This window comes from Lygodium microphyllum, chromosome 10, assembly GCF_053477565.2.
Source record: "Lygodium microphyllum isolate KBCC chromosome 10, Lygodium_microphyllum_v1.1.10, whole genome shotgun sequence".
NCBI lineage: Eukaryota > Viridiplantae > Streptophyta > Polypodiopsida > Schizaeales > Lygodiaceae > Lygodium > Lygodium microphyllum.
Window position 1 is genome coordinate 122,660,788 of NC_141144.1, and position 72,089 is coordinate 122,732,876.

The 72,089-nt window shown below is 42.4% G+C and overlaps 1 protein-coding gene across 3 annotated transcripts; it reads right to left on the reverse strand.

Annotated features, from left to right (window-relative positions):
- Positions 1-2,295: 2,295 nt before the first annotated feature.
- On the reverse strand, positions 2,296-50,977 carry LOC148030516 (pentatricopeptide repeat-containing protein At1g74850, chloroplastic-like). 3 transcript variants are annotated; one of them, XR_015692205.1, is made up of 6 exons: positions 48,812-50,977; positions 48,313-48,725; positions 3,944-4,261; positions 3,693-3,800; positions 3,043-3,591; positions 2,297-2,729 (listed from the first exon to the last, which is right to left on the reverse strand). XR_015692205.1 is itself a non-coding variant. In XM_087686853.1 (5 exons), exons 1-5 carry the CDS (start codon positions 50,480-50,482, stop codon positions 3,324-3,326), a joined length of 2,778 nt encoding a protein of 925 aa, XP_087542979.1. In that variant the 5' UTR covers positions 50,483-50,977; the 3' UTR covers positions 2,296-3,323. The 3 variants fall into 3 exon arrangements, 1 of the variants encoding a protein (XP_087542979.1); XR_015692204.1 differs by having other exon boundaries at positions 2,834-3,591; XM_087686853.1 differs by having other exon boundaries at positions 2,296-3,591.
- Between the last annotated feature and the right edge of the window lie 21,112 nt (positions 50,978-72,089).

The window sequence follows — 72,089 nt, forward strand, 5'->3', positions numbered from 1 at the left end:
GACATCACACTTCTTTCAGGCAAAGTTTCTTTATGGAAATGACACTTGTGCATCCCAAGGCTTCATCTTGCCCATTACTTGTGGCTATGGTTTGGTTACAAGTTTGCTAAGATTCAAGAAGAGTTCAAAAATGTGTATGCTCATCTTAACGGTGAGCAACATAGAGCATTCTTCCCTATGTAGACCAAAGTTATAGGGTATTCTAGATTATGAGTATCTTAGGAAAATTTGGGTTTACTTTCAAAAGAAAATTTCAAGGGCCTTTGATGACTTTGTTGAATAGCATTGCTATTGTTGGGATGAAGATAAGTTGGTGAGTTTTCATAACCCACATTAAGCATCACAAACCTCCTACCCTTGCTTCCCTACCTCTTACACTCCAAGAAATAAACTCTCAAAACATTTTGAGACCACTTTGACAACTCTCAAAATCATTGATTACCCTCCATCATTAGACAACCGTAAGGTTTAAATAAGTTGACTATCAAGCATCAAGTATCTTCCTATTGACACTTCATGATTTTTTGTATCGTTGCAAGACTATGACAATGACTATGCCTAGGTGGAGAAAAGCTATGAGTGGCCCTCCCATAGACAAGTAGGATCATCTTTAAGGGGAAATTATTAAGTGTTCTATGACACCAACAACTCCATGTATTTATAGTAAATCAAGAAGAGCTGGCATGCACACAAGGATCATCTTTAAGGGGAAATTATTAAGTGTTCTATGACACTAACAACTCCATGTATTTATATATAAAACAAACACCATACTTTACATCAAATATAAGAGTGCCATAAGATTAATGCAAAACCCAAGCTAAGCACATCCCTCCTACTTATATAAAATGATTCAACTGAATCTTCTACCACTCCAAGGAAGTTCTTGAAGTGTTTTACGACCACTTTGAGAGCTTCCAGCATTATTACACTCCATCCACCATCAAAGGGGCCCAACATTCATACCAAGGTTGCATTTTTACTAGTGACATCTTTATTGGCATTTCATGCTTCTACTACTTAAAAGTTCTTAATAACAGTAAGAAGTATTGTCTATATCCAATTGGAGCTATGGAAGGTTGCCTCCTTAACAAGTAAACAAACAAAGTATGAAGCCATCGATAATGTTACTTTGGAGACTTTCTATTTGTGATAGACATTCGATTATTTCAGTTAAGGGCGACAATTGTCTACCATTTATTCTTTATGTCTAACAATTAGAATGTTGCAAGATTAACAAGCAATCCAATGTTCCATTCAAGAAACAAGAACATAGAATTTTATCAAAGAATCCAATCTTACATTCAAGGACCAAGTACATAAGAGTTTATTTTCAGCACCAAACCAAGTGCATAAGAGTTGTTTACCAGAACAATTTGAGCAACAAACTATCTTCCTTCACATATGTTCCTACCTTGCGAATTGCATCCAATGTCTTCGTAAGACTTGGCAATCCATATTTATGATAGATGCTCCATGATTTATGTTGAGCAACAACTTACTACCTATTCTCTACATCTAACAATCAACATTCTATGGGATTACCACAAAGACCAGTCTTTCCTCCAAGGACTAAATACATAAAAGATTTGTTTTTAAGAGTAAATTGAGGAACATGTGATTTCTTTGGAGTACATCCCTAACCATGACAATTGTGACCAATGTCTTTTACTAAGGCTCTACTTTAAAAGAGCTTGGATCAACCATTTGAACAAGTTGCAATTGGAACCCCGTACTTCTACAATTTAAGAGGGGACGATTCTTATCTTGCCATTTTTTGTCTCTTCTCAACTTCATTTGGATGCTCGTTTCCATTTTGTTCCTTAAGTATCAATGAGATAGGGTATTGAGATATTGAATCCAACTACTCATCATCTTAGTTTTTGAGCTGCTCTACTCTCAACACATTGATGCATTTCAAGTAGCACCCTATGTTTGGCATAAGAACCTAATTGTACACTCGTCTTACTCCCAAAAAACTATGAATGATTTCTCCTTTGGTTGTGCATTAGGTTCACTGAGTGGTAGTGATGTTTTGTGTTGTCATTGGATATTACCTAGTAAAATATACCTTGCAATTCCTCAAATGAAGACCCAATCAGAGGCACGTTATAAAATGGTGTTGCCATTGAATATTGAGGAGATAAATTCAACTAGAACTTTCTCATATAAAGGCCCAAATGGAGGCGCGTTACAAGCAAAGCATCATAAGACAGCATTTTATGACCTTTAGGCATACCAAACTATTTAAAAATGATCTATATGCAGTTGATTGACAGTTCTCAGAAGAAACCATAGATGGATTCATTTCAATGCTTTCTTCAAATTAAGGTTTTTTCCATTCAGGTGCTTCCAAAAACGCCCATGGTTGCAAATTTGAAAATACATTTGCTTTACAATGGTTACTTCTTTTTTTGTTGTTGTAGAAGACCATGAGTTGTCTCTTGGAGACCTGAATATACTGGGGTTTGAGGCCTATGTGTGCTTGTTGCAAATTCAAGGAGCTACAGAGAGCACAGTATGAAATACAGTGTTTCCAAATTTTGACAGACTTCTGGAGATGGCTAGGGCATACCTTTAGGCTTTCCACGTTGCCATAACCTAGTTGTAGCTCATAACAGGTTTGCTGTGGGAAAATCGTTGGCCGAGTCAGGTTACTCTCCTCAATCTTGTCTGTGCAGATGTTCCATAGTAGCCCAGCATTGTGCCTTTGCTTTATCTCCTGGCACCTACAGCACCCACCTTCCCACCTCAGACTTAGAAGCATGCTTGATAGGCTAGGGTACAGGTTCAGGCTATGATAACACTCCTTGTACATAGAGTAACTGCTTACAGGTTTGAAAAGGTCCATGCCCCTCAAATCATTGATGCAGATGCCCAATGGTTCACAGTCTCGACATTAATAACACTCCTTGTGCACAGTAACTGCTTACAGGATTGAACGGATTCATGCCCCTCATCTCATTGATGCAAATGCCCTATGCTTCATGCTGCAAAGCAGTTATTGATCATCAACAGCAACTGGAAGATGATGCAATGTACCTGCTCATATCTCATTCACCCTTGAGGCCCACCTCGTACAGCAGCTGCCCATTTCTGCATTACATACATGTACTGCAGAGGGCTGGAGTTGCGCACACAGGTCAGTTCAGTCAAATTACTCCTTTGATGAGCAGCATTGCAGCAAGCATTAAACATTATTTACTATACCCTCATGGATGACCCCACTTTCCTGTCAGAATCAAAATTTCATTTCTGAGAAAAGACTGTACACTTCTGGCATTTACGCCTCATAAATCTGGCTACCCAACCTGCTATATAAACTAGACAACTGCCATGTTATTTTCAGAAGGAGAATGTGTAGTCGTATTAGTGGAAAAGACATTCGTCAATGGAAGGGGAGCATCTAGAAGGAACTCCTCTGGAATACAATTTTCGAGAAGCCAGGAACTTAAAAGGTTCTTGAAGCTGAGAATTCGACCCTCGTTCCAAGGAGCAAACTTAAAGGGTGCACCAATGCTCTCCAATAAGCTAAGCACAGCTCTCGATACTGGTGCCTCTGGTTCATCTACCTCAGAACTGTCAGTCCTCCTGCGAAAAACCTGAATTGGTAAGGAAAAAAGCACAAGACCACCTCCAAGGGCTTGTCTTAGAAAAATATTGCACTCGGTGATAAAGTTTAGCCTAATTACTTAGTAACTACGCTGAAAAACTCCGGCAGTTCTTCTGGTACTTTCATTCCCACTTGCATTTCCTCAAGCCATAGAATTACCGTTGTTGAAGCAGCCCCTATAGACATTCTGTAAATCACACAAAAATATCACCTAATACCATCTCAAAGGCAAGCTTCTTTAGTTGTTAACACAGCCTTCATAGCATGAGGGGATGAAGATGGCCATTGCAAGCTTCACCTCCTAAAAAGAAAAAACCACCACAAGCTTACCTGTGCACATCAATGGACCAGATTGTATTTGTCTTGGTAAAGGCTTCAGGAAAGACACCCCGTTTTCTTGCATCATTGAACACACGTGCTGCACGGGATTTTTGACCAGACCACCATAGAGAATCTAAGAGAGCATTATAAAACATCATATTACTGGCAATCCCATTGACCTTGATAGAATCAAATGCCGGCTCCACAATCTCATGCCAGTTACTACTCTCATCAAAGTTTCCTTGTATTAAACCAGCAACTATAACATGCAAGCTAGGCATGCCATCAGTTTGCATCTCTTCCAGTAGCTTGCGAGCATCATCCCACCTGCAAAGAAAAAGTAAATAAAGCTTCATTCCTTTCCTATCAATGCCACAATGAGGAGCTTTTGAATAAGGTTTGGACTGTCACACATGGTGCACAGAAAATTGTGTAGAAGCTTGTACTTCATGATCTACTTACTGATATTACAGCTTATAGGAGGAAAAGCACAACCAGTCATAGCACCCTAAGAAAAGGAATTGAAACAGAACCCAAGCTCCTTAGACAAATGAGAACAAGGGGCAAATGAGAGGAGGAATTTCAAATAATTCAGGAAAAAAAGAGAATCTTGAAACAAAATTCTAGTACTTTTGCACAAAATCTAACTTGTAGGTGAAAAAACATAGACACTTGAAAAGTTTCTAAAAAGCAGAAGCAAATCTTAGTTTACTTCTTAAGTCTAATTAGACTCCAGGGAAACTGGGAACAGGGGAAAAAAATTTGATGGATATTTGGCAATGGGAACACATTGAACAGTTAACCACTGGGGAGAAAGTGATTCACATAGACACTTGAAAAGTTTCTAAAAAGCAGAAGCAAATCTTAGTTTACTTCTTAAGTCTAATTAGACTCCAGGGAAACTGGGAACAGGGGGAAAAAAATGATGGATATTTCGCAATGGGAACACATTGAACAGTTAACCATTGGGGAGAAAGTGATTCCCTTGCTACCACGCATGATGCAATGAGAGCAACTGCCAGACAGACTACATTTTTCTTAGAGAACAAAAACCTGCCAGATTGTTATTGCCATGCCAAGCATGCATTCTATCCAGTTTAGGTCTAGGTTTGGTCAGTGTCCATAGTTGTGTGATTTACAGAATGTCTATAGGGGCTGCTTCAACAACGGTAATTCTATGGCTTCTGGGCCCTGGACACTTGACAGACTAGTCAAGGGTCAGTAAGTCCTGTCGTCCTTTCTAGGACTTGGGCAACTATCAATCAGTTCATTGTCTCCCAAACTTCCAGTCTTCTTCACACCATCACCCTCACTGCACCGCCCTCACTGCATCACCCTCACCAATGCACATGCAAGTGCTGTTTTGTATATCAGCCTTCTTCAATACTTTGCAGATTATTCATCACCTTCTTCAGCTCCTCAGCAATTCTATTCTTCCAATCTTTCCCAGCTTCTGCGTTTGTTCTGGCTGGGTATCATCACCCAAACTGCAGCCAAAATGCTTAAAACCTGTGTTCTCTGCAGCAAATTGCTGCATTTCAGCCTGCAAAGTTCAAATACCTCACCTGCCCACAGAATTTTTCTGCCCAACATTGCCGAACAGAGGTGAACTCATCTTATGCCAAAACTGCTGTGTTTTCAAAAGCAAGCAGCCCGTGACTGACAGCAACTTTTGCTACCATCTACTGAGCACAACCTCCCAAAGCTTTGACTCCATAGTTTGAGGCTTCCTATTGCTGTTTCAACCAGTTCCCTGCTGTCCAGCAGTCTGCACACCTCTCCCTTTTAAGTTTTCCATCCTGATCAAGCCATAGCAGTTGCATATCCCCCTTAGCTAAGAGACTTTTCTCTTCATCTCGCAGTGCAGATTTTCTGTGTCACCAGTCTTCAAGGACACAGCAACAGCTGCATTTTTGTGGGCAGGCACCTATAGCAGTCTGAAATTCCTACGTGTGCAGCAGCTAAGAGGCATTTGTGTTGTTGCAGCAATGGCACCAATATCAGATGGCATTCCGTGTACCTCTACTTCCCATCTATTACCAGTGGACACTGGGAATTGCAACAGCAGCACAGCATTTCCTGATTCCCTGTGACCTACCAACCTCCATCCTTAACAAATAAGACATGCTGGCATTCATCAATAAGCCTATTCAGTGCCCTATGCCATCACCTCATGATGGTGCTTTCTATGACATGGCTGCCCAAGCCAAGCTATTCTTCACTTTTAAGTTGTATTAGCATTGTTTTGGTTCACATAAAGCAGCTTTCTTTTCATCATCAAATATTGACCATATTTGCCAGTTTCATACTCTCTCCCATAAGATCACTTTGGAGATGTGATTGTGGCAAGACATCATTTTTCTGCTAAGCAATCCAAAATTATGTCCCATATGATTCTCTAATAATCATTTATTTCACTCTTGTACAGCCCCAAAAAGAGATTCAAATTAAAACCAAAAACCAAGAGTTCTCAGTAGGATACATCTCAAAACGTTCTAAATTTATGAGACCAAGGGACAAACCACTTTCATGCCAATTTTACCAAACTTTCATGGCAAATCCTCCTCCACATCGCCAGCCTTCAGCATATGTACACTCATCCTACTGATTCAGTAACCCACAGCCCTGAACCCCGAGTCAGGGGGATCTGCCTACCTCTGCTTTGAGCAAAGACTTCCACTCCAGCTACGTTGCAATCAGCACCTCCACTCCTTGAGCATAGATTCATTGTACCTCGCTAGCTCATAGACTTCATTATCATTTCATTTCATCTTCTGAGCATTAAGCGTATTGTTCATACATTTCATATGTTATACAAAGCTCCAGAAAAAGTGATAGAAGGCTTAAAGTGGCTGCTGTTGTGCAAAGAAATTAGCAAAATTTTCGATTTGCAAGACAAAAAGTGAGAGCTACCTCAGTTTGCCTCCCAACCATGCACAACTACTTCTCTTAGTAAGTTAACACATACCTACCTCATCACCAACTTACTTGGCATTAGCCCCTACTTACCAAGCTTAAATCCCATAAATGTTTAACATTGGCCTGTGTTGACATGTGTCTCACGGTAAAGGAGGAACCCATGCAAGAGATTCCAAATAGAACCGAAGATAAATTCAAATAAAGCACATGTTTTCACAGAAGTAATCTCAGTAATGAAAGAAAATGAAAGGATTGAGAGCAACAAAAAGGAGATTAGAATTGGAGGGCTCCCCCCAGGATGGGACAGGTAGAAAACAACATTGCACCAGAATCAGAGCGGGGTTTCATCCCTGAAACAAATCCATTGAAGGAACAATTGAGTAAAGCAATCCCCTTAGTGGACTTGGGGAAGCCCATTGGTATAATACCCAAAGACACACATGCAAGAGTAATCTATATGGACATGATAGAGAAATAGCAGTTATGAAGTAAAAGTCTTTCCAACATGGGAAACAAGCTGACTCCACTCCAACTAAAGAATCGACCAGTAGAATTGGGAAAAGTCAGACAGGCAAGGAAGAATGGCAAGTGGGCAGTGTAGAGAGAAGAAAAACAATCAATAGAGACTTCTGTACCCCACCTCCCAAGAAACGAATCTATGAAAGATTACAGCAATCATAAGAGTACAGTACTACTGTTTTATCTCATTTTTTGTTTTCCTTTTGCCTATGTTGAGATGCCCAAAGTGGATTGTAACAGTGGATGTATCTCATTAGTCCCATAGGGCTCCCAAGGATGTTAATATGATCTCTCTCTCTCTCTCTCTCTCTCTCTCTCTCGTAACAAGTAATTGTATAAATTACAGAAAAAAACCAAGTACAAGATTGCAAGATTACAAGATGCAAGATGGCTCTAGTCCATCGTGCATAAAAGATACAAAGTCATGGCAAAGGAACAGAGGAGATTGCCATATGCCAAGGGACTAAATCATCTCTAACCAATATATCAACATGTTGTAGAAGGTTAAGCTGCCACTCTAGAAGTCCCTTAAGCTTCGCAACATGACACTAAATGCCCAAGGCGGCATCAAAAATGAATGCATTGTGAGTAAGCCAAATATGCGAGCAACTTGAAATCTGAGAAAAGTGAAACAGAATCTTCATGCAAGGCTGAGACAAACCATTGTATTTAGATTTTCCAAAAACCCAGTCAAGTGGAGGCATCCTTGTGCCCACCACCAAAAGCCAAATGTATAGGAGAAGGGGCCGAATCTTTTGCTGAATCTGTGAGGTGTCCGCCAATCTCAATCCACGGCACACCTTTTAGTAGTCCATCAGTAGGTTTTCCAAAAAATGATGCCACCCGGCGCTCCCTTGAAACATCACGGGGTTTTTCACTTAGGCCCTGCTGAGTCTACTTCACAACGGGAGAGTTCCAACCGAACCCACTGAGATCAACCTGAATTTTCAAGTTCCTAAAATCAAACGGGTCTCCTAACAGCCAACTAGCGTCAATAATTTCGAGTTCCCACTTCTACAGGATTACTCAATCTGAAGTGAACTTGCCATTGCACTTGGTTCAAAGAGAATGGGAGATAGAGGGGGGTAAAATCCCATTCCGGCCCCCTAAAACAATGCAAGTCAATTCTACCTAACGACTAGTTGATCAATTTATCGTCTTCCTATTTCTATTGCTGATTTAGAAAAGCTCCCATCTAACCAGGACCACCCTACCGTTGGATGGACCAGTCAGGGGTTACACCCACCCACTTTCCTCTGATTAGAGAATCATCTTTAGTTTTCTAATTACCTACAGCACATTTATTGAAACATATACAATCAGCTTCCTTAATTAATCCGTTAAATCACAAGTTCCTTCACATAATTTATTTCACAGACATGTATACAATTCAAACAATCCTTGAATAAAACAAACTTCTTTATTATATTGAAAGCCTATTACAATTTCTATCCAACCCTGCGGAAAATACACAAAATTCCACAAAGGTATTCTACCCACCAAGCTTCCACCCTCGTAACTAGTATTTAAGGTTCCAGGATCCCATCCTAGGTCACGAAGCGGCTCGTCAGATTCTAGGAACAATGCAAGATTTACAGCCAGAGCCCCCCTAGCACCCATATTTCCTACTGCCCGAGACTATCCCTACGGACAAACCTTTCGCTACAGAGCCAATCTAAGCCTCTCGAAGCGATAACCATGACCCCCTTGGAGTAGGGTCTCGCAACTAGCTTGGGGGTAGCCTAGCACGATCCTTCCTTTTATTCTATTTGTCAATATTTTCAATCAAAGATCTAGATTCTAGCAAACACAAACAATCTTTTCAAAAGTATATCAAATGATACAATGGCAATCACACCATCGTATAGCTCACAGCTTCCATAGCCAAGGTAAACCTTATCCTAAGGTAACCTTACATTCTAATGAGGATTCTTCTCCCCATAAAGAAATGTTGAGTACATCTCTTACAACATGTTAAGCAAGGCATGAATTTTCCATTTGGGCTATCTTACCCAACATAAGAAAAATGTCTTAAAGAAATATATTATGCCAATAACTTAATGAGATGACTTACAGATCCTTTAAATAGAGTTTCACTTTTCATAGCAAGCGTTAGTCAACACTTAACCTTGTTGCATTTGACCATAACTATATCAAATGCGCATAAAGACATATGTGCAATAACCTCGGCAATTATTTCAAACATGATTCTACGATTTGAAATCTCAACTAATCTAGCTATAATTCATAGTGATTAATCGTTTATGCTTGTTCTAGTATGCTTGTTAGATGAAGCTGTTAATTCGTGTAAGTATAGAATATAATATTTTATGTAATTATTCTATGTGGCGAAATAATAATCTAGTAATGAATAACCTAGTTTGGCACGACGACATCGGGAATTTCGTTTTTGCCCGCACTCGTGTTCGCCACACCCGATGTTCCATTGGTAGTGGCAACTCCGGCAACCTCGCGCACTCCCGTATCTCTGGCAATACCCGCCGCTCCTTGACCGGTTACGGTGGTTCAAATGATGCAATGACAATCACACCATCATACAGCTCACAGCTTCCATAGCCAAGGTAGACCTTATCCTAAGGTAACCTTACATTCTAATGAGGATTCTCCTCTCCATAAAGAAGTGTTGAGTACATCTCTTACAACATGTTAAGCAAGGCATGAATTTGTGATTTGGGCAATCTTACCCAATATAAGCGAAATTCCTTAAAGAAAGATGTTGTGCCATTAACTTAATGAGATAAATTACAGATACTTTAAATAGAGTTTCACTTTTCATAACAAGTGTTAGTCAACACTTAACATTGTCACATTTAACCTAACTATATCGAATGCACATAAAGACATATGTGCAATAACCTCTAGCAATTATTTCCAAGATGATTCTACGATTTGAAATCTCAACTAATTTAGCTGCAATTCATAGTGATTAATCGTTTATATTTGTACTAGTATGCTTTCTAGATGAAGCTGTTAATTCGAGTAAGTATAGAAGATAATATTTTATGTAATTATTTTATGTGGCAAAATAATAATCTAGTAATGAATAACCTAGTTTGGCACAACGACATCAGGAATTTCGTCTTTGCCTACACTCGTGTTCGCCACATCCAATGTTCCATTGGTAGTGGCAACTCCCACAACCTCGAGCACTTCCGTATCTCTAGCAATACCCACTCCTTAACCAATTGCGGTGGTTCTCGTGGTCTTTTCACTTCGTCGCATTGGAGCCATCGTCCACAAGTGGTTCGAGAGATAGGGAAGGCGAAATAGATTTGAGATGGGAGAGCGTAGGAGAATATGGCTTAGTCGAAGACTAAGACGAGGGGAATTGAGCTAACTCTCTCCCTCGCAGCCTCTTGGGGTAACTCTTCTCTCTCTCTCTCTCTCTCTCTCTCTCTCTCTCTCTCTCTCTCTCTCTCTCTCTCTCGCAACCTCTTGGAGGGGTATTCTTCTATCTCCCGCTCTCTACCTCTCTCTCGCAACCTCTCAGGATCTCCTTGTGCTTCTCTAAACTGCTCCCTATACCTTTATTTGTAGTGAATTAGAGAAGAAGGGTTGTGACTAAGAAGAAGAGCTCTTTGTGGAGGGGATCTTGGCAAAATTAATGATCTGATGCTCAAAACACAAATCTGATGGTTCCATTGGCTCCAAAAGGGGGATAAAACCCAAGACACTTGATTAGAAATCTTTCAGATCACTCCTCCTTCTTCTCCCTGTTCAAAGTATTATTTTCTGCCTCTAAACTGCAATCTACCGCGTGCGATTTCGCCAATCCTTTTTTTGTATTAAATCTCCAAAACTGGCTTCAAAAACCATTTGCTTTTTTTTTTTACATGACATCCTGTTCTAAAAATTTTCATATCTTTTTAGAATATTTACAATAATATCTAAAATATGCTAGTTTTGTTCAAATATCTAATATTTTTGAACCATCCATACTATACACACTGACATTAATGACTAATATGGCTCATAACTTTCGTTCACATGATAATTTTCGTAATGGGTGGCTACAATCCTTGTTAATTCAAAAAAAACATCAGGTTACAACTCTCGATTTTTTTTATATTTTAATTAATAAAAATGGTTAGTTATTAATATTAGTTAGTTTTTACTTTAGTTAGTAATCTTAGTAACTTATTGATTGACTAACTAACTTTTGAACTAACCAACTAACTTTTAATTGCATGAAAATATTACATCCTCCTTCCTTTAGAGAAATCGAGATGTCCTCATCTTGAGAGAAACCGTGGGTATTGTTAATGAAGAGCATTCTCATCTATCCATGTAGTATTTTCTTCAGGATAATCCTTCCACTAGACAAGGTATTCTCTAAGAGTTCTACTCCTCAATTCTCTCTCTCTCTTACGTCAATTACTCTGTCATGTTGTAGCTCAAGAACTCCTTGACTAGATATTACAACTTGTTGATCATCAAGGATATCGTTCGGGTTAGCCACATATGCTTTCAATAAGCTAACATGGAATACATTGTATATTTTTATATTCTCAGGGATTTGTATTTTGTAAGCGTTGGTCCTAAGCACTTGAGAATCTTGTAGGGTCCACAATATCTTGGACTTAGCTTTTTAATTTCTCCTAAAGACAAAGAACACTTCTTTGAATGGACACAGACAAAGACCATGTCTCCCTCTTTGAAGATTCGTTCTTGCCTTTTTAGATCAACATACATCTTTTATCGGTCCTTGAAAGCTTGAATATCTTGTCTAATAATCTTGATTTGATCATCCATTTCTTCTAACATTTTTCTTGAAGCTTCTACCCTTAGAGTAGGATCGGAAAAATTAAGTGACATATGGTAATCTTGACCATATAGTGCCTGAAATGGAGTCATCTGAATACTTCGATGATAGGAGGCACTATAAGCAAATTCCACTAAGGGCAGATACTGAATCGACCTTTTAGGTTCCTTGCTGCAATATGCATGGAGAATATCTTCAATTACTTAATTGACTCGTTCTGTCTGCCCATCAGTTTGTGGATGATAAGCAGTGTTGAAACAAAGTTGGGTTCCAATGGCTTCAAATAAACTCTTCTAAAAATGTGATATGAAAAGAGAATCGCAATCACTTATGATCCTTTTAGGTAACCCATGTAACCTAAAAATCTCTTTTACAAAAATCCTAGCAATATCTGAAGCTTTGTAATTGGTTTTTGTTGGAATAAGATGAGTGATCTTTGTTAGCATGTCTACTATCACCATTATTGAGTTATATCCTCCTTGTACATAAGGTAACCCAACTACAAAGTCCATGCTAATAAACTCCCATTTCATTTGGGGAATATCAAGTGACTGGAGTTTTCCTGGTAACTTGACATGTTCAAATTTCACCCTTTGGTAATTTAGACATTCAACGACATACTTAAGTACATCACCCTTGAGTTTTTGCCAGTAATAGCTTTTCTTGACAGCATTAAGAGTTTTTGCATATCCCAAGTGTCCTGAAAAAGGAGAATCATGTGCTTCCCAAAGTATCCTTCTCTTGAGAGTCTAACTTGAAGAAATGCATAGTCTCATTCTGAAATAAAAAAGTCATTCGTCTTCATCCGTAGAGAATTCTTGATACTTAGTCTTGAGTTTGGGATCTTGTTCCTTATTCTGAACTTCCCAAAATAATTGTTGATAGTCTAGGTCCTTAGTTAGCATTGATACCATTGTAGCCAGAGTTTCTGCCCTAGATGGTTCTTCAACGATAAGAGCATTAAGGAAGGCTTTATGACTAAAGGCATCTGCTACTACATTTTCTTTACCAAGTCTGAACTTAATTTCAAAGTCATACTCCTGCAGAATTTCGATCCACTATCGTTGCCTCATATTAAGATTAGGCTAAGTAAAAATTCACTTAAGACTTTTATGATTTGTGACTAAGGAAAACTTATTTCCAAGTAAGTAATGTCTCCATAATTTGAGAGCATGAATCACAGCTAACAACTCCAGGTCGTGAGTAGCATATCTCTTTTCATGGACTTTTAATTTTCTTGAAGAGTAAGCTACAGGATGACCTTCCTGCATTAGTACGCATCCCAATGCAAAAGAGCCGGTATCTGTACTTCAAATTCCTTGCTTAGCTCAGGTAGCCTTAAGATAGGAGCAGTTACCAAACTATGCTTTAGTTGCTCGAAGCTAGATTGTTTAATTGACGTCCACTTAATGGCAACTTGCTTTTTTAGTAGGTCTGTAAGAGGTGCTGCAATTTGGGCATAGTTTCTAATGAATACCCTATACCATCCTGTCAAACCTAGAAAACTTCTCACTTCCTTGATAGTGGTTGGGGGTAGCCAATCTTGAACATCTTTGACCTTGGCAGAATCTACTGATATACCTTCAACAAACACTATGAATCCCAAGTACTCAATCTTCCTTTTGAAGAAGGCATACTTCTTCTTCTTGGCATATAGCTTGTGTGTTTTCATTGTCTCCAGGACAATGCGAAGATGTGGTTCATGATCTTCTTCCTCCTTAGAATAAGTTAGGACATCATCAAAGAATACAATAACAAAATCATCGAGACGAGGTCTGAAAATGTTCTGCATTAATCTATTGAAGGTAGCTGAGCATTTGTCAACCCAAATGACATCACAATGAATTCGAAATGACCATATCTTGTGTTAAAGGCGGTCTTTGAAATATCTTCATTCTTGACTCTAATCTGGTAATATCCTGACCGAAGATCAATCTTAGAAAAGATCATTGCTCCTTGTAGACGATCAAGAAGCTCATCTATTCTCACGATCGGGTACTTATTCTTTATTGTTACCTGGTTTAGCCCTCAATAGTCGATACAAAGACAGTGAGTTCCATCTTTTTTCCTTTGAAATAATATTGAGGCTCCCCATGGTGAACTACTTGGCCAAATGTACCCTTGTTCTAGCAATTGTTTAAGTTGTTCTTTTAGTTCGATGGCTTCAAGAATAGACATTTTGTAAGGTCTTTTTGCAACTGGAGCGACTCCTGGAACAAGTTTGATCTCATGATTGACTTCTCTTTCCAGAGGTAGCTCAGTTAGCTCTTCAAGAAATAAGTCGGCGTACTCTTTTAACCAAGATGGTTCTTCTTCTGTCTGACCATCTTGATTTACCTTGTTAGGCTTATTCAAGTAAACAAGTAATCCTTTCTTCAAGCCTTTTACAATTCAAGAAGCTTTTGCTAATTTAACTTTCGGTTTCCCTGTTTCACCTTGTGTAGTTGCTATTTCACCATTCAAATCCTGAAATGTGACTTGACCTTTTTCACAATGGATATGAGCATCATTGGAAATCAGCCAATCCATTTCCACTAAACATTCATAAGCTCCTAAGTTCATTACTCTGAACCTCATACTTGAAAGCTTTCCTCCTAGGTTAAACTTTACCTTGGCAATTTGCTGCGTAGAAAGCATTTACTTTCCATTTGCTAATTCCACAAGCAGTTTTGATGCATTTACTATATTTATTCCTAACTTCTTAGCACACTTGGGTGAAATAAATGAATATGTACTTCCACAATCAAAACTTTAAATGATTTACCTCGGTGACTACCTGGTATTTATATTATCAAATATTAGCGATTTGGACCCTTCTTGTGGAATGCAGCATGAACAGTTGCTCTTTCAATATCTTTTTCCATAGTACAATCTTCCTCCCTATTAGTCTCTTTTAGGCTACATATATAGGGACTAAATGCATCATCAATCCACTTCCAAATTTATCCATATCTCTAATAAATGCCGAATATTGATGACATAAGTTTTAATCTTTAAGAAAACCTTTCCTTTTTTCCCTCTCTCAACCTTCATTTTTGGAGGGAAAACCATATTGTAGACATTATCAACATCTATGTCTATGATCTCAACATGTACATTCTCACTTCTTTTATTGGATTTATCTCCCTCACCCAACTTGCATTTCTTATGAATCAAATGAAACCCACTCACTCAACATATACCTGTGTGCATGATTTTTCATTCCTATTTCTTCTTGTGTACTAGATAACATGTATATAAGACTTTTATGCTATTTTCAATTACAACAAAGAGATACTTTTCTATCTCAAAAAACCCATAAAGAAAGTATGCTGCCAATTCCTAATATGCTTGAATATCTCATTATCCATGCTCACAAATGGTATCACTACTTGTAAAAACAAATCTTCAAGAGAATGCAATGACTTTATGCATTTTTATACTACTTAAGAAGTGACAAATTCTCAATTAAATGATTATATCTTTTTTTATACAAATATTGTAAGTTATCTATTATCTTAACAAACTATATTTAAAGTGATACTAATCAAGGTTATGCATTGGATATCACTACAATGAAGGAAGGGAAGACTTTGAATCTAAAGAAGAATCTCCATCAAGAAGCTCTGGCTCCAAAGAAACTATCTCGGGAGCCCAACTCTCCCCTGGATCTCCAAGTACGAGGTGCTCCTCACCTCCCTCTATGACCGGAACTTCCACGAACTGCACATCTCAGCTCGTGTAGACATCCCGCTTGACGGGATCAAACAAGTGATAACCTTGGGACTGGGAGTTGTAACCAATAAAAACCTGTCGTCGGGAAGCCGCCTCAAACTTGTCACGCTGCGTCTTCGGGATGTACACATAGGTGGCACACCCAAAGATCTTGAAATAAGAGACATCATACTTAGTCCCAAAGTAAGCCTCAACACGTGTCATCCTGTCAACGGCCGAAGTGGAAGATCGATTGAGGATGTGAACTACTGTAGCCACTGCCTCGGCCCACAGAAACTGAGCTGTTTGTCGATGCTCCATCATGGTGCGCACCATCTCAATCATACTCCAGTTCTTCCGCTCCAAAATACCATTCTCTTGAGGAGTGTTGGTATTCCTGGTGAATGCCTCTATCTACACAAAAACAATTAAACTCATTAGAAACAAATTCACCACCCTTGTCTGATCGCAAGGTATTCAGTCGCCCACCAGATCGGTTCTCCTCAAAGAGGAGCCAATCCTTGAAGTGGGAGAAAGCCTCTGACTTCAACATCAAGAAGTAGGCCCAAGTCAACCTGTTGTAGTCATCTACAATCAACATGAAGTACAAGCTCCCCTTCAGGGACCCAGTCATCATTAGACCACAAAGATCCGTAGATACAAGCTTCGATCCTCGCGATGCCTTTCGAAGGTACTCATAGTTCAGGTTGCCAAACCGAGCATGCCATAGCTCGGACAGTGTCTGAGAGGTAAGAAGAAGAGAAGTAAGAACTGTAGAAGACTTCAATTTGTAAATGTCATTCTCCTCATACCCTGAAGAGAGAACCTTCCTTGATCCATGATCAAGAACTCGAACATCACTATCAAACTCCACCAAAAGGCCAAGAGAACAAATCTTATGGACCGAAAGCAAATGATACCCTAAACCTGGCACATGCAACACCTCGGAAGTGTGGGTACCACCACGTCCATCTGGAATCAGCATCTCACTCCGTGCAACAATAGACACAGAAGAGATGTCTCCTATGAGAATCTGCCCACGCAAAGGTCCCAAATGGGCACCACCAATGTGAGGAGTCATATGCCGTGAGGCACCACTATCCACGATCCACTCTTAAGCCTGCAGAGCTATCATCGCAGCATTAGAAGTCTTTGGTGTAGAGTCCTCAATGACCGCTAAGTGTAGAAAAGCAGCTGATGAGGGCACAGCCACCGCTCCAAAATCCTTCGTGTCCTTCTTCTTGGTGTCCTTGTCTTTATAGGGGCAATCCTTCTTCCAATGACCGGTCTTACTACAAATATGGCATGTCAATTCTTTCTCTTTGTACTTCTTGGATTTGTTGTCCTCCTTCTTTTTGTGGTGCTTCCTCTTCTTCTAAGAGGCTTAACCAAGCAATGCCTCCAATTTGGAAGCATTTTGTCCCTTCAACTGTTCCTCTTGGTCCAAGACCATAGGAACCAACTCTTCCCATCGAAGAGTCGACTCTCACCCTGATGCAATAAGAGCGGAATAAGAAGTACTGAATCATGGCGGCAACTATGATAATAGAGTGATCGCCATGTCTTTGAAGGAAATGGGCTTCCCTGCATTTTAAACCTACATCTGAAGATGCCGAAGCTTGTTGATGTGTTCCCGAAGCGAAGAAGACTTACTCACGTACAAGGTCCGCATCTGCACCTCCAAAGAAACCCTCTTCATCAGGGTCATTCGGTTGTACACCTGGTCGAGCTCCACCCATATCTCTCGAGCTACTGTCAAGTGCTCAATATGAGCTATCATAGCTATAGTACAAGACAAAAAAAGAAAAGAACGAATCCTAGCATTCAGTTTGTCCCAATGAGACTGCAACTCCGCATGAGCATTGGAAGAGAGTTTGGACTCATCTCTCACTGAGGGCCAGTTAATCTCCTCCATCACAAGCTCCGCCAAATCATAAGACTCCAATATGGCTAACACATCACTCGCCAAATGCGGTAATTGTCACCATCGAGCTTCTGATCTGATGGAAGAGCTAGTAGGACAAGCACCTTCCGGCCCATGATCGCCTGGAACTCCAAGTCGGTCTCTGTAGACATTTCCACCTGCAATGCCTACACAAAGGCAAAAGCAATCCCCTCTGACTGTGAAGATGCAACCTGCTAGGGCTCTTTCCTCCGCTTCCCGAACCTTCTTCAACTGCCGGAGGTGATGAAAAGGTAAAATCCACAATGGAAGGCCGAAAACACAGCCTTCTTCCTATTCAAACAGCAGCAACCTACAACAAATTCATCAACTAGACTCCTTTCCCGCACGCCCACGCTCGCTTCAGCCTTGTTCCAATGCGCAGCCCTCCCGCTCGCCCTTGAATGCTAGAAACACAGCCTTGTGTCACGCTAAAATCTCCTCTTCAGGTATGTTCTTCACTCAGTCAGTCCGTCTTCACCGCTCTGATACCATGTCAAAGTGCAACGATGTGGAAGCATGGACCAAGACTGAGAGAGAGAGTGAACACAGAGAGAAGAGAGAGAGAGAAAGAGACAGTGAAACGCAGAAAATCTGCAGTGAAGAATGTTGTATAGGAATGCAGAATTATACACGGGTTATTACATGCGAGAGTCCTTTCTGCAGATGCACCCCACTCAGCTATATGGAAAACGAGCACGAGAGAGTTCTCCTCGACTCTCCCTCCAGCCACGTCTAGGAAGTTGCTTGCTAGAGCCCCAAGTCATGACTCCCCGCCAGCCGTCCCCTTCAGGTGAGTTATACTATTTTTAAACTCACTCACTTCCTAGGCTCCCCTGGACCCGTTCGGGCGCCCAAGGCCCCCGGACAGTCATCTCTTGCACTTGTTCCCCAACAAGTCACACCATAAATGTGACATTTCCTCCCCCTTAAGAATCGGTTTTGTCCTCCAAAACAATATTTGGAAGATCCAACTATAAATTGGGAAACCTTTTTCCTAAGGTACTTACTCGCTCCCATGTTAAGCTTTCTTCTTAGCAATCTTTCCATTTTACCAGATATTCTTGATAAATAGTATTCCTTGTTCGTCTATTACAAACACTTAAAATTTTTTCTGGTTCATGTGGAATAGATTGGTCACCTATTATATTAGCTCCTCAATGTTATCATTTAAGATTAGATTATCCATCACCCAACTTCTTTCTTAGCTTGCTTACATGGAAAACTGGATGTGTTTTACTACCAGCAGGTAGTTGGAGCTTGTAAGCTTGTTCTCCCACCCTCTTAAGTATTGTGAAAGGACCACAATACCTGGGTGAAAGCTTTGGACATCGTCCTGTTTTCATGGTTTTAGTTTGTTCACGCACCTTAAGATAGACCAATTCCCCTTCTTCAAAGGAGATGTCTCTTCGGTGAGGATCTGCATAAGCTCTAGCTCGATTTTGAGCTTTCTTAATATTTTCTTGAGCAAATTTTAACATACTATTCATATCCTCCAAAAAATCCTTTGTTGCCTGAACCTTTTCCTTATGCAGTCCTACTGCATGAGGAGCTCTGGGCTGAAACCCATACATTAGCATAAATGGACTATATCCAGTGGAAGAGTGTTTGGCACTATTATATGCAAACTCTGCTATCGGAAAATACTCTTCCCAATTAGTTTGCCTTTTACTTACATATGCTCTCAACATATCTTCAAGGATTTGGTTAACCCTTTCAGTTTGCCCATCAGTTTGCAGGTGCTCCGCCGTACTCATACTAAGTTTAGTATCCAATTTCCTAAATACAGCACGCCAAAATTGACTATCAAATTTTCTATCCCGATCAAAAACTATATTTGCTGGAAGGCCATACAATCGGTATATGTTCTCTATGAACAATCTAGCCAATTCTAGTGTTTTAACATCAGTTGAAGTTGGAATAAACCTAACCATTTTGGTTAACCTATCCACAATCAGTCGTGTCCCCTCTGTGTTCTGGGTAATGCGACAATAAAGTCCATGGAGATACTCTCCCATTTTTACGAAGAAATCTCTAATGGGTGGAGAAGTCCTCCCATTTTCAATCTTTCAGCTTTATTAACCTGGCATTTATTACATTTGACTACATAGTCAAGGATGTCCTTATTCATTCCAGGCCAATAGAACTACCTTTTAATAAGACTATAAGTCTTATTAACTCCTAGATGTCTCGCACTAGGGGTATCATGGCACTCAAAGAGTATCTCGTGCCTTATTTCTTCATCTTTCGGGACACATACCCTACCCTTGTAGAGTAAATAACCATTATCAATGGTAAAATTCTTCCACTTGAATCCCATTTGAGCAACCCCTGATGCTCCATTTCCTTGTTGAACATCCTCAGATGTTCCTTCCTCAGTGGAGGCTCTTTTATTTGGATCCCCATTTTCTATTGCTTCCCATATGTTGGAATATGCCGGATCAACCTGACATTTCGCTTTTAAAGATTCAAGTAAATCGGAAGAACACTGAGTAAAACTCAATTCATTTATGATGGGCATTCTACTGAGTGCATCAGCCACTATATTATACTTTCCTTTTCTATACCTCATCTCATAGTCGAACTCTTAGAGGAGTTCGGCCCATCTGGCTTTACGCCCTTGTAGATCCGGTTGGTCATTAAGCCACTTAATGCTTTCATGATCCGACAAGATCAAAAGTTTCGCACCATACAGATAGTGCCTCCATTTCTTCATTGCATATACTATTGCATACAGCTCCCTCTCATAAACGAAATAATTCCGTTTTGCACGGCCTAATTTCTTGCTTTTAAAAGCAACCGGTCGACCTTCTTGTAATAAGACTGCACCTACTTCCCTATCACTTGCATTAGCCTCAACCACGAATGGTTTATTGGGATCCACAATTAATAGTGCTAGAGCTGTAGCAATAGCTATCTTAAGCTTTTAAAAACTTTCATTTTGGTCTGTTTCCCAATTAAAACTCTTCCCTTTTCCTTTAAGTTGGTCCGTCATTGGAACAGCTATCTTAGCATAATCTTGAGTGAATCTACGATAAAATCCAGATAAATCTAGGAAGATCTGCAGCTCTTCCAGGTTCCTTGGAGATGGCCATTCAATAACTACCCTTACTTTTTCTGGATCCATCTTGATTCCCTCTTTCGAGATAATATGCCCCAAATATTTAACCTCTTGTGCAAAGAATTTACATTTAGTTTTCTTCGCATAAAGAGAATGGGTTCTTAACAATTGGAATACTAACCGTAAATGTTCCAAATGTTTTTCTCTTGATTTACTAAAGATAAAGATATCATCCAAGAAGACTACTACAAAGTGTCCTAGATAGGGCCGTAACACACTATTCATCAGCTTCATAAAAAAAGCTGGTGCATTGGTGAGACCAAAAGGCATCACCAAAAAATCATAGTGCCCGTATCTAGTATGAAATGCCATCTTAGGAACATCTTAGGCCTTAATTTTTACTTGGTGATAGCCTGATCTTAAGTCAATCTTTGTGAAGAATTTTGCCCCTTGTAATTGATCAAAAAGATCTTCCATTCTGGGCATAGGAAACTTATTCTTCACCGTTATCTCATTAAGTACTCTATAATCAACACAAAGTCACATAGAACCATCTTTTTTCTTTACCAATAAAATTGGTGAAGCCCAAGGTGAATTGCTGGGTTGTATAAACCCTTTATCAAGGTAATCCTTAATTTGTCTTTCGACTTCTTGGTGTTGTGTTTCACTTAGCTTATAAGGTGGTTTAGAAACAGGGTGTGTATCCCTATCTATGTCAATTGGGTGATTTACATCACCCCTATCTGGTGGAAGGCCACTTGGTAAATCAGAAGGAAATACATCTTTAAATTCATCTAACAAACCACTTCATTCATTATTTACATTCAACTCACAAACATAAGAAAATTGTTGCTTTATATTACAAAAAGTAAAAGTGTCATGTATAGGGAGGGACCATAACATATATACCTCACAAGCTTCCTTCTTTATCAACTTCTGAACTTCAAGGGAATACATCAAAGGGTTATCAGATACTTCATGTTCACCTTGAATCACAAAAGTCTTACCTGTTAGCCTGCTCTCTTTTCATTCTCAGTCTGTCATCTCCTGGTTGTGAGCTCCTATCAGAGTCTGGCAGGAGACAGAGGAGCTCTATCAGTTTTGTGTTTGCTGATTTAGTCTGCATTCCCTTCTCGGGTGGCACTCAGCCCAAAATGGGCCTTTTTGTGTGCAGTCGGCCCATATTTGGGCAGGTCGGCCAGTTTGTGTGTAGTCGGCCAGTTTGTGGGCAGGTCGGCCAGTTTCAGCCAGGTCGGCCAGTTTTGGCTGGTTTGGGGCTATATATAGCAGCTCCCCCCAGTCATTCTTTTACACATTCTTCTACAGATTCAGCACACTCTCCCTCCTCTCCCACTCCGGCATTGGTGCTGCCATTGCTTCCAGTCTGTTCTGGTGCCCTCACTGACGCTCCGGGCTGCGTGCAGGGACTGATCAATCCACTTTGGTGTATTCAGCATTTCATTTCAGTCAATGCAGATTTTCTTCCTTCATTTCCTGCTTTCTCTCTCTCCTCCTCTGTGTTCGTGTTCTTCTTCCGTTGCGCACTCTCACATGGTATCATCGCCTGACTGAGAGCACGGAGGACCTAACCTTGTGGAGAGATACCTCACCCCTCTTCTGCTGCTGTCGCCTCATCTCCAACTGCCCAAGCGGCCCCTCCAGGTTGCCATTCTTCTTGCGTTTGCTGCAGACGACTCCTCCAAGAGGCTGCCACATCATCAACCGACCCCTCCTGCTTGCGTTTACCATCACGCGGCCTCTCCTTCAGCTGGGCGACACATCATCAGGCTGCGTTTTCCTGATCTGGTGGTCGTTTCCACTCCTGGCGGCTCATCTCCTGCTGGCAACCCACTCCCAGGCTGCATTTTGGTGCTGGCGGTTTCTGTTCTGGTGATCTTCATCAGCTACCTTTGCGTTTTGCAGATCCAGGTGTTTGGAGGCTATCACAGCCTACGTTTTGGTGGTTGGTGACCATACTGCTGGTCATACTTCGGCTTCGGCTCAATTTTCTTTGGTGTTTGGTATTTTGCAGATTGGAAGATGTCTTATCAGTTTTCAGGCTTTGACGACTCAGAGAATGAGCTCCTTTCTCATCATTCCTCTGAGCGGAGGCGGGATTATCAGGAGTTTCGACGTCGGGAGGAGACTCCTCGCACTCGTCCCTCTTCAGTCCATGCATCTCAGAGGGTTCCATCTACCGTGAAGGTGCCTTCAGTGAAGACTGCTTCAGATGTGCGGATGCCTTCCTTGATTCCCTCTATTCAGGTGTCGATTCTCCCTTCCTTTCCGAAGGAAGATAAGTTGGATGGTTCCAACTACTCCCTCTGGTCGTGCAAGGTGGAGTGCATCCTCGATACATTCGACCTATGGGAGCTTGTTTCTTCGCCCATCGACCGTCCCCCCGTGGATTCGTCAGATGGAGCCTCTATGGACCGTGCAGCCTTGTGGGATAGGCTCAACTCTCGAGCCCGTTCCTTTCTTTTTATGAGTTTACATGATTCCGTTCTTGTACATGTTCACAAGTTACAGACCGCGGCGGAAGTGTGGAAGAAGCTTGCGTCTTTGTATCAGCACAAGACGTTTGCCCACAAGATTTCCTTGGAGAAGAAGTTGCGGATGCTCAGTCTTGATGATTCTTCTTCCATGAAGGAGCACATCACGAAGATGGAGGACATGCGAGGCGAGCTAGCCTCTCTTGGTCGTGTGATATCGTCCGAGGATATGGCGATGATTCTGTTGACTCAGCTGCCATCACCCCGCTATGATGTCTTCTACACCAGCCTCATCACCTCCAGGACCCGTGAGAAACTCCTATGGGAGGAACTTTCCCCGCTTGTCTTGGAGCATGACGAGCGACTCAAAGAGGTGGGTGCCAGTGGCTCCACCAAGGCTTTTATTGCAGGTACAGGTGGCGGCAAGAAGAAGAAGCAACAGAAGGAGAAGGCCAAGGACAAGAAGGAGGAGGACAAGAGGAGAGAAGCCCAAATGTCCCCACTGTGGGAAGGGTACTCATCCCGAGGAGAAGTGTTGGCAGAAGTACCCCCATTTGAAGCCCAAGGAGAAGGACTCGAAGGCGGCCCCAGCCACGACAGAGTCTGCGTTTGTGCATGTCTTTGTTGAGGAGGATACAGCCCTAGCTTCTACCACTCAGGAGAAGCCTTGGCTCGTGGACAGTGGAGCATCTTCACATATGACCTTCCGACAGGATTGGCTTCAAGATCTTCGTTCCCGAGGGGGCACTGTCACCATTGGTGACAATTCTACAGTTCCTGTTCGAGGCGTGGGGACTCTACCTATGTTTTCTGACAAGCGATCTTCTTCCGGCAAAGTTCTCTATGTACCTGATTTGGGCTTTAACCTATTGTCTGTGCATGGTCTTACTCAGCTAGGTACCCGAGTCATTTTTACACAGGATGCAGTCACAGTGGAGGATGCTTCTACAGGTGATGCTCTTTGGACAGGTACACAGGAGGGTGGGCTTTATAAGCTCATAGCCTTGGCTGGAAGGACTTCCCATGAGCTTGGGCTGCTTTGGCATGCTCGATATGGTCATTTGAACCTTGATTCTATTCGGCGGGCTTCTCGGAGGAAGATGGTGGAGGGACTTCCATATTTTCCTCCTCTTCACACTTTGTGCCCTAGCTGCTTGAGGGGCAAGCAGCATAGGCAGCCTCACCCTCAGGTTGCCTCTAGGAGAGCTACTTCTCCGCTTGAGTTGGTTCACACCGACCTTTGCAGACCTATGGGCACGGCCTCCCTTGGGACAGCCAAGTATTTGATGCTGATTGTGGACGACTTCAGTCGTTATGTGTGACCTTATTTCTTGGAGTACAAGAGCGAGGCGTACTCCTGTTTCTGCGAGTGGCAGGTGTTTGTGGAGACACAAACAACTTCCAAAGTTCGTGGCGTTCGAGCTGATCACGGTGGCGAGTTCACTTCTCACCTTTTCTCTCAGTTTTGCAGGGATCATGGCATTCAGGTGGAGTATTCCCATCCGAACACACCATCAGAGAATGGTGTGGTGGAGCGTGCGAATCGGACCATGGTGGAGATGGCCCGATCTATGCTGGAGCATAGGAGTCTTCCTCATTTCCTTTGGGGTGAGGCGGTGGCTACAGCGGTGCATATTCGCAACCGCTCTCCGACTTCGGCTTTACACGACATGACTCCTTATGAGGCTTTCTTTGGGAAGAAGCCTTCCGCGTCCCACTTTCGCATCTTTGGGTGCGCTGCTTTTGTCCATGTGGACAAGAAGAAGAGGAAGACAAAGCTCGACTCTAAGTCGAGACAGCTTATCTTCGTGGGCTATAGCACGACCACGAAGGGATATCGGCTCTACGACCCGACGACACGGAAGATTGAGGTGAGCAGGGATGTGATCTTTGATGAGGTTTCGGCCTCGGAGGATCCGATTGATGGTTCTATTACAGGTGCTTCTTCGACATCGCCAGACCCCCCCCCCCCCCCCAACCTTCTCTTCCTTCCAGGATACCCCTTAGCACCCCTCCTTCGTCATCGCCTCCTCCCCCTCCCATTCCTCCTACTACGGCTTCCCCTCCCCCTTTGGCGGATGTGACTCCTTCTTCTACGAGTTCTTCCCCCCCTTCAGACTCCCCCTCGGAGTCTTCTCGGGATACATAGCCATCAGATGGGAAGCCTTCTTCAAATGAGGAGGATCTACCTTCACTTGGTGAGGGGGAGTCCCTCTCCGACACGGTTGCTTTGCAGGTTCCGGAGACTACTCGGTCTCCCTCGCAGCAGGAGGAGTCTCTTAGGATTCCCTTATGGTATCGCCGGCTCATGCAGGATTCAGGTGTTACTCACTTTCCTGCTTCTTCTACCGGTCCACGCAGATCAGCCCGCTTACAGGCCCAATGGGATAGTTCACTATGTGTGAACTATGCTCTTATGTCTCAGATTCTTCAGGATTCCGAGCCTTCCACTGTGGAGGAGGCTCTTGCACAGGATATTTGGAGACAAGCTATGCAGGCCGAGCTCGATTCCATCGAGCAAAACCATACTTGGGAGCTTGTACCGCGTCCCAAGAAACGGAAGGTGATAGGTGTGAAATGGGTGCAGATGGCTCCTTGGACAAGCATAAGGCTAGGCTTGTTGCCAAGGGTTTTGCACAGCGAGCAGGATTGGACTACTTCGAGACTTTTGCTCCTACAGCTCGGATGTCTACCATTCGAGTTATTTTGGCTCTTGCAGCTCACCACCGTTGGCCTGTTTATCAGATGGATGTCAAGTCAGCCTTTCTGAATGGCGTCTTTGAGGAGAAGATCTATGTTTCACAGCCTCTTGGTTTTCTTGTGCAGGGGAAGAAGGATCATGTCTACAGGCTGCGGAAGGCCCTTTATGGCCTGAAGCAGGCTCCTCGTGCTTGGTACCAAAGGATTGACCGCTTCTTTCTACAGAGTGGCTTTCAGCGCTCCGATCATGATCCCAACCTCTACTTACGGGTTGTGGGTTCTCTTTGTGTTTTCCTTATTTCGTATGTCGATGATCTTATCATTACAGGGAGCGACACTCAGCAGGTGGAGCATACTCGGTCCATTCTTCAGCAGGAATTTGACATGACGGATCTAGGGATCCTTCACTTCTTTCTAGGACTGGAGATCTATCAGATGGCACAGGGCATCTTTATCTCGCAGCACAGGTACATCTCCGAGCTTCTTTCGGAGTTTGGTATGGTCGCGTGTCGGCCTATTTCTTGCCCCATGGACCCTGAGTCCAAGCTTTTGGCAGATGGAGTCCCCCTTACAGATGCCACTCGTTACAGGTGCGTTGTAGGCTCTCTCATCTGGCTGATTCACACTCGGCCAGATATCTCTTTTGTGGTGGCTTTGTTGTCTTCTTTTATGAAGACTCCTACACAGGATCACTGGAGGGCAGCTTTGCGTGTTCTTCGGTATTTACAGGGGACTCGATCCTACGAGATCATGTATGGAGATGGGATCACCCTTTCTGGATGGAGTGATTCTGATTGGGCAGGTGATGTGGATTCGAGACGATCCACTACATGTTATGCTTTCACCCTTGGATCCGGTGCTGTCTCTTGGAGCAGCAAGAAGCAGCCTACTGTGGCACTTTCTTCTACAGAGGCTGAGTATCGGGCCCTATGTTCGACCGCTATGGAGGTAGTTTAGCTCCGTCACTTACTGGCGGAGATTGGCTTTTCCCAGACAGGACCTACGGAGCTGCGCGTGGACAACCAGAGTGCCCTTGCTCTGGCGAAGAACCCGGTGTTTCATGCTCGCACGAAGCACATTGAGGTTCAGTATCACTATGTTTGAGAGCGGATCGTGTATTCGGAACTGGTGGTGGCCTATTGTCCCACGGCGGCCAATGGGGCTGATCTCTTCACGAAGCCTTTGCCTCAGGCCTCTTTGCTTCATCACATGCGGTTGTTAGGTCTTCAGACCCTCCCAAGATCTGAGAGGGGGTGTTAGCCTGCTCTCTTTTCATTCTCAGTCTGTCATCTCCTGGTTGTGAGCTCCTGTCAGAGTCTGGCAGGAGACAGAGGAGCTCTGTCAGTTTTGTGTTTGCTGATTTAGTCTGCATTCCCTTCTCGGGTGGCACTCAGCCCAAAATGGGCCTTTTTGTGTGCAGTCGGCCCATATTTGGGCAGGTCGGCCAGTTTGTGTGCAGTCGGCCAGTTTGTGGGCAGGTCGGCCAGTTTCAGCCAAGTCGGCCAGTTTTGGTTGGTTTGGGGCTATATATAGCAGCCCCCCCCAGTCATTCTTTTACACATTCTTCTGCAGATTCAGCACACTCTCCCTCCTCTCCCACTCCGGCATTGGTGCTGCCATTGCTTCCAGTCTGTTCTGGTGCCCTCACTGATGCTCCGGGCTGCGTGCAGGGACTGATCAGTCCACTTTGGTGTATTCAACATTTCATTTCAGTCAGTGCAGATTTTCTTCCTTCATTTCCTGCTTTCTCTCTCTCCTCCTCTGTGTTCGTGTTCTTCTTCCGTTGCGCACTCTCACATTACCATCCCTTTCAAATTCCAGTGTATTATGATGATAACTATGCTTTAAGGATGGTTCCAATCCCCATAGCCACAACCTCCCTAAAGCAATATCGGCTCTTTTCATATTCATAATTTGGAAATCAAGCTTATCTTTATATCCTTGGATATCGATTTCCAAATTGGATACCATTGTATCCCATATTTTATTATCCTGACCTTGCATCATACGAACAACATATTGATACTCACTCTTTTGTTGGGGAAGTTTCAACTTTTTGACAAGTGCATAATTTATGAAGTTCTGGATGGCAGAGTCATCAACCATGACTCTAACCCTCTTTCCCGCTATCAATCCATGCACTCTAACTAAATCATGTGGCCCGAAAGTAGGCTGCCACATAGAAGTTAACATACAACACCTATGTTGTACATCCTTGTGCAAGACCTCTAAAGATTTATGTGACATTAATGTGACATTAAAAGTGATATTTAATGTCACGTTAAGGTCACATTTCCTTCCCCTTAACCCCATTCGGTCACTTTTAATGTCACATTCCATATTTATGACCTTAACGTGACATTAAATATCACTTTTAATGTCACAATTTATACTTTTCATGACCCTTTAATTCCAGGGTCTGCACTACATGGATTTGTTTCTCTTTTCCCTTGCCCTTGTCCTTGTCATTTCCTTTATCTTCCCCCTTTTTCCTTTGAGGGCAATTCCAAGCAGTATGGTTAGGAGATAGGCAGTTGAAACACAGCCTTTCTTTTTTGGCCTTATCGAAGTCATCTTGACTTAACTTCGGCCTTACATATTGTTTCTTTTCAAAGGGTTGTTTCTTGCCCTTAATGAATGGCATTTTCCTTTTAGATTTGCCTACAAATTTTGAGGCATCAAATTCCTTAGTCTTGGGCTCCGTGTCGTTGAGACTAGTGAGTGCACCTGGACGCGTATTATCTTCATTGATTAATGCGAATTTAATTACCTCTTCAAGCGTCTTAGGTGAGCTCCTTTTCACTTCCTTTTTACAGGCCTTATCTAGTCCCCTTATGAATCCTCTTGTCTTTTGAAATTCATCTATTCCTTCTAATTTGAGGATTATCTCACAATACTCCTTGAGATATGTTAGCAAAGGTATTTCCTTTTGTCTGACAAAATCCCAATCTTCCCAATTTCTTTCCATTTCATTTTCAGGAAGGAATTCTTTCAAAAAAACCGATTCAAATTGAGCCCAAGTTTCAGGTATTTTATTTGCCTCCTTTAAAGTTCTCCACCATTTATATGCCTTTGGCCCCAAGGTTAAACTAGCCTCCAGTGCATAAAGATGTAGTGGAGTATTTTTTAATTTGTGCAAATCTTCCCATTTTTGGAGGAAGTTAAAGATAGTATCTTTATTTCTGTCTTTTTTCTCCCCATGAAACTGAGGCGGTTTCATATCTTTTAACACTGGGTTATCCCTCAGCTTTTGGTGGGGTTCCCTTGGGTCTTGCATAGTCACATCTAGATCTTTCGATGAAGATGGAATATCTGAGGTCTCTACCTTACCTTTATCCCTTTCTAGTAATAAGGCTAATTGGGATTTTATTTCGGTGAGTGCTTGAGTTAGCAACTCCATTTGAACCCCCTGTGTTTGCACACAAGCAGTTAAATCATCAAATTGTTCTCGTGTAGCAAAAAAATTATTCCTAATGTTCTTCTTGTATTTCCGTTTCATGGGGATCCACCATAGGATGGTCCCCGGAACTAGAACCTTCGGTTACCCCCTCTCTCTTTTTCCCCTCCATCTATACACTGGAATTAGAAAGCAAATATAAGAAATTTGCGTACAAAGATGAGATACTTCCCTGATTACAAAGGTAGGACAGATGTCGATGGTCTCTATAAGGTAGAGATGGCGCGAAGAACGGTGCATCTTCCCTCAGATCTGCACTGATTGTGTGCAGGTCACGTGGAAACAAGGCCTGTCAGCAGGAGTGCTAGGTAAGGGTGTGATTAAACACCCCCGTCAGGTTGCGTGGGAACAAAGCTGTGACTAGAATTATGATTAGAAGCAAGACTTGGCCCGACCGTGGTCGCCAACACGTACAGTGACGATTGGCATGGCCTGACTTGAAACCATCCTGTCGTGGTTGCCAACACAGAAAGTGACGCTTAACGTGGCCCGATTGCAGTTCTCGTCGTGATCGCCATCGCCAACACAGAAAGTGACAATTAGCGTGACCCGACTGCAGTTCTCATCATGATCGCCATCACGGACGTGGTCGAAACGGCTCTAATACCAATATTACATGCAGGAGTCCTTTCTGCCGGTGCCCCCTACTCAGCAATATGGAAAACGAGCACAAGAGAGTTCTCCTCGACTCTCCCCCCAGCCACGTCTAGGAAGTTGCTGGCTAGAACCCCAAGTCGTGACTCGCCCGCCAGCCGTCCCCTTCAGGTGAGTTATACTATTTTTAAACTCGCTCACTTCCTAGGCTCCCCTTGACCCCGTTCGGGCGCCCAAGGCCCCCGGTTGGTCATCTCTCGCACTTGTTCCCCAACAAGTTACACCATAAATGTAACACGGGTGCAGAGAGAATATCTGCGTATGTCTGCCCCTTGAGGACCTCGATCTCCGTCAGCCCATGTGTTGTCTGTCACCAGCAAGCTGTGTTTGTCAGATACAAGTGATAGACAAGTGCTGGAAAGGACTGCTATAAATAGCAAAAGAAAATACCAAGAAAATGACCAGCATCAGGTCGGCTGCATTAAATGCAACCAACCACATAAAAACTGTCCGACTGCTCAGCCTGGCCGACTACAGACTGCCATGTGGCATCTGCGCTGGCTGCTGACGTGGCTGCTGACGTGTCTTGCCTGCTGCGCTGTCCCGCTCTGATCTGCTGAAACTCTCCTAGCTATCCACGGAATGACAATGTCTAACAGATTTGCCAACACTTTCGCGAAGACCTTATACATAGATGCCATCAATGAAATGGATCTCCACTGGGTAAGTTTGGACAGGGAGGGGACTTTGGGAATCAACTTGATCAGCCCTTCTTTCCACGATAAAGGCATGTTGCCCAATGCTCAAATCTATTGGCACATGGCAGCCAAAGGTTTTGCCCAAAGGGATGCATAGGTGCCAAAGAATTCATTGGTGATACCATCCCGACCAAGGCTTTTATCATTTGGCAACATTGGTGATACCATCCCAACCAAGGCTTTTATCATTTGGCAAATGTAATAAGACGTCCATAACTTAACCCTCACGGATATCAACTACCAAGAAATCTTGCATGTCATGGGGGACCTGATTTCTTGACAAAGCATAAAAGGGCACACACACTTGCACAACCTGCAAAGAAGATGACCAAAAGGTCTGCGAAGTATTCCCAACACATACTTACAATGATTTGGGATCTATGACCATTTGACCTTTTGCATCTTGCAATCTCACCACATTTTCCCGTGCTAGGGATGCATGCAAGGCCCAAAAGAATTTGTGAGTTTAGCGAGAATTGTCCTGAAGACTGTTAGCCAGATTCCTTCGCTTAGCTTGTTGGTAAGACTGCAATTGAAAGCCTTGAATAAGTTCGCCCAATTGAGCTGCCAATGAGATCAAAAAATCATCACACAAGAGATCGAGTCATAGCAAATGAACCAAGGCCAACATGTCTTCCGCAACATGCAAACATTGCCTATTAAGCAAAGCATAATAGATGCCATATCGTCTTGACACCTTCTGGACATTTGAAATACCCGTCGAAGGAGTCCAATCCTTATAGTGGAAAATCACATGGAAACCCTTCAACCTGGTGGGTCATGTAGCCCTTGAAAACCGCATGGCTTAAAAAGGAAGAGTTGAATCTTAGGGGCAACCTACCCAAGAGACCAGCAAAAGCATCCATTGACTGCCTAATCACGTCAAGCTACAAAGGAAAATGGTCAGATAATACATAGTGCTGCAAGACTTGCATCTCCAAAATTTATTGTCAAAAGGAGTCTTCATGCATGGCATAAATGTGGTCTAATCGAGACCACGTGGCCACGTATTGAGGAGAGTGAAAGGTAAATCTTGAAGCAGATGGAGAAAGCCAAGACCAAAGATCCTATTTCACGACATCCATGGCAAAGGCTTGTCATGCCTTGCTTTTTGGGTTGTCCATCAAAGAGTGTTCCAAAGTGGATTGGGATGGGTCAACACACATTTTAAAATCGCCCATAAGCAAACCTAATCTTACTAGGCTAAGAATATCCCGAAGACGAATACACAAGGCCTCATGATGCAATGAGTCATTGGGTGCATAAAGGCCAAACAGCCATAAGACCTGCCCTTCACCCACAATCTCAATCACCAAGAAGCATCTGTGAACATCAAACTTAACAAGCACTCGCTAAATTTCTCGTGTACAACCATGAGGACAGTGGTTCTCATGCAAAATACACCACATGTCATGTTGCTTACTGCGGGAACAAATCCCATGGACATTCCAAATGGCAATCTGCATTTGTAAAATCAAGGAACTCATGGGCAAGGCTGTTCATGCCTCACTTGCACCTTCCCAACTAAAGTCTCCAAAACTCCTCCATCCAAAAAATCTGCCAAAACCGGAAAGCATTCTATCCCATGCGAGGAGGTTTCACAGGGGAAGGATTGCTTGTCAATCCCACAAGATGATCACCTTGCCTCTACAATCAAAAGCAAGGCATGTCGAAGGATCCTTGGTGTGCTCTTGAGGGTGCTCAACCTGCAATCTCTACTACATGGCCTAATTTGAACTGGAGAGGTCCACAATAGTTGAGCATGGCAGCTCAAAAGCTTTATCCTTTCTACACATTTATGTACAAAAGGCATCTTAAGTGTCTATGTTGGGAATAAAGGGCCATCGTGTCTTTTATATGTGCACTGGTGTGAACACACCCTTAGCACATTTTACTTTCATAAATATATCTATCTAAAAACCTAAAGTGACACACTCGTCTGCAAGCTGTATTTTCATAGTCAAAGGGGGCTGCTCTTTGTGTTTTGTGCAAGCATTGTAGGTGAAGATGTCTTCTATGGCCGAGACAGAGTTTCAGGCGATCATGGACCGGAAGGTGTCCGTGTCTTACCGACTCTTCCATCAGATCAAAAGCTCAATGGTGAGAATTACCACATTTGTCGGATCATGATATTTGCCATTCTGGAGTCCTATGATTTGGCGGAGCTTGTTACAAAGGCTATTCATCGTCCTTCTTCATGAGACGAGTCCAAACTCTCGTCTAGTGATAAGGTGGAGTTGGCAAAGGCTTAGGCACATTGGGATAAACTCAATGCTCACATTCACTCATTTTTCTCTCTCTCATATACTACTACTGTTATCTCTCATATTGAGCATGTGACGATGGCCCAAGAGATATGGCTAGAACTTGATCAAATGTAAATTCGGATGACCATCATAAAGCGAGTTTCTTTGGAAGTGCAGATGCGCCTATGTGGTGTTTTCTCAGCTAAGAGTGTGTGCAAATAGTTGAGAACAGTAGAGTGAGAGAGTGAGCACAACACTTGATGTTCGATACAAAGACTAGTGTACCACTTTTAGGTTTTGAATATATATATAAAGTACAACAAGTGAAGGGTGCATTCACACCCACACACCTGAACTAGGTAAAAAGGCACAGTGAGCCTTTATTTCCAACAACCTCCCACCTAACGGCAACATGCCTAAAGATAGAGGAAAGAATCAACTAAGTCTATGTATATACAAAGTTGAAAAACACATATACTATCCAGTTCCCATTATCTGGTGCAACAATGAGCAAACCACTTGACTAAAAGACCCTTCGTAAGAAGGTCTGCAACATTATCATTTGCATATACCTTGACAAGCTCAATGCATTTGCTATTAAGTACATCCCTGATAAAGTGATACTTCACATGTATGTGCTTTGTCTTTGCGTGAAAGATTGGATTCCGTGCTAGCATGATAGCACTCTGACAGTCACAATGGAAAATAGGAACCTCTGTAATTCCAAGCTCTCTCACCAGACGTGAAAGCCATAAAGTCTCTTTGCATGCCTCTGTGGCAGACACATATTCTGCTTCTGTAGTAGACAATGCAACACACTTTTGCAGCCTAGATATCCAAGAGACTGCTCCTCTATGAACATGAACACATATCCTGAAGTAGACTTCTTGTAGTCAGGATGGCCAGCATAGTCTACATCCATGAAACCGACAATACATGACTTCTACTTACCAAAGCAGATACACAAATCCTTTGTGCCATTAAGGTATCTCATGATACTCTTCACTGCTTCCCAATGCTTTTTGCCATGATATGCCATTATCTACTAACAACTCCCACCACAAATCCAATGTTAGGACGTGTAGCAACCATAGCATACGTCAAGCTACCAAAAACCAAAGCATAGGGTATCTTTGCCATTTTAGCCTTTCCATCATCTGATGTAGGGCTATCATCCGCACTAAGTTTCACATATGGTGACAATGGTACACTAATAGCTTTCCCCCCTCCATATTGAAGCGCTACAAAACTCTCATAATATACTCCTGCAGTGACAGATAAAGCAAACCCTTTGATCTGTCTCTGAGTATACGCATGCCAAGAATGTGATTTGCCTCACCAAGATCTTTCATATCAAAGCTATTGTGTAGACTCTGCTTCAAGGAGTCCAAGGCATGAACATCCTTGCCAATAATTAGTATGTCATCCACATACAAAACCAAGAGAATAAGGCTACCATCTGCTACCTTCTTGGTGTATAAGCAGTGATCAACTTGAGAACAATGAAATCCCTGAGATTGCATGAATGTATCAAATTTGTGATACCATTCTCGTGGTGCCTACTTCAGCCCATACAAACTCTTGTTACGATTACATACCATGTGCTCTTTTCCCTTTGCAACAAAACTATCAAGCTGCTGCATATAGATCTCCTTATACAGATCACCATATAAGAAGGTAGTTTTTACATCCATCTATATGAGTTCCATGTCCTCAGATGCAACCAAACCCAAGATGGTTCGCAAAGTAGTCATTTTGACTACAGGAGAAAAGATTTCATCAAAATCGATTCCATGTTATTGCTTGTACCCTTTAGCAACCAAGCGTGCCTTATACTTAGGCAAAGAACTAGAAGTGGCTTTCATTTTGTAAACCCATTTGCAAGGTAGTACTTTTTGTCCTTTTGGTAAATGTACCAAATCCCAAGTGCCATTCTTCATGAGAGATTCCATTTCTGATAGCATTGCTTTTTGCCATTTCTTACTATCCTGTCTGTCCATTGCTTCCTGAAGTATGATGGTTCACCACAATCTATTAACATGACAGAATCAGCCACATAGTTTACTCCAGGAACAAATCTATTTGGCTGTTTTTGCACTCTGGTTGACCGATAAACCCAGTGGTCAAATTTTGTTGGTTGTTCGCCCTGCAAATCTGCATTAACAGCTTGCTGTTCCTACAAGTTCAACATGTTGTATAGCTGGTTCACGTTGTTCCAGATGCACATGTTCTTGCTGAATTTGTGGGACATCATGGGCAAGATCCTACTGATTATTTTCAGCATCATTCCCTGCATTTTCAAGGGCATTTACAGCAGGTATTTGCTACTATCTGACAGACATTCTTTGCTATCCTATTGGGACATCCTCGCGCAATACAACCCTTCTAAACTCCTCTATTCTTTCAGGCTGTTTGTGCACGGAAGATGACATCATTACTGTATACTACTTTTCTCTTCTCAGGATCCCATAATCTATACCCCATCTCACCTTCATCACCATATCCTAGGAAAATACATTTACAAGACTTTGGCTCAAGTTTGCTGTGTTCTTCCTTGCGTATATGCACAAATGCCTCACAGCCAAACACTTTCAAGTGAGCATACAAAGGTGGCTTGCCCAACCACACTTCTTGAGGGACTCCCCTCCCCCCCCCCTTCCAAAGACCTATTTGGTGACCGATTAATCAAGTGTATGGCTGTCATAACAGCCTCTGCCCAAAAACCGTGGGCTAAGCAGAATGTGACAGTATTGTACGGACCTTGCCTTGAATGGTCCTATTCATACACTCTGCAACACCATTTTGGGGCAGATTATGAGGGGCGGTAAGCTCCCTTTTAATCCCTTTGCTATCACAAAAGTCTCGAAAGGCTTTGGACACATATTCCCCACCATTGTTAGAGCGAAGGCATTTTCATGTCTTGTTGATCTAATTTTCAACAAATGCCAAGAATTTTTTAAATTTATCCAAGGCCTTGTCTTTGCGACGGATTGGATAAACCCATACTTTGCGTATGGCATCATCAACAAAGGTAATGAAATACTTCTTCCCCCCTAAAGATAATCCTGGCATTCGACATACATCTAAATGTACTACCTCTAAGGGAGAAGACTTTAGAGAAAGATTTTTTGTGTGACGTTTGAGCATGTTTACCATAAATACAATGATCACACTGTTCAAAATCAGAATACCTCAAAGACACTAAATAACCCAAACGAGAGAGCACCTTCTTGCTATGCACTCTACCATGTTTATCCCAACTTTCAGGTAGAGTGCATAGCAAGAAGGTAACTTTCAACTCTTCATCGATATGAATATCCAAAGCAATCAGCTCACTGAAAATTGAGTTAAACTCATTCAAATGTACAAACATGGTTGTACCCTCTTTCATGCGAAAGTCCATCAGTTTTTTCAGCCAATAAACCTTGTTGGTTGCACTTTTCTAAGCATACAATTCTTCAAGCCTTTGCTACATCGCATATGTTGAAGTCAACTTCTCAATGTTAAAGAGCAAGTTGTCTGACACTGAGAGCTCAACGATAGAGCAAGTAAGCTCATCCAAGTCATCCCACTCGTCTTGTTCTATGTCTACTGATTTGATTCCCTTTGATTTGATGGGCTTTACATGTTTCTTTTGCACCATGACGTTGTAGCATTGTTTTTGCCAAATTGCAAAATTATGTAAACCCTCAAGTTTCTTAATGTGCAAAAGATTGCTGCTGTCACTGTTTCCAGCCATAATTTGCAATCCCAAGCTGACTAACTAGTCACCAAAGGCAAGCCCAAATGTGATACAAGTGACTACAATACACGAGTATCAACCAGCAATGAAAATCCCAAGATTGCAGAAATTTCAGATCTGCAAATAGATTTTCAGAATTAAAAATCTCGTTTGCTGCACTCCTCGCGCAATTTCTAACACATTTAGAGACCAAGCCACCAGTTACATGTGAAATCCCCAAAATTTCACTGCAATTTCTACTCCAAAGGCATTCTTGAGCACAAATTTGACAATTTGGATCAAAAGACCCAAAATTTTAGAGGATAATCTGTTCAGATTGAATCAACACACATATCCCAAGTGCATATACCAAGCAATTCTTGCACAAATTGATGAAATTCTGCAAAAGCCCCAAATTTCTCCGGTCTGGTGTGCACAAATTTCACTGAAATGTGAAAAGCCCCAAAATTTCACGGGCAAATGTGCACCAATTTTGCAATTTCTGAGTTAGATTGTCCGCTTCTGCATTAAAGTCCCCGAATCCAGGAAAAGCCCCAATTTTCTTTTTACTTTGTCCCTTTGCATGTGAGCGCCTAGTAAAGTAACTACATAAGTTAAAGAAAAAAAAAATTGATGACTATCACGTCAAGTTGGTGACCCGTCTGGTCACGAGTGACCTGTCCAACAGGTCGCCACCTGTCCACGTGAGTCAGCCCGTCTAGTCGTCGTGTCCTAGCCTTTCGTCTGCAGCCTGGTCATCCCGTCCTACTGTCTCACTTGCAACCTGGTCATCGCGTCTGCCCACCACCGTCTGCAATGGTTGCCGACTTGGCTGCAGCGTGTCGTCTACTACCTGTCCACGTGGCTTGCGACCTGCCAGTTGGTCCGACTACTACCTGTTGGTCGCCTGCTACCTACAAGCTTCGAGAAGCATGCACAACCTATGCTCTGATACCAATTTGATGTGGTGTTTTCTCAGCTGAGAGTTAATGTGCAAAGAGTTGAGAGCAATAGAGTAAGAGAGTGAGCACCACACTTGATGTTCGGTACAAAGACTAGTGTACCACTTACAGGTTTTGAATATATATGTACATACATGTATGTACATACATGTATGTACATATATATATATACATACATATATGTATATGTATGTATACATACATATATGTATATGTATGTATGTATACATACATATACATATATGTATGTATATGTACATGTACATATACATACATATATGTATATGTATGTATACATACATACATATACATATATGTATGTATACATACATATACATATATGTATGTATATATATATATGTATGTATATGTATATATACATACATATATATATATATATATATGTATGTATATATACATATATATATATACACACACACACACACACATATATATATATAAAGTACAACAAGTGAAAGATGCGTTCACACCCACACACCCAAACTACGTAAAAAGGCACGGTGAGCATTTATTCCCAAAACAGGACCTTCAGTGTCAACAAGACATCTTCTATGCGGGAGCATATCAACAAGCTGAGGCAACTTCAAATGCATGTTCAAAAAGCAGGGCAGGTGATCAATTCTGAAGACATGGCGATAACTCTTCTTTCACAATTATCGCCCCGCTTCAGTGGTTTTTAATCTGCCTTGATTGCTTCTGGGCTTCAGACTCTTTGGTGGGAAAAGTTGGTTCCTATGGTCTTGGACCAAGAGGAGCAACTAAAAGGAACCAATGCTTCGAAACCTGAGGTCTTGGTTAGTAAGTCCTCTCAGAAGAAGGGGATGGCCCAAAAGGAGGAGGAGGAGGACAAATCTAAGAATGACAAAGACAAGGAGCCTACTTGTCACATTTGTGGCAAAACAAGTCATTGGAAGAAGGATTGCCCCGACAAGGAGAAGGAGAAGAAGGAGAAGAAGAAGAAATCTTCAAAGGATTCCGGAGCAGTGGTTGCTCCCTCATCAGCTACTTTCCTCCACTTGGAGGTGGTTGAGGATTCGACCCTAATGGCTTTTGATGCTACGTTGACGGCCCCATACACTCTGGAGTGGATTGTTGATGTTGAGAAATACAAATGATGCATGCTCCATGAAGAGATGTCCTGAATCCCATGTGCACAGTGAGGAGAGTGGAACAACCCAACTTCTATAAAGCTTCGTACTTGACTCACATTTATACGATGAATACAATATTATGATAATTTCCTCTTTCAATTATAGTGTCATTGTCAGTCCAATACACAAGATTGTCTTTATGAGTCCAAGCTTCCATCTTGAAACCTAATTCACTTGTGTACTAGTTGTCTACTCATTGTCTATGTCAACATGAATTTAGTCTTCATCTTCCAACCTCCATAGCTCCTACCATGCTCTAGATTCGACATTTTAACATGGTATCAAAGCTCAGCTAAGCATAATCAGCTCCTCACTCTGCTTCTCCAACTCCCTTTCACTTCCACCTAGCTCGGTATCAGCTCAAGTCTTCATTTCCTATTTCAGCTTCACATTCACCTTCACTGGAGCTTTCATGGCTGCCATGAACAGCAGTATCCTGTCTACATGCAACACCTAGATCTCTCTCCACAGTAGATATCTCCACATGATTTCTTCTAGAGATCTTTCCCTCTGCTCAGGGCACACCATCCTATCATTTCGCACGTCAACATTGAGTATTGCAGAAGCCGGCATTGTCAAAATTTGTCCTCGTTGTCCTAAACTACGCCCCTGTTAGTCATACGGCTGCCATCATCTCCATGCTACACAATCTGTGCTACCACTACAGGGCTTTGGTAGCCCCCCAAGTGGGCTAACCTCACCCAAAAGGGTTCCCCAAAAATACTCTCTCTGTGGATCACAATCTGAGAAACACTAAATGTCATCTCTGTGGGCAGCCATAGCCATTGACCTTCAAGGTCATAAAACCTTTCATTTTCTTACTCCTCTCAATCCACTAAAGACTCTATCACTCTGGTCTTACTGAGCACTTAATTTCTAGCAAAGTATCACACTAAATCAGCAAGCAAGAAGAAGATCAAGCATCAACATCGACATTGAGCTCCAAGATAGTATCTTTTTAATACTCATGCAGTGTTGTTAAACACTAATCATCTTGTGTCTCTTGACACATTGAAGTACAAGTCTTTTGCTAGCTAATTTGCTACTAATCAAAAATGGCAGAGCTCGAACAAATAGCAAAGTTCAATGGAGAAGGCTTCCATGCCTGGAAGGAAAAGACCATGTACCACCTCATGAGAAAAGACCTCTGGGATCTCTTTGAAGATGATGAAGGTGATGCAAATGGCGGGAAAGAAGATTCAGAAAGCGAGATCCTTGCAGTAGCTCCACCAAAAACCAAAGAATGAAAGAAGAAGAATAACAAGGCACTTGGCATCATTGCCTGGGGACTAAGTGATAATGTGCTACATCATATCTCTGGTATCAAAGAGGCTAGAATTGCTTGGGAGCAACTTGACAGGATCTTTGGTACCCAAGCAAAGAATTCAAAGGTAAAATTACTCATGTAGTTTTATAAACTGGATATAAAAGATAGTACTTCCATGACCATACACATTAACAAGTTCAAGAGCCTAAAAACCCAGCTTGCAACTCTTAAGAAGAATTTTAATGAAGATGAAGCAATAGCCGTACTGCTTGCATTGTCCACCCTAAGTAATGTTCCGAGTCTCTCACTTAAAGATATTGGGCACTACTTCATGGAGAAAGCAAAGTTAAAAGCAAGGAACACACCACCAAAGACAATCTCTTGTACACCAAGGACACTTATGGAGCAAAAGGCCATGGTTGAGGACTCAGCACCAACAACAACAAGGATCGGATTATATGTCAAACTATGGCAAGACTGGCCATACAGCCAGTGAATGTTTCCACAAGAAAATAGCACAGTAGATGCAAAATGATCACCACCAAAACCAATTCATGAATTAAGAAGAAGATGGTCCCGCTACCATCAACAACTCTGACAAATTGTTCTAAAGAATTTTCATTGCATCTTTCATATGTTTATCCCATAGTAGATCTCTATTTTTCCCTTAGTGGATTTGCTTTGTAAAAACCCTTACCAAAAATGTAAAGTTTCAAGTATAAACTTGACTAGGCTACCTATGAGCTAGTCTCTCGAGCCATCTCACCATGTAGGGGGGGCAAAAGCCAGTATCCATCCACCATAACCAACTGCCATGTCCTAGAGTATAGGGACTCATTATTTGAGGCGTGGTGTTGAGAAATGACAAATGATGTATGTTCCAAGAAAAGATGTCTTGAATCCCATATGCACAGTGAGGAGAGTAGAACAACCCAACTTCTATAAAGCATTGTACCTGAATATCACTTTCATATTATGAATACAATATCATGATGCTTTTCTCTTTCAGTTAGTGTCATTGTCAATCCAATATACAAGATTGTCATTATGAGTCCAAGCTTCCATCTTGGAATCTAATTTACTTGTGTAACAGTTGTCTACTCATTGTTTATGTCAACATAAATTTAGTATTCGTCTTCCAACCTCCATAGCTCCTACCATGCTCTAGATCCGACATTTTAACAGTTGACAGTGGTGCCTCCCGACACATGACTCCTACTTTAGCAGATGTTGCGCATTTGCAACCTTCGCATGGCCAAATTCTCATTGGTGCTAGTTCGTCTACTCCCATACAAGGACGGGGCAACATGCATCTTATTCCAGATGGACGTGGTAGAGCCCATACATCCAAGTTACTTTATGTGCTGGCATTGGGGTATCGTTTTCTTTCGGTGCACAAGATTTGTGCCCTCGGCCTTTTGGTCAAATTTGATGTGGAATCTTTTCGGATTCTTGATCGAGGATCAAGACAGGTTTTTTCTTCAAGTTGTAGTCTTCTTCTACCTTGACTTCTCTTCTTCTTACCTCACAAACTCGGTCCCAGCTGTGGCATGCTCGGTTTGGCCATCTCAATTATGATTACATTTAAAAGGCGTCAAAGGAATAGCTTGTTCGAGGTTTGTCAGATATTGTGGTGAGTCAACAGCCTTGTGTATCCTGCATCCGTGGAAAGCAGACTCATGATGTTATTTCTAGCAAGGCTTTGAGGAGGTCTTCAACACCCTCAAAGCTTGTTTCTACTGATCTTTGTGGACCGATGAGAACAGAATCCCTTAAGAGGGAGCTTGTATTTCATGCTAATTGTGAATGATTACAACAGGATGACATGGGCTTATTTCTTGAAGTTAAAGTTGGAGGCTTTCTCCAACTTTAAGAATTGGTTGCTCTTCGAGGAGAACCAATCGGTCCGGAAGCTAAAGGCCTTACAATTGGATAAGGGTGGAGAATTTGTTTCTAATGAGTTTGCTCATTTTTGTGCAAATCGTGGTATTCACCAAGAGTTTTCCAATACAAACACCCCTCAAGAGGATCGCATCTTGGAGAGGAAGAATCGATGTGTGATCGAGATGGCCCGTACCATGATGGAGCATCGTCAGACACCTCAATGTCTACCGGCTAAGGCTGTGGCTACCGCAGTTCACATCCTTAATCGTTCCCCTACTTCCGCTACTGTTGGTGTAGCTCCTTATGAGGTATACTTTGGGTCCAAACCAAATGTTTCTTATTTCAAGGTTTTTGGATGTGATGCCTATGTCCACATCTTGAACACAGCGTGACAAATTTCAAGCGGCTTCCAAAAGACAAGTATTTGTGGGTTGTAGCTTGTAGTCCCAAGGCTACCGATTGTATGATCCTATTAAGTAGGATGTCTACACGAGCCGTGACATTTGGTTTGTGGAGGTTCCAACCTCAAAGGGGGGTGAAGAATACCCTCTTCTTGGAGATCTCGATGATAGCTAGGCCCTAGTGACTGTTCCTCTAGAGCCTGTGCCTCTTGAGGACTCTTCTTCGAATGAGGAGCTTAGTTCCTAGCCACCGGCTTCACCAATTGCTCCCTCGCCGTCGGTGGACCTTCCAGAAACTTCAACAGATGGAGAGTGATGAGGTGAGATCCGACCTCCTTGCTAGGCTCGTGACACTCTTCGTGATGCAAGGATTGAGGCATTCCCTGAGGAGTCGCAATCGCAAGATGGCCCACGGCGTTCTCGGAGAAACCAAGCTCACCACATTGAGCTTGTTTACACTAATTGCTGTTTGATGACTCGTGTCATGCAGGATCGGGAGCCCACTTCCGTGGAGGCTTTACAGCATGATCATTGTCGGAATGCGATGGAGCAGGAGCTGGAGTCGATTAAGAGGAATGGCACTTGGTATCTCGTGTCGAAGCCTCCTCATAAGAAGATCATTGGAGTCAGATGGATCTTCAAGACCAAGTACCACAGTGATGGCACATTGAACAAGCACAAGGCCTGCCTTGTTGCTAAAGGTTTTGCACAACACCAAGCATCGATTTCCATGACACTTTTTCTCCTAAAGCTCGAATGGCCACTATTCACGTAGTTCTTGCCTTGGCTAGCCACAAGAGATGGCCAATTTATCAACTGGATATGAAATCTGCCTTCTTGAATGGAGAGTTGGAGGAGGAGATCTATGTTGAGCAGCCTCTAGCCTTCGGTTCTTCTGATGGTAAGGTGTACAAGTTGCGGAAGACTCTCTATGGCCTTAAGCAAGCTCCCTGTGCTTGAAATTAAAAGATTGACTCACTTCTCCAAGAGCAATTAGGGTATCAGCGTTCCAAAGCCGACCCCCAGCTATATGTACACACCTCAAGTGGAGGTCGTGTGTTGTTTGTCCCTTATGTGGATGGCTTAATTGTGACAGGTGACCATACTCAGATGATCGAGCAGACGAAGGCAACACTTCATGAGAAGTTTGAGATTACGGGCATGGGACTTCTTCACTTCTTTCTAGGTCATGAGATCTATCAGACTCCGAGGGGGATCTTTATTTCCCACCAGCGATATGTACAGGAACTCTTGGTTACTTGTGAGATGAAGGGATGCAAGTCTCTTACGACTCCTATAGACCCAAATTGGAAGGCTACGACTCATTCCGATTCTCCCTTGGAAAATGCTCCCTGTTATAGGCAGTTGGTTGGTTCATTGATCTGGCTTCTTAATACCCGTGTTGACTTATGTTATGTTGTAGGTGTACTAGTCGAGTTCATGAGTGAACCCAAGATGGTGCATTGGTAGGCTACTCAGAGGATTTTATGGTTCCTACAGGGAACTCCTAATTTTGGGATCTCCTATCCTGCTGGTACAAGATCTATGGACTTGGTCCTTACAAGTTGAAGTGATTTAGATTGGGCTAGTGATATGGGTTATCAGAGGTCCACCACAGGTTATTCTTTAACCTTGGGTACTGGTGCTATTTCATGGAGCAGCAAGAAGCAACCTACCGTTGCCCTCTCTTCGACTGAGGCAAAGTATCGAGCGGTGTCTTCTACTACCTGTGAGATAGTGTGGAGCTTGGTTGCGACATGTCCTACTATTCTACAATGCAACAATGAGAGTTGCATTGCCTTGGCCAGGAATCCTGTGTTTCATGCTCGGATGAAGCATATTGAGATCCAGTACCATTTCATTCGGGAGAAGATTCTGGATGAGACCATTTCCCTAATCTATTGCAAGACAAAGAACAATCTTGCAAACTTATTTACCAAGGCACTTTCCTAGGCTTTACTTCAACAGCACTCCAGATTCCTTAGCCTTCTGTCGTGTCATCTGAGAGGGGGTATTAGAGAGTGACATCTCCCGAACAGGTAAGATATCACGTGGCAGGTAGTCGCAAGCGCCATGTGGCAGATAGTCAGTCAGTTGCAAGCGCCACTTGGCATGTAGTCAAACTGCACCAATCGGTCAGCAGTCGACTGCATTAGTTTGGGCCTTTTTTTCAACCTATTTATAGGCTTTGTTTCCAACAACTTCTGTCAGTTGTGTTCCTCAAATTTCAAGCTGTTGACTGTGGAGACTGCACTCGGGGCTAACAGAGACCGAGATCTTCGAGGTGGAGACATGCGCAAATATTCTCTTTGCACCTGTGTATAATTCAGCATCCTTATATGGCATTCTTCGCTACAATTTTCTATGTTTCACTGTCTCCTTCTCTCTATCTCTCTTCTCTCTCTATTCACTCTTTGTCTTGGTCATTCACTTCCGCATTGCTTCACTCTAACAGGGTCGTCATTGATGAAATGTCCAAAAGAAATTAAAAGTTTAGTCGGGCGGTCAAACTAACCAAAAAGCTTAGATGACTAAGACTTTTACACTCAGATAATCACATCGACTAGAAGCCTATATAATGAGTGGTTTCAAAAAGTAAAACTAGATGCTCATGATCGAAAAAACAAACCATGAACCGGTGAATCTATATAATAAAGCTATCCAAAGCTAAATTTGGCAACTCCTAAAATTTAAGACGTTACTATTTTTGAAAGTTGTTAAAAATTGTAATTATGCTCGCATCAAAGGCTTTAGAATTTCACAAGCAACAATTTTGTCTTCAATAGCTATCTTAAATTCTTAACCATTTGAGAGATTTTTAGAGTAGAAGGTTTGGAAACTTCTTGCTCTAGAAAAGTGGCATATGGCATCTAGAAGAGGACATGTATCATTTTGAAGAGACAAATGTCTCTACACTTGTCATTTTCAACAAACACTTATCACTTGTAGCCTCTACTTTCAACTTTTGAGCACCCAAGCACACACCTATATATTGGAGATCCCTCTCTTCATTATCACGCACTCCAAAAGCTCCCTCTCTCCATGCCAAGAATCTACAAATACATGAATGGATAATGGATGGTGGCCAACCTCTCTCCTTTAATAGACAAAAATAAAGGAGTTAACCTACCACAGAATATGTTGGCCGATTAACAAATAAAGGATAAAGAGAGTGCAATAAATTATGTTAGGTGCTCGTGAACCTGTGGTATGACTGCTTCTAACATTATCTACACTAATAGCCAGAGTACTTCGGCCATTGTGTGGAACCCAATGTTCCGTGCCCACATAAAGCATATAGAAGTTCATTACCATTGTGTTCATGAGCAGATATCACCTAGAGACATAGAGCTATCTTACTACCCACCGAAGACAACTTGGCAGATCTTTTCACAAAGGATCTTCCTCAACCAAAGCTTTTCGACAAGCTTGTTCCACGATCTGACATACTCTATACAGTCATAGGTTGCTACATCCACTTGGATGAACTTGTGCAACCATGACCTTATATTTTCTTTTATTTTCTAGGATTTTGTCATTGTGGTCTACCCATCCATGGAGGGAAATTTGTAGGCCATGTCATGGGCTATGTGTTGATGCCCTTTGATCCATGATCCGGGCTCCCACATTTAAACTGCCATCAAATGTAATTGTTGCCCCTAGTGCCCTAGGCACTGTAAGTGACACTAGGATTAGGGTTAAATCGTGCAATTACTTCACACCTAGCAAACATTGATGACATGGCAATGCCGGCCTGATTTGCAGTCTCCAAGTGTCAACCAGCAGCTAGACAATGATGAGGGAGCACTGAAACTGTGAAATGCAGCTGTGGAAGGTAACTTAGCAGCATTGATGACCTCCAAATTTCAACCAGCAAGAGGTCGGCCAGTTCTAATGCGAATTCAGCAGTCCGCCAGGTCACGATGAGTAGGGCAGGATCTGGAAACACTCTAACAGAGGCCGGAGCTGTCACGAAGGAAGCTGAAGTAAGAGGAATGCAAGAGGATTTAGGATGTGCAAAGTGGTTGGACAGATCCCTATTTATGGACACAAGAGACAACCAGCTATTTAAGTGGCACCGGAACACTTTAGGGTGCATTTAATGTGGATGCTCAAACACTTGAGGTACATTTAATATTAGAGTTTTGGGGATGTTTAATGAGCTGAAAAAGGGGGTTAAAGTTAATTAACCCTTTGTTACTTAACACCTCCTCTTGACCAAAAACTCAAGCTAAGAAGAACCACAAAGCTTAGCTCAACCAAGAGATCTCACCCCAAAGCATCTAGGGCATTGGACAAAGGGTGCATCAGCTGCCAATTGGCCTACAAACACTGTAGAGATGATGAGGAAGCACCTCTACTTTGCCCTAAAAGGTCCCACCCCAAAGCATCCAAGGCATCGGTCAATGGGTGCCCATCGGCTACCCAAGAACCTACCAAGACTACAAAAGCAATCATTATCTTCCCTCTGGAGCCCAAGTATTCATATTTTTGTGGGATTTTCTTTTCTCTTCTTTTTAGAGAACCCCCAAGTTTTCTTTAGTGAGTGTTCAATGGGAAAGGGGTGGTTAACTCACATGCTTGTCAACAGGGTAACTACCCAACCACCCCAGCAAGGGTGTAAAAGACAAAGTACTCATGAAAAGGTATGTAGATGACTAAACCATAGGTGGAGGCTCCTCAAGACCCAAAGTGAGCAAGGTGCTCATGGGTGCTCTGCTCCGCAATGAGATGCATAGAGTAATGCAACACACTACAAATAAGAATGTTCATGCAGCCAAATGCCTTGTGAACAGTATCCCTTATGGGAATAGAAGCCAATGCAGAGGTATACACAATGACAATCTAAGTGATGCATGTACAAGGACAAGAAACAACTCCCTCCCACCATATTGATGCCAATAGTGAAATAGAAGCTAGGGGCTCCACCCTCATGTCAATGCCCACTGGGAGAAAAGATAGAGCACCTAGATGGTGTTCGGGTCATGGTTCATGATTGGAGGCTTCAAAGTTTGTCATTGGGATTTATTACAAGACGATTGGTAATCAATCCTAGAGAGAGCAGCAAGTATATTCAGACTTTCTTGTAGCTCACCTTTAGAACATGTTTATGGGGAGAAGTACAGACAAGATTAAAGTTAGTTCAATGCTTTTGTAAAGGATGCGGCAAGTAAATATCAATTTTGTGTTGTGATAAAGACATGGCAGTGGTATATCCAAGGATTAGTTCACACAGCAACAGAATCTTGGCACCTGCTTAATGAAGAGAACAGGAATAAGGGATCAAAGATAATCTCCATGGAAGATTTCAATAACACAAAAGCAATCTAAAAGTTGAGGTGGATGCCTCTATATGTGTTATGTAGGCAAACCTTGGATTAGTTTGCTTCAAAGGTTAGTTTCTGTACCATGATCTACTTTTCATCCTTATATGCATGGGATCCTTTACGCAAGGTGCATTACAACTTATCCTATTTCAAAATTTTGGATTGCAAGACTTGCTTACCAGACTATGATGTTTGCAAATCTTCAAAAAGGAGAATGCAACTTCGCATGTCTATTTAAACAACCATCAAAAGCATTTCCATACCATAAGCTATTTTTCATGTTTATGTGCATGGGATCCTTTACGCAAGGTGCATTACAACTTATCGTATTTCAGAATTTTGGATTGCAAGGCTTGATTACCAGACTATGATATCTACAATCTTCAAAAAGGAGAACGCAACTTTAATGTCTATTTAAACAACCATCAACAGCATTTCCATAACTGAATCTGATAGTGTACTACAGCTAGTTTGCCGCACCTGTCCCGTCTGGCTGCGGTAGACAACATCAGACAGTATGATGTAGCTTGTGGAGTTGAGCCCACCTCTTTTACCTCTACGAACTGTGCCTTAGCTTGATCAAACAGACCCGCAAGGCAGGACATATTCAAAAAAGTTTCGTGAGTTTCCACATCTGCATCACACCCAGCAATATGCATGTCTGTGGCTACTGCTCTAGCATCATCAAAGAGACCAGCCCTACTGAATGCTTCTACAAAAGAATTATACGTAGTCACTGTTGCCGGAAAGCCTGCCTTGTGCATGTTTGTCAATGCAATACCTGCCTCTTTATAAAGGCCTCCCTTAGCATATACATTGATGAGAGAATTGAATGTGTTCTGGTCTGCCCTGCAGTTATACTCTTTCATGTTTTGCAAAGCAATCTCTGCTTCCTGCATAGCCAAACAAAAACTGGTAAGAAAACAAACAGAAAAGCTTCACAGTAAAAAGATATTCCATTTTTCAAGCAAGGTCAAACCTGATATAATGCTGCCTTCCCATAAGCATTAATGAGGCCATTGAAAATGTCAGGCTCTGGAGTCAGATCTCGCCTAACTAAGTGTTGAAAAATTTCAGTTGCTTCATGATGTAAACCTGCCATGCCACATGCATGCAGCAAACCTTTGTAGGTTTCCATGTCTGGCTCAACCATCCCATCTCCCATTGCATAGAACAGGCTCACAACCTCCCTAAAGTAACCTCCTTTTCCAAAAGTTTGGATAAGAGTATTGTAAGTTACAACATCAGGTGCTGTTCCACTGGCCTTCATTTCAGTGAAGAGTTCTCTCACATCATCAAATCGACCTTTCTTTCCATAGCACTCCAAGAGAGTACAATAGGTCTGCACATTTGGGCTACAGCCAGCCTGTACCATCTGCTTAAAAACCCCAGCTGCTCCTGATACATCTTGTACTTGTGAGAGAGCTTCCAAAAGCACATTGTAACCAGTAGCATCTGGCATATTATCTGTCATTTCCATCTCTCTTAGAAGATTTGGTACAGCCTCTAGCTGTTGCCCCCGCCTGAAAGTCTCCACCAGAAAAGCATATGTCTTCTTGTCAGGCACCAACCCAGCCTCATTCATAGCCCGGAATAACATTTTAGCCTCTTCAGTGTGCCCTCTGTAGCTACAGTAACCAAGGAGTGCATTGTAAGTGATATTGTCAGGCCGAATGCCTTCATGCTGCATCTCGGACAAAAGGCCGAGCAAGTTCTCCCAATCCATTCCTCCCCTAACACATGCATTTATCACAGTATTATATGTTAGGAGACTAGGGGTTACCCCTACTTCTTTCATGCGTGAGAGAACTTCAAGGGAACCCTCATAGTGATTACTCCTACCATATGCATTTATTAGAGCAGTGAATGAGTAAACATCCCAATCAACACCATGGTTTGGCATTTCTTCAAATATCTCAATGCATTTGTCGAGCTGCTGCTCTCTTCCAAGAATTCCTAACACAATTGTGTAAATGTATTCGTGAGGCTTACACCATTGTTGGCGCTGCATGTACCTGAATAGTTTTAAAGCTCTTTCCCAATCCCCTCGTTGCCCAAGTTCACGGAATATGAGCGAAAAGTCTTTCATTGATAACTTGTTGCGATAAGCATCCATATATCTGGTAATACTAGCACGAGGTGTCAAGGAACTCAACTGGTTTATAGCGTTCTCTACATCATAACTGTATTTGCCTGGTTCCACTTTGATTGCATCTGGAACAACCATTTGAAGTTTCTTCTTCAAAACTCGAGGGACTAATCGGGAGGAGGATCCTTTGTATCTAAAGTTCTGTTGCCTGGCATGGCTGGCATTTTCAGAAAAGCTAAATGAATGAGCGAAAGTGCAACGTGTTGGCTGTTTTTGTGTGCAATTAGGCAGGCAAGGCGATCCTTGAACCCTCACTGCAAGGAACCATGTGCTATTGCTGGACAAGGCTTGAACAATAAATGAGACTTTAAGGTGAGGCTTGGCTTCATTTGATTTTCTCTGAGATCGATGGAAGCTGCTGCCAAAACCCGGGACCTTGTCTCGCAAGGAGACAGCAGGCCCTTCTGTGCTGCCATCCCAAAAGGCAGAACGGGACAAAGGCCGGAGCTCCATTTGCGACTTAGATGTAGCTGCACAAGAAAAACATGTGTGCTGTGCCATTTTCAGCAGCCTGCCATTCCTGCATAAAGCTTCATGAACAACATGTGTGATGTGCCTTTTTCAGCAGCCTGCCGTCCCTGCGTAAAGCTTCATACTCTAAGCTTTAGCCCTGCATAAAGCTTCACTCTAAGGCCTAGCCCTGAATAAAGCGTCATACTCAGTAGATTATACATGAGAAGGAAGAAAGCATGCAGGCAGGGCTTGTCCCTGCATTGCTTTCGCTATCTTCTTCCATTCGAGAGGCAGACGGAGGCTGCTTGCCATCATCCAAGCTCTTTGCCATGGTAGAAAGGGAGGTTCTGCATTGTGAACGGGCAGACGGCGGGCGGGAGCCCTACGATCAACCAATTCTCAGGAGTAGAGCAACAAGGGAGCTGCCTGCAGGCATAAACAGAGATACAGAGAGAGAGCCCCGCGTGCCGAAGGAATTGAACCGCAGAATTGTCGAGTCCTCCAACCTCATCCACAGTTTGCCATCACCCCCTCAGCAGTTCGTAAATTACTCGCTCCATTTTTATTTTATTCTATTAAACGAAAACGTCAAATTATTACAGGTTTTACAATGCATAAAATTCCCAAGAATTTTTCACCAACCTCTAGAAAATATGGGGAGTTTCGATCAACTTTCAACTAAACTCAAGGCACATGCCTTGTGCATTATTGCACCAAGCATGTTAGGCCCCTTCAAGCTTCTTGTGAAAAAGAGATATCTTTGGTGAACCGATTACACAAAGAGCATTATAGGTATTGCCTTCCCCCAATCACCACAACATCAGCACACACAAATGTTTTATTGCACATGACTTCCACATCATCATTACCACATGACTATTATTGCTATAGCACATGAACTAACACCTATAGCACACAACTTCTACTCATTAGCATACTACTATATACTTAACCAACTAGGGTGAATGCTTGAGTTGCTCCAAGACCCCTAGCTCCAGTGAATCCTTCAATGTATTAAGTGCGTGCATAAAAAGGAACAGATTTATCTCTTTTAGCACACTTGCTTGGCACTTGAAAAGGCTAAAAGTCGATTGAGCACATTGACATTTGCACTGCCATTTATCAAACATGGATTGAGCATAGGAATGCAAAGGGATGATTATCCATGGCTATTGAAGTTGTACTTGAAATTGATAAAAGTTAAGGGATAAATCACCCAAGGAGAACTCACAAAAGGACTCTAGAAAACTACGTAGGGATAAATTGAACCACAAACTTTAATGAATGAGCTTAAATGCTAAAAACTCAAGCTAACAAAGGTAGCAACAATATGCCAAAGACATGAAACAAAACAAGCTCTCAAGCATCTCAAATCTACTTTCTAGAACAAAAGAAAACCCTAGGATGACCAAAAGACCTAATCTTGCAAGAGAAATATATAACCAATCAAGCTAACTAAGATTTTAAAAACATAGGTACTTGCGATTCAATAATGGATTAGAGATTCTAACTGTTAAGGAAAGCATTGTGCCTAGTCATGAGGGCACCTTAGAGGAGTTGGAGATGGAAAATACTTATGTTTCTTTTATTAAAAGGATCATTGAACTCATAAGACTAGAGAGCAATCAATGTAAAACTACCACCATGGAGTGATATAGATACATGGGGGACTCACACAAATGCCTAGATAGCTTTAATGTTGCATCAAACTTTGACTTGAGTGGAATGACTTAGGAGCCTCAGAATAGAGACTCCATACTCTTAAGGACCAAGGCGAAAGCACCCTCAGCAAATTGATGGACTTAACTTTAGCAACACAATGAGAGAGGGTAGAGATGCAAAAAGAGATCGATGATATCAATGTTGGGTTTGACTCACACCTACACTCACAAAGGAGTATTGGTGATCCTCGATAAGACATTGGGGCACTTTTTACTCTCTCTCCTTATGAGAGGTTTTTTCCCCCAACTTTATTCTCTTTTATTTTATGGGCCTATGTTACACAATTTGGGCACTTATCGTGTTTTACATCTTTTGGGTGTGAGCACACATTAGCAACCCTAAGGTTTAAGGGTTGTACTTTGTACTTGCACATTACACTATTTATTGATTGCATTGGGAGTCGCGTCTTCACTTTCACACTCTCTTCACTGTCAACTATACTCTCAGCTGAGTTTTGATCTCCGTGCATCCTCTCACATCTCGCATTTGGTATCGTAGCAAACTTCAGCACCACCAACTAAGCCGCCGCCTCTAGTGTCAGCAACTCCACCACCACCAGCTGTCTTTAGCTCCAATAGTCACTAATTTGCCAGTCTGAGCCACCACCAACTACAAGTCTACCTCTAGCTCAATTGCTTGGCGCTACCTACATCGCCTCGCTAGCCTTGTCTGCCACATGTGCCTGCCAACATCACCTGTGTTGCCACCTAAGTCCGCATGGCCAACAGTTTGAATGCACCCACCAATTCTGCTTGGTCCGATTGTGCTTCCTTGCCTGCCTACGCTCTAGCCTTGACACCGCTTGCTAGTCCCTGGCACAACCTACTTGGCATTGCCTACCCCAATCTCCAATCACCTGTGCGCCTGCAACCTACATCAATGCCCTAGACTTGAAAATGCTAGCTAAGTCGCTTGCACCACCATCTATTCCACTAGGTTAGCCAGGTCCACCTGCCTAATTCACCTTTGTATTGACTGTATCAAAGATAAAAATACAAAATTTTTTAATTTTTTAATTTAGATTTGATCCTTTGGAAGGGGCTTGTGCTCGGGTAGCATATCTCTATTTCTAGATGTGTTTGGGGCACATTTATTGCAAAGATTTCTTGAATTTTGGATCAAAATTTTGGGGCTTTTAAATTCAACACATTAGCAAATGTACATTAATGTGAGTAGTAGACTAAATTTGTACATTTTGGGACAACAAATGTTGGGGTTTTTGCATTTTTTTGTGTTGTTCAACATTATTTGTACCTTGGACAACGCATATATCAAACAATTTTTGACAAAGTGTGATCAGATTTGCTAATTACAGTAAGGTGCTTGCTATAATTTCTAGAAATTCTCATATTTCTAGGTTGGTCTAGCTTGAAGATTTGCTCTTGTGCTCTTTGATCAGTGACATTTATCATGGCCAATTAGTGACAAGGTGATGTATTCACATATGTGTCCAAGGAGGATAGGTTGGATGGCAACAACTATTCTCTATGGTCTTTTATGATGAAAAATGTGATGATCAGAAAGAATCTTTAGGATTATGTCAGTGGTGAAGAAGTTCGAGCCTAGAGTTGTGGCTCCTGTTACACCTCCTCCAGGAGGACGTGGTCAAAGGCCTACTTAGCCCGCTCTAGCTTAGCCACTTCCCTAGATATTAGTAGCACAAAAGGCTTGGGACACTCGGGATGCTCTAGCGTTGTCAATGATTGCATTGGTAGTTCAATGTCTATCATCTTGCACATATGGTCTACAGCTTCTTCACAAGAAACATAGTTAACACTTAAGTAGATGTTTGCTAGAAAAAATGAGACACGTATCTGACACATATCTCTTTCTTGAAGAAAGAGCTTGAGAATATGAAGGTGGATGAAGGTGATTCTATGCAGGCAACAAATTTTAAGACTTGCATGAGCAGCTTATGAATGTAGATGAGTATTATTCAAATATGTAGTTGATCTCTACTACTTTAAATTCATTGCCACCCTCCTATTTGGCCTTTCATACAGCCTTGAATCTCATTATGAGAATTTCTCTGTAGCCACTTACTTTCCTTTAGTTGGTTAGTTTGCTCTTAGAGGAAGAGCAAACGAGAAAGAACAATGGGGTGGATGTAATAGGCTCTAAGTAGTAGGCTTTTTTGGCAAGGCAGAAAGGCAAGGGTAGCCAACAAGCTAAAAATGCTCCGCAGAGTTTTGGGACTTCAGGTACTTCACAAAGTAGCAAGAAATAGGGGGACACACAAGCCAAGAAGGGCAAGTGCCACTATTGCAAGAAGCCAGATCACTACATCACAAAATATAGGAAGCGCATAGCCAAGGAGAAGAAGAAGGAGTTGTGGATTTCAAAATTTTATGCACCTTCTACTGTTATTGAGTCCATGTCTTTTGTTTTGCAGATAATGACTATTGTTTCTACACTTGTAGTTATGGCTCTTCTTGGGCTGACAGAGCATTTATCTCTACTAAGGATGGGAGCACCTGGTTCTTTGATAGTGGTACTTCTAGACATATGACATCTTGAAGGGATTTGTTTTCCTCCATTATTGCAGCTCCTATTGGCAAGACTGTGCTGCATACCAACAATGCATCATACCCTGTTAGAGGTATTGGGGAGATTGTATTGACAGCCATTGATGGCTCTATTCTCCTTTTTCAGGATACATTATTTATGCCACACATAAACAAGAGTTTGTTGTTTGCAAGTCACATTTGATGATTGACATATGTACGATCAAAGATAAAGAACTCATGACTTTGGTTTTGACTGCCACTTTATGTCATGGAGTGTATGAGTTAGATGCTTATTCAGTTGATCAGTCAATCTATCTAACATCTACTCTTGCTTATGCTATGTCATAGGCAGAGTTATGGCATGCTTGCAAGGGGCATGTTAACTATGATAGCTTGATGCTTATGCAGTGTACAAAAATGCTTGATGGCTTACCTCTCTTGGAGAGACCTCCTGAGCATATATGTGAGGGATGCATTTTGGGGAAAATGCATCATTTGTCATTTCCTCATGATGTTGCTTTTAAAGCAACTGCCAGATTATTGATTGTGCATTCAAATGTATGTGGCCCTATGTAGACAAAGTCATTGGGTGGTTGCTACTATTTTGTCGCTTTCATTGATGACTTTAGTCATTTTTGTTGGGTCTACTCATTGGTGAAAAAGTTAGAGGTATATGATGCATTTTTGGCTTTTGTAGTACTTGTTGAAAATCAATCTGGTTGCAGGATTAAGATTCTCCATTCGGATCAAGGGGGAATACATGTCTTCCATGCTAAATAATTTTTTGAAGCAGAAATGCATTGTCCATCAGAACACTATTGCATATACTCCACAACAGAATGGGTTTACAAAGAGGAAGAATTGGTCACTCGTGGAGATGGCCAGATGTATGCTAAAAGCAAAGAGTTTGCCACATAGTTTTTCAATAAAAGTAGTTGCTACTGCCCATTTCTTTTAGTGATACAATTGGAGGAGCTTCAACAAGTGAACATAATGTTTAGTCAGTTGTTCCATTGAGTAATATAGAAAATTAGTCTATGACTGATCTGAATATTCAGCAAGATGCTAAATTTGAAGTTTAATAGGAGCTTATGCACAGTCAGGAAGCTAGGCAGATGCCTAGATGGTACTTGTAGACTATGAAAGATAGTCTTTTGGATGCTCCTTTTGCTGATCGCACTAGAAGATAAGCTGTTTGCATGATGGTGCTAACACAATGGAGTTTGTTATTAGAGCACATACACTTGATGTGATGAGGAGTCTGCATGTTTTGAGGATGCACAACAAAGTGTGCATTGGATGGCAACAATGCAAGTTGAGTTTGATTCTATCATAAAGAATCAAACATGGGATTTAGTGACCTTGCCTATTGGGAATAAAGCCATTGGTACAAAGTGGGTCTATAAGTTGAAAAGGAATGCAGATGGATCCATTGACAAGCATAAGGCCAGACTTGTGGCCAAAGACTTTGCACAAAAGAAATGCATTGACTATGAGGAGACATTTGCTCCTACATCCCGCATGACTACCATCCGGTCTATGGTTGCTTTGGCTGCCCGTTATGGTTGGACTATGCATTAGCTTGATAATAAGAGTGCATTTTTACATGGGGAACTTCAAGAAGAAGTGTATGTACAAGAGCCCATTGGTTTTGTAGTTGAGGAATCCGAACATTCAGTATGCAAGTTGAAAAAGGCTTTATATGGTTTAAAGCAAGCTCCCTGAGCTTGATATGCAAAGATTGATGCCTTTTTACTCGGTCAAGGGTTCATTAACAGCTCATCAGAGTCTACACTTTACATATGTAAAGAAGGGGGATCCTTGCTGGTCATATGTCTCTATGTTGATTATCTTATGCTCACAAGGACACATGCTGATCAAATTTTAGCATTCAAACAAAGTTTGCATACTTAGGGCCTTTGCACTATTTGGGCATTCAATTCATTCATGATGCTAGTGGAATTGGATTGTCACACTCTAGATACATTGGTTTTTTCTTTATGCCAAGGGAGGACCACATCAAGTACATGTTTACAATGATTCATATTATGATTTTTATTCACATCACTCTACTAGTGCCAAATTGTTTCTTTCTTGGATCATCTTGCATTTATTGGCTTAGCAAGAAACAATCCACTATTGCCACATCATCATGTGAAGTTGAATACAAGACATCTTTCACTACCATAGTTGAATGTGTATGGTTGAGATGCTTGTTGGCTAATTTAGATGTATATATCACGGAGCCTACTTCTTTGTATAATGATAGTCAGAGTGCTATTGTAGTGGCACAGAATGCAATGTTTCATACATACACAAAACACATAGAGATCCACTATCACTTTATCAGAGAGAGGCTACATGCAAGAGATATCAACCTTGTCTATTGTCCTATCACCAGTAATGTGGCAAACATCTTCACCAAAGCTCTTCCTCATGACAAATTTGAAGCATTCCGCAATGCTCTAACTTTGATCTCCTTTGGTGGATAATCCTTGTATATTGATCACACTTCACTCCAAGGGGGTTTGTTGGGCTTGACTCATGCCTATGCTCATAGAGGAGTGTCGATGATCCTCGGTAGGAGACTAGGCACTTTTTACTCTCCTTATGAGAGGTTTTTTTACCCCAGCTTTAGTCTCTTTTATTTTATGTGCCTATGTTACATAGTTTGGGCACTTATTGTGTTTCACACATTTCAAGTGTGAACACACATTAGCAACCCTAAGGTTTACAGGTTGTACTTTGTACTTGCACATCACACTCTTTGACAATTGCATTGGGAGTTGTGTCTTCACTCTCACACTCTCTTCATTGTCAACTGTACTCTCAGCTGACCTTTGATCTCTATGCATCCTCTCACATCTCACAATCAAGAGACCGGTCTCCAATGATTCTTTTGTGTAGTCCCCATACAACATTGGTGTTTATGGTGGATTTTGTCAATTGACCACATAATGCATGACTTATCCTAGTCCAAATATAGTTGTTAGCATGTTACAAGTTGGATCACAAATGGCTAACACTGCTGATGGGATTGGACATTACACTTAGAACCAATGAGTAACCCAAAATTTGTATAATCACCAAACAGTTAGATAATTATAAACCAAAGGGTGACCCCTACAAATTCATAGGAGCAATTTGAGCAAGTATGTGCCTCACATTAGACTCAAAAAGAGTATGAGCTTCGGCTTGTGCCTAGGTAAGAAGAGACAAATGTGGTTCACATGCCTAAACATCACAAAAAGTTCATATTTCTTTATGCTTAAAGATCTCCTTATAATGTGCTTTGCAAAGGACAAATACATGAACAATTTTAGTTGTAGGAGGAAGAGAATATGAGAGACTACGTTTCCAAGTTCAAGAGTTGACGATAGAAAGACCTAACACTAAGGTAGTGACCAAGGCTTTCATCAAGGGTATCTATAAGAATCTACAAGACCATGGCTAACAATATTTCGGTTCAAATCGATCTAACATCAATAGCGTCCTAGATTGGGCCATTGAGATAGATGATCTCCATAGGGAGAGAGGTAGAGACAAAACGGGGATAGGAATTCAAGCACCCTAGTCTAACTGAAGTAGCATAGAGATTATATGACTTGAGATATTCAAGAACCAATAGCTAGAGACCTTGAAACTCATTGATACTATCACGTAGCCAAGGGCTTACAAATAGGGGGTATAGTGCATACATTGTGATACCATTATAGTGCCCTAGACTTAGTTAGGCACGCACGAACTATGGTTGCTTTGTCCATGAGGGGGACTTACTTTCGAGCCCCAAAAGGCTCCCCTATCTTGCTCCATATGCAAATGTTGGACTCCATGAATCAAATAGAGATCCTTACTATGCTGAGTGATTAACTTTTCCAACCCCACACTTGTTGCTTTGAGAACAAAAATTAACCCTTATGGAATACCAAGACCTTCGGGTCCAATCATAACTCACCCTCCAACTTATGCTCCTATGCATTCATGATAAAAATGACAATGCAATCCTTATGGGCTACCAACTAATTCTAATGATGTTAGAATGTGGTGGAGGGAGAGGTATGATCCAAATCAACAAGACCATTTAGTGTTGGAACTATGGTCAATCCAAGCACATGTCAATGAAGTGGCCACAAAAGCAATAACCTCCATGGAAAATAAAGCAAATCAAAGATGTGTAGAGTTTGGCATTACAGATGTATCCAAATTAAAAGCCAATACAAATAATGGATTTGTCCAGTTAATGTGATTAAGCCTCTTCAGAGTTGAGATGATCAACAACAAGGATGGCACCTTGATCTTGATTAATGCCATCATAAGAGCTCAAGGTAAGAATAGAGGAGTTAATATCTTTAGCCCTCCAATTGCAATAGATTGGTGATAGGAAATAAGAGCTTAAACATGAAAATAAGTGTGATGGAAACAAAGTTACTTTGAAAAGTGATGGACTCAAATACTCCCAACAAAGGACATATTTGCTTCTAGTGTATGAAAGGTGAGAAGGATCGAAGCTTGCACGCGAGAGCTATGGCGGGAGAGCAAGAGCAAGAAAGAGATGTTGGGGTAAAGGCGCCTCCGCCGTGCCGCCCCGTGTATTACTACACTGACAGTACCCGCCCCTGCACACTGCAGGTGGCGGGCACCCGTCACGTCACTTTATTCTTTACATTCATTTTAGTGACTAGTAAATAAAGGAAGGCCCGGTCACACATTGTGACTGTTGGAGTTCCCATTTCTTATCTCTCTCTTTCTTGCTCTTACTCTCCCGCCATAGCTCGCGTGCAAGCTTCTATCCTTCTCACCTTTCAACTGGTATCAGAGCTTGGCTTCCTCTTGCTCGAGCTCGACTCGGTGCTTCTCTACCTTCGCATCGACTCCCTTCACGCATTGGATCTCCATCCCGGCAGCCATATCCGATCTCCCCGAGCTCCCGTCACTCCCCGGCTTCTCTAGCACCTTCCCGGCCTATTGAGGCACCTTCAAGGCATTGGTACTGAGGTATTTGATCATTCTTTCAGGGTTTTATTTCAGTCTACAGGTTGCAAACAGCAAGGGCAGCCATGGCTTCAAACCCTTGAAGCTTATTCCCCTCATATTGTGCCTTACACCTATCAAGGCTCAAAGAGGCTTGTCATAGGCCTTTGATAGGCCCTTCTTGAGCCCCCCATTGCCCCTTTTCAGCCCATGTGGAGCAGCAGCAAGTTCAGCACCAACAGGGCAGATTACGCCATTTTTTCCAGGCTGTTAGCACTCGTCTACTTCAGCTCCACACTTGGCCATTGCTTCTTGCTCTCTACCTTAATCAAGAGGCCTATTAGACTTCATGTTTGATGTCATTCAAGCTTTGGGCATTGGTCTTGATCATTCGGGGCTGATTTCTTCAGATTTGGGACTGTCATAAGCTATCATAACAGGCTGAAAACAGGGCAGCACCATTGGCATTAGCATTTGTTGCTTACACTCCATTCCGGTTGTGCTATGTGATGCCCGTATGCGGTCTACTTGATGCCCGAATGCCTTGGGAATGTATGCACATGATTATGCCATGATTTTGGCCTGAAATATTGGCTGATTTGGGACTGTCATTTACTGTTATACAGTGCTGGAAACATGGCAGCCACACTTGGCATTGGCATTTGATGCTTATACTCTACTCCGGTTACCTTGTTTGATGCCCGTATGCGGCCTACATGATGCCTGGTGCCTTGGGAATGTATGCACATGATTATGACATGATTTTGGCCTGAAATATTGGCTGAAATTTCTCAATTTTGACAGTCAAACTTGGATGTAATAACAGTGGGCTGAAGGTACTTTGGATGCTTTGTCACTTACCTATTCGTACCGGATGTATGCTTTGGGATTTGCCATTATGTATCTGACATTTGGGGACGACTTTGAGCTCATGTTTGAATCTATGGAATGTATTTGAGCTACGCATAAGCTCCGTCTTGGTTGGTATTCACTGGCATTTGGACCGACTTGGCATGCTCTTGGACCGCTTATGCCTCATGTCTATGCTTGACAGTTAGGCTTCATACATTACATGCTTTGGTTCGTGATATATGCCGCTTGGTTCGTCTATGCTTTACCGACATTGGGAGCTTTGCCTTGGATGTATTTGAGCATTTCCGACTCAGTTTGACAATTTACTTGGTTGCTTCCATCAGTTGCTTCATGTATGTCATGCTCTTGGGATGCGTATGACGCATTGACTTGGTCACTTGTTAGTGATACTTTGTCTTGGGTTGCTTGAACCCTTGAGCTCGTTTGTACGCCTTTTGTTCTAGTGGGAGCATCTTGCATGCTTACTTGACCTTGAGCAGGGATTACATGCTATTGGAGCAGTTACATGTATTGGAGCAGTCTATGTCATTGAGCAGTTATAGATGTATTGAGACTTTGGGATTATACTCCGACAATTGGATGTTGCATTGAGTGTTCACAGGATGTTTATGAGCTGAGTCTCAGTTTTGGATCCGCTTTCCTTTGAGCAGACACTATGGACAATGACGACTGGCTTGAACTTGATGAGCTATGCAAGTCCACGATTGTACTGTCTCTCACTGAACAGGTACATTATAATGTATTTGAGGAAGCACACAGTGCATGGGATCTATGGAATAAGATCAAGAATCTTTATGATAAGAAAAGTCCGGCGAGTCAGATGTACTGGTTGAAGCAGCTTATGGATCTGCGCATGAAGGATAATGCGACTATGTCTGCTCACTTGAGCCAGTTCCATGCTATACTGAAGAACCTGACTTCGCAGGATATCACCTTTGGAGAGGAAGTAACTCCTCTTTTCTTGCTTGGGACTCTGAATGAGTCATGGGATGTATTCCGCACTACCCTATGTGCCTCTAGTGCTACTCTGAAACTGAATGATGTTGAGAGTGCTCTTCTACAGGAAGAGGTTAATCGCAAAAACTTGGATGCCTCTCGTGTTTCACATGCTTTGACAATTAGAGGTAGGAATGACAGGAATGAACGTGGGAATGGCCGTGGCCATGACTCTCAGAAGGGTCGGTCTAAATCTCGTGGAAAGTCGCGTAGTAAGTCGCGTGGGCGCAACGCTAATGTCACTTGCCATCATTGTGGGAAAAAGGGCCATATCAGACTACAGTGTCATGAGTTGCGCAATGAGAAGCGCAAGGATAAGGGGAAAGAGAAAGTGCAGGAGAAGTCCTCTGATCAGCATAGTACCTGCGAAGTCCAGCGTCAAGATTGAAGAAATTAATGTCATGTAGACCGAGGATTCGGATGGTAGTGATGAGTTCATACTTGCAGCTAGTTCTTCTGATGCCTCACACTTGACTGAGACACCTAGTATGTATGCACAGTGCTGGTTATTGGATTCAGGTGCATCCTTCCATGTGACGCCTTACCGTGAGTGGTTTCACTCTTACCGTACTGTATCTGGATCAGTCAGACTTGGAGATGACAGGTCTCTTGATATTGTGGGCTGTGGAGATATTCAGTTGCAGTTTTCCACTGGCAGTTCTTTTTTGCTCAGGGATGTACGTCATGTACCTGCGCTTACGCGCAGTCTTATGTCTGCAGGACAGTTGGATGATACAGGGTTTCATGTCTGTTTTGGGGATTCTGCCTGGAAGATTACCAGAGGCAGACTTGTGCTTGCTAGAGGCGCCAAGGCTGGCAGCCTCTATCCTCTTGTTGTATCTGGGTCTTCTGTAGACCATGTTTTGGTAGTGGGCTCTATCCCACATGTATCACTTTGGCATGCCCGTTTGGGGCATATGTCTTTGAAGGGAATGAAAATGTTATCTGGTTTGCAGTATCTTCCGCCTTTGGACTATGCACGTTTTGACTCGTGTGATCATTGTCTTTATGGTAAGCAGAATAGGTCTATGCATAAGAAATCGGGTAGGCCATGCATGAGTGAGCCCTTAGCTTTGGTGCATTCAGATGTTTGTGGGCCCATGCCGTGTATGCCTATGGGTGGCGCGAAGTACTTTGTTACCTTCATTGATGGATTTTTTAGGAAAGTGTGGGCTTATCCCATAAAGCAAAAGTCCGATGTCTTGGCAGTCTTTTAGCGTTGGCTGGCTCTTGTTGAGAACCAGACTGGGTATAGGCTGAAATGCCTTAGGACTGACAATGGGGGAGAATATGTCTCACGTGCTTTTGAGCAGTTTTGTGATGATAGGGGTATTAAGCGTCAGTTGACCGCCCCTTACACCCCCGCCCAGAATGGTTTGGCTGAGCGCATGAACAGGACTATTCAGGAGCGTGTCCGCTCTATGCTTAGCCATGCAGGCCTACCACAGAGCTTTTGGGTTGAGGCAGTTAGTACGGCAGTGCATGTCATAAACCGATCGCCTTCTAGTGGATTGGATTTCCAGGTTGCAGAGGAAGTTTGGGCTGGTAAGCCACCCTCTTATGCGCATCTCCGTCTCTTTGGATGTGAGGCATTCTGCCATGTGCCCAAGGACAAGAGGAGTAAGTTGGATCCAAAGAGCATTAAATGCATCTTTCTTAGTTATGCTGATTCAGGAGAGATGGGCTATCGCCTATGGGATCCGCAGGCGCGGAAAATAGTACGCAGCCATGATGTAGTCTTCCACGAAGACAAGATGCACAGGCAGCCTGAGAAGGTGGTTGAGATCCGCAAAGTGATCTTTCAGGAGGAGCCTAGAGCTCCTGCACAACCAATTGGACAGCCTACAACTCAGTAGATGCTCATGGTCAGGGTGTTGGACAGGCAACTAGGCAGGCAGCAGAGCCTACAGTGAGACGGTCTGCTAGAGACAGACGTCCACCTGATAGATTTCAGCCCTCTATGCATTATGTTTTGGTTACAGATGTAGGAGAGCCTTTCACTTATGATGAGGCTATGCACAGGGGTGACAGTCACTCCTGGGAGAGGGCTATGCAGTCTGAGATCGACTCCTTGCATAAAAACGAGACTTGGGATTTGGTTGCCTTGCCTAAGGGCAAGAAGGCTTTGCCATGCAAGTGGGTGTACTGTACAAGCTGAAAAGCACCCCTGGACACCCCAAGCCGGCATACAAGGCTAGATTGGTAGCAAAGGGTTTTAAACAGGAGCATGGTGTAGACTTTGATGAGATCTTTTCTCCTGTGGTTAATATGGCCACCCTGCGCTTGGTCTTGGCTTTGGTTGCTCAGCTTGACTTAGATCTATATCAGATGGATGTCAAGACAGCTTTCTTACATGGGGACTTGCATGATGAGATCTATATGGAGCAGCCTAAGGGCTTTGCAGAACCTGGCAGGGAGCACCTAGTGTGCAAGTTGAAGAAAAGTCTTTATGGCTTGAAGCAGGCACCTAGGGAATGGTATCATAAGTTTGATGCCTTTATGCAGTCACAGGGATACAGCAGGAGTGCTATGGATCTGTGTCTTTACACGAAGAAAGCCCGTGATGGTTCATTGCTTATTTTGGTACTCTATGTGGATGATATGCTGATAGCAGGGAAAGCTCATGATGAGCTAGATGCTCTTAAATCTCAGCTGAAGAATAGCTTTGAGATGAAGGATTTGGGACACGCCTCTCACATACTTGGTATGCGTATTAGACGCGACAGGCATCAGGGACTCCTCTACTTGTCACAGAGAGAGTATATTCATAAAGTCCTTGAGCGCTTCCGCATGCAAGACGTAAAGCCTATTGGCTGTCCATTGCCTTCTTATGTGAAGGTATCATAGGCCGATTGTCCGCAGACAGATGAGCAGAGGGCTGAGATGGCCCAGATTCCTTATGCTTCAGCTGTGGGCAATTTGATGTATGCCATGATAGCCACTCGTCTAGATATTGCCTTTGCAGTTGGTGTTGTGGCACGCTATATGGCTACACCTGGCAGGAAACATTGGGATGCCGTGAAGGGTATCATGAGGTACCTGAAGGGCACAACAGATATGTGTATTTGCTATGGCAGCCAGGATACAGGGGTCGTGGGGTACACTGACTCCGATTATGCAGGACATGCAGATAGTAGGAAGTCCACTTCTGGCTATGTATTCACCTATGTTGGAGGTGCTATCTCTTGGATGTCCAGCGTTCAGAAGTGTACGGCTTTGTCTACCACTGAGGCCGAGTATGTTGCAGCCACTGAGGCTTGCAAGGAGGCCATATGGCTAGGCCGTCTAGTTGCTGACCTTGGGATTGATGCTATACCTACACTGCATTTGGATTCTATGAGTGCCATTCAGTTGGCTAAGAATCCGGTCTTCCATGCGAAGACGAAACACATTGAGGTGAGGTATCACTTCATACGTGGTGTCATGGAGGACAAGTCTGTTGACCTTGTCAAGATCTTCACTGACGAGAATCCTGCAGATCTGCTCACGAAAAGCCTCACTACTGAGCGCTTTGCCTTCCTTAGGAGATTGATGGGCGTTGGATGAGATGTTGCCTTTCCTCATCCCTTGTACCTATGTACAGTTGTACTGTCTTTTTTTTTCTTTTCTTTTCTCTCTCACTGGGGCAGATTCGCCTTTAAGTGGGAGGTTTTGGGGTAAAGGTGCCTCCGCCGTGCCACCCCGTGTATTACTACACTGACAGTACCCGCCACTGCACACTGCAGGTGGCGGGCGCCCGTCACATCACTTTATTCTTTACATTCATTTTAGTGACTAGTAAATAAAGGAAGGCCCGGTCACACATTGTGACTGTTGGAGTTCCCATTTCTTGTCTCTCTCTTTCTTGCTCTTGCTCTCCCGCCATACCTCACGTGCAAGCTTCGATCCTTCTCACCTTTCAAGAGAGATACAAGAAATGGGAACTCCAACAGTCACAATGTGTGACTGGGCCTTCCTTTATTCAAACTGTCACTAAAAGAATAAAGAATAAAGTGATGGTGACGGGCGCTCGCCACTTGCAGTGTGTAGTGGCGGTGACTGTCAGTGTAGTAATACACGGGCGGCTAGGCAGAGATGCCTTTACCCCCAACAACCTTCCACTTAAAGGTGAATCTGCCCTAATGAGGAGTGAAAAGAAAAAGAAAAATACAGTACAACATGTACACATATACAACAGGATGAGGAAAGACGTCATCTCATCCCACGCCCATCAACCTCTTGAGGAAGGCAAAGCGCTCTGTAGAGAGGCTTTTCATGAGCAGATCTGCAGGATTCTAGTCAGCTGAGATCTTGACAAGATCAATAGACTTGTCCTCAACGACCCCACGTATGAAGTGAATATCTCACCTCAATGTGTTTCATCTTTGCATGGAAGACCGGATTCTTGGCTAACTGAATAGCACTCATAGAATCCGAATGCAGTGTAGGGATAGCATCAATACCAAGGTTAGCAACCAAACGACCCAACCAAATGGCCTCCTTGCAAGCCTCAGTGGTTGCAACATACTCGACCTCTGTAGTAGAAAGGGCCATGCATTTCTGCACCCTGGACATCCAAGAAACAACACCTCCAGCATATGTGAATACATAGCCGGAAGTGGACTTCCTAGTATCTGCATGTCCTACATAATCAGAGTTAGTATACACCAGACTCTTGTATCCTGGTTGCCATAGCATATGCACATATCTGTAGTGCCCTTTAGGTACCTCATGATACCCTTCACGGCATCCCAATGCTTCTTGCCAGGTGTAGCCATATAGCGTGCCACAACACCAACTGCAAAGGCAATATCTGGATGAGTGGCTATTATCGCATACATAAGACTGCCCACTGTGGATGCATAGGGAATCTTGGCCATCTCGGCCCTCTGCTTATCTGTCTACGGACAGACAGCCTGTGATACCTTCACATAAGAAGGCAATGGACAGCCAATAGGCTTTATGTCATGCATGCGGAAGCGCTCAAGGACTTTATGAATGTATGCCTCTGTGACAAGTAGAGGAGTCCTTGATGCCTGTCGCATCTAATGCGCATACCAAGTATGCGAGTGGCATGTCCCAGATCTTTCATCTCAAAGCTCTTCTTGAGCTGAGCAAAAGAGCATCTAGCTCATCATGAGCTTTCCCTACTATTAGCATATCATTCACATAGAGGACCAAAATCAATAAAGAACCATCACGGGCTTTCTTCTGTAAAGACACGGATCCATAGCACTCCTGCTATAGCCCTGTGATTGCATAAAGGCATCAAACTTATGATACCACTCCCTAGGTGCTTGTTTCAAGCCATAAAGACTTTTCTTCAATTTGCACACTAGGTGCTCCATGCTAGGTTCTGCAAAGCCCTTAGGTTGCTCCATATGAATCTCATCATGCAAGTCCCCATGTAAGAAAGCCGTCTTGACATCCATTTGGTATAAATCCAAGTCAAGCTGATCAACCAAAGCCAAGACTAAGCACAGGGTGGTCATCTTAACCACAGGAGAAAAGACCTCATCAAAGTCCACACCATGCTCTTGTTTAAAACCCTTTGCTACCAATCTAGCCTTGTATGCCAACTTGGGGTGTCCAGGGGTACTTTTCAGCTTGTACACCCACTTGCATGGCAAAGCCTTCTTGCCCGTGGGCAAGGAAACCAAATTCCAAGTGTCATTCTTATGCAAGGAGTCTATTTTAGACTGCATAGCCCTCTCCTAGGAGTGACTGTCATCCTTGCGCATAGCCTCATCATAAGTGAAAGGCTCTCATGCATCTGTAACCAAGATATAATGCATCAAGGGCTGAAATCTATTGGGTGGACGTCTGTCTCTAGTAGACCATCTCACGGCAAGCTCTGCTGCTTGCCCAACTGCCTATCAAACACCCTGACCATGAGCGTCTATTGCAGTTGTAGGCTGTCCAACTGGCTGTGCGGGAGCTCTCGGCTCCTCCTGAAATATGACCCTGCAGATCTCAACAACTCTCTCAGGCTGCCTATGCATATTGTCTTTATGGAAGACTACATTATGATTGCGGATGACTTTCCGTGCCTACGAATCCCAGAGATGGTAACCCATCTCGCCTGCATCCCCATAACCAAGGAAAATGCATCTGACACTCTTAGGATCTCTTTACTTCTCTTGTCCCTGGGCACATTGCAAAATGCCTCACATCCAAAGACACGGAGATGCGCATAAGAGGGAGATTTTCCAGTCCATACCTCCTCGGAAACCTGGAAATCCAAACCACTAGAAGATAATCTATTTATGATATGTACAGCTGTACTAACTGCCTTAGCCCAAAAGCTCTGTGTGGTAGGCCTACGTGGCTAAGCATACTACGTACACGCTCCTGGATGGTTCTATTCATCCACTCAACCAAACCATTCTGGGGGGGTGTAGGGGGCGGTCAATTGACGCTTAAATCCCCTCTCATCACATAACTACTCAAAAGCACGTGAGACATACTCACCCCCATTATATGTCCTTAGGCATTTTAGCCTATACCCAAACTGGTTCTCAACCAATGCAAGCCATATCTGAAACACAGCCAAGACATCGGATTTTAGCTTAATGGGATAAGCCCAAACTTTCTATGAAAAATCATCTATGAAAGTAACAAAATACTTGGCACCACCCATAGACTGACAAGGCATGGGCCCACAGACATCCGAATGTGTCTTGATGTTTGAGTCGACCGATGAGCCTGCAAATCTACATTTACATGTTGATGTCTTGAAATATGGGCCTGTAATTCTGCATGTATAGGTTGCTGTCCTGAAATTCCAACATGCTGTCCTGATAGTTCAGGATGTCCTAACTACATGTTTTCAGGCTGAATCTGTGGTGTATCATGTGCAATACCTTGGTGGTCATTTCTAGCACCATTTCTTGCATTTTTAGGAGTATTTATAGCAAGTATACACTCCTGTCCACCATTGGGCACAAATGGTTGTCTAAAAGGTATATCCTCTCTAAAAATAACCCTTCTGACTTCCTCAATCTTCTCAGGCTGCTTATGCATGCGATCTTCATGGAAGATGACATCATTGTTGCATACTATCTTTCTTTTCTCGAGATCCCAAAGTCTATACCCCATCTCACCCTTGTCACCATATCCTAGGATTATGCATTTGCATGACTTTGGTTCCAGTTTGCTACATTCTTCTTTACGTATGTGCACAAAAGCCTCGCAGCCAAACACTCACAAATGAGCATAAGAAGGTGGCTTGCCCAGCCACTCTTCTTGAGGACTCTCCCCCCCAAAGACTTGTTCGATGACCTGTTAACCAAATGAATGGCTATCGTAACAACCTCTGCCCAAAAGCCATGGGGTAATGTAGCATGAGACAACATCGTACGGACCTTATCCTATATGGTCTGATGCATACGCTCTGCAGCTCCATTGTGGGGTGGATATGAGGAGCAGTGAGCTCCCTCTTTATCCCCTTGCTATCACAAAATGCCTGAAAGGATTTGGACACATACTTCCCATCATTGCCAGAGCAAAGACACTTAAGTGTATTATCAGTCTAATTCTCTACCAATGCCAAGAATTTTTGAAACCCGTCAAGCACTTCATCCTTGATATATAAATAGGGTAAACCCATACCTTCAGTGTAGCATTATCGACAAATGTGAGAAAGTATTTCTTTCCTCCTATAGATAACCCTGGCATCTGACATACATCGGAATGCACTAACTCTAGAGGAAAAGGTTTCACTGAAAGGGACTTTTTATGATATTTTTGCGCATGCTTACCATAAACACAATGATCACAATGCTCAAAATTAGCATAACAAAGACAAGGCAAGTAACCTAAACGAGAAAGTACTTTCATTCCTATTTGACTCATGTGTCCCAACCGGCCATGCCACAAGGAAACACTTGACTGCTTGGTCTCATGGTGACAACATGGTCACGCACACTAGATACATGAAGTGGATACAAAGTATCACTCTTGCAACCTCTGGCAATAACCCTAGATCCCTTATAGATCTTCCATTTCCCATCACCAAAGGTTGTATGAAAACCATCATCATCTAGTTGACTAATACTAATCAAGCTCTTCTTGAGCTGAGGTACATGCCTTACATTCTGAAGAGTGAAGATAGATCCATGTTGAAATTGCAGTTGCACGCTGCCAATGCCTATAATGTCGCATGCATAATTGTCCCCAAGATGGACAACACCATGTTGACCTCCTGTATAGTCTGTAAACCACTCATTTTGAGGGGTGACATGAAAAGAGGCACCTGAATCCAAAATATCCAAGTGTGCATGTCATCATCTGTATCGGCTATCAAAGCATGTGCACTGAAACATGAAGAGACAAAGAGTACATCATTCCCACTATTGCTTTCATGGCTAACTACAGACTCTCTTTCTTCTCTTCCTTGCTGTCATCTATCTTCTTGCCCTTCCTTTCCTCTTTCTTCCATTTATAGCAATCACGTTTAAAGTGACCCTTCTTGCCACAATGATGGCATTCAACATCCTTACCATGTGATTTACTATGTCCCTTGCTATTAGATTTGCCTTTTTGCTGTGATTTGCCTCTAGTATGCAAAGCATTGGAAGATTTACTGGATGCATTGTTCTGACGATTCATTTCTTCCATGAGTAGAGCACTCTCTACATCAGCATACAAAAGCATAGTATTAGAATTGCTCATAGTAGTCATGAAGGTATCCCAGCTCTCTAGCAATGTGCAAAGCAAGAATGTAGCTTTGAACTCATAATCAATATTGAACTTCAAAGCAGCAAGTTGGCTGAAAATGGAGTTAAACTCACTAAGGTGAGTAGACATTGCAGTACCCTCTTTCATATGCAAATCCATGAGTTTCTTCAGCCATTAGACTTTGCTTACAGCACTCTTTTGGGCAAATAATTCTTCCAGTCGCTTCTAAATGTCATAAGCAGAATCCAACTCTTCAATGTTAAACAGTAAGACATTAGAAATTGATAGCTCAATGGTCGAGCATGCAAGCTCATTTAGCTCATCCCAGTTGTCCTACTCTACATCAGCTGGTTTTGTTCCCTTTCCTTTAATCGACTTTGCTTGCTTCTTCTGCAACAAGATATTATAGCACTTCTTTTGCCAAACTGCAAAGTTGTGTGCTCCTTCAAGCTTCTTCATACGCATAAGATGATTGCCATTGTTGCTAGCTATGATTCATAGCTAAATAATTGTATGACAGTAGATGATAGCTAATGCCAAGTAATGGAATCTCCAAAATCCACTTAGTAGTATGTTAGGAATATCCCCAAGTATGTACAACAAGAACATACATTAGTTCATTGCCCAAAATGCCTCAAAAAGCATTCAATGATAGTAAACATACCAATTTTTTGACAAAATTAGAGTGCAATCTTTAAATTCCTAACAATACAAGTGGCTGTCTTGCAATTCAGGAGTGTAGTCCAAAAATTCATAACAATATAGGTGGCTGCAATTCAGGAGTGCAGTCCCCCATACATTCAGGAAAAAATTTGTCATGAAAATTCAAAACTAAAACAACCTCTCAGATTGACTGAGATTGAGCTCCAAAGACCATGCAAAGTTGCTCAAAATATCACCATAATGTTCTTGCATAGAAACATATCAAATTTCCTGACAATGAGGTATACTGTCCTGGATATGCAAGAAACTATCCTAAATGTACAGTAATAGACCTGTAAGTAAAGCTAATCCAAAAAATGAGCTTTAATCACTACTCAAATGCATTTCAGAATCAAATCCAAGCATGTAACATCAACCATAAGCATGAATACATGGTATAGAATGCTCGAGACCAAGTCTAGAAGCAATACATAATGCATACACAGTCAAAATGTCATTTAGCCCTATTTTGTCAAAATTGAGTGAAATCTTAGTCAAAATCAGCCCAAATGCACTTCAATACATAGGCATATCATTCCTCAGTGTCTTGACGTCACTTGAGCATGTATACACATCAACATGCATGTCCAAGGACCAATGTCATTAATGGACAGAGAGCTACCTGTAAATTGTCAGCTGTGGACTGTGTATTCTGGCCACAAGCAAGTTTGTAGATTGAGCAAAATGATTGCCAAGATTAGCTCCAAATGACCTCAAGACAATGCCACATGATCCTTGAGACATCTAGCATCCACTGACATTGAATAGCCATCAAATGATCATGATTTATAAGCACTAGACACAGAAAGATATATGCTACCTTGTTTATTTCAGATCTGAATATTGTGTATTTCAGATCTAAAGCTGAATGCTTATCAGTCCCAAGTGTAATATTACACTTCAATGCTCAATGCTAGGCATTAGATGCAAAGTCTAGAGCACAACCATGATGCCAAATGAAGAGGTGCAACTGTTGTAGTCTTGAGCATGTTGAAAACTAGATCTGCATACCCATGCTGATGGCACCTTCAGCCTGAAGAGATTGGAATGCTGGTCCAAGTGTTGGAGATGATGGGGACGGTCCCCAAGTGGCCAACGATGGTTGCCAACAAGCTCAAATGAGGAGGGAAGCTTCAAGCTTCAAGAAGAAGCTTCAAACTTTGCTGCCCTACCTCTGCAGACTCTTCATAGTGAACTCTTCTTCAACTTCAAGCTCCTACACCTAA

Excerpts from the sequence above, each read along its gene's own strand:
- LOC148030516 (XM_087686853.1), bottom strand. The coding sequence starts at position 50,482 with ATGGCACAGCACACATGTTTTTCTTGTGCAGCTACATCTAAGTCGCAA. Across the intron at positions 4,262-48,312 it reads ACCGCAGCCAGACGGGACAG|GTGGGATGATGCTCGCAAGC; the intron begins GTGCGGCAAACT and ends TTTTCTTTGCAG. Across the intron at positions 3,592-3,692 it reads TTTTTCAGCGTAGTTACTAA|GAGGACTGACAGTTCTGAGG; the intron begins GTAATTAGGCTA and ends GGTTTTTCGCAG.